This window comes from Botrytis sinoallii (assembly GCF_014898435.1).
Source record: "Botrytis sinoallii strain Bc 23 chromosome Unknown BSIN_002, whole genome shotgun sequence".
Taxonomy (NCBI): Eukaryota; Fungi; Ascomycota; class Leotiomycetes; order Helotiales; family Sclerotiniaceae; genus Botrytis; species Botrytis sinoallii.
In genome coordinates this window covers 743,535-815,248 of record NW_024066029.1, presented here as the reverse complement: position 1 = coordinate 815,248, position 71,714 = coordinate 743,535, and the positions used below count along the sequence as shown (strand labels likewise).

At 36.0% G+C, this 71,714-nt stretch overlaps 13 protein-coding genes across 13 annotated transcripts; 6 read left to right on the top strand and 7 right to left on the bottom strand.

Moving 5' to 3' along the window:
• Positions 1-1,081: 1,081 nt before the first annotated feature.
• Positions 1,082-1,939, bottom strand: EAF02_001427 (uncharacterized protein; the record flags this gene model as incomplete). Its single annotated transcript, XM_038897475.1, has 1 exon — positions 1,082-1,939. One exon carries the CDS (start codon positions 1,937-1,939, stop codon positions 1,082-1,084), a length of 858 nt encoding a protein of 285 aa, XP_038762450.1.
• Positions 1,940-2,264: 325 nt separating this feature from the next.
• EAF02_001426 (uncharacterized protein) lies at positions 2,265-4,248 on the top strand (the record flags this gene model as incomplete). Its single annotated transcript, XM_038897474.1, has 3 exons — positions 2,265-2,373; positions 2,423-2,626; positions 2,687-4,248. 3 exons carry the CDS (start codon positions 2,265-2,267, stop codon positions 4,246-4,248), a joined length of 1,875 nt encoding a protein of 624 aa, XP_038762449.1.
• An 866-nt stretch (positions 4,249-5,114) lies between these two features.
• Positions 5,115-6,235, bottom strand: EAF02_001425 (uncharacterized protein; the record flags this gene model as incomplete). The annotated part of the gene is made up of 4 exons (XM_038897473.1): positions 5,115-5,752; positions 5,845-5,904; positions 5,980-6,067; positions 6,131-6,235. The coding sequence occupies 4 exons, from the start codon at positions 6,233-6,235 to the stop codon at positions 5,115-5,117; spliced, it is 891 nt and encodes a 296-aa protein (XP_038762448.1).
• Positions 6,236-8,106: 1,871 nt separating this feature from the next.
• On the bottom strand, positions 8,107-10,244 carry EAF02_001424 (uncharacterized protein; the record flags this gene model as incomplete). Its single annotated transcript, XM_038897472.1, has 2 exons — positions 8,107-8,426; positions 8,480-10,244. 2 exons carry the CDS (start codon positions 10,242-10,244, stop codon positions 8,107-8,109), a joined length of 2,085 nt encoding a protein of 694 aa, XP_038762447.1.
• Positions 10,245-14,248: 4,004 nt separating this feature from the next.
• EAF02_001423 (uncharacterized protein) lies at positions 14,249-17,259 on the top strand (the record flags this gene model as incomplete). Its single annotated transcript, XM_038897471.1, has 12 exons — positions 14,249-14,474; positions 14,524-14,717; positions 14,771-14,784; positions 14,836-14,907; positions 14,957-15,143; positions 15,305-15,523; positions 15,571-15,665; positions 15,715-15,736; positions 15,803-15,876; positions 15,937-16,098; positions 16,174-16,677; positions 16,734-17,259. The coding sequence occupies 12 exons, from the start codon at positions 14,249-14,251 to the stop codon at positions 17,257-17,259; spliced, it is 2,295 nt and encodes a 764-aa protein (XP_038762446.1).
• A 1,657-nt stretch (positions 17,260-18,916) lies between these two features.
• EAF02_001422 (uncharacterized protein) lies at positions 18,917-20,714 on the bottom strand. The gene is made up of 2 exons (XM_038897470.1): positions 20,208-20,714; positions 18,917-20,154 (listed from the first exon to the last, which is right to left on the bottom strand). Exons 1-2 carry the CDS (start codon positions 20,283-20,285, stop codon positions 19,024-19,026), a joined length of 1,209 nt encoding a protein of 402 aa, XP_038762445.1. The 5' UTR covers positions 20,286-20,714; the 3' UTR covers positions 18,917-19,023.
• Positions 20,715-21,366: 652 nt separating this feature from the next.
• On the top strand, positions 21,367-23,137 carry EAF02_001421 (uncharacterized protein). Its single transcript, XM_038897469.1, has 5 exons — positions 21,367-21,513; positions 21,738-21,827; positions 21,880-21,937; positions 21,991-22,392; positions 22,608-23,137. Exons 1-5 carry the CDS (start codon positions 21,413-21,415, stop codon positions 22,935-22,937), a joined length of 981 nt encoding a protein of 326 aa, XP_038762444.1. The 5' UTR covers positions 21,367-21,412; the 3' UTR covers positions 22,938-23,137.
• Positions 23,138-24,106: 969 nt separating this feature from the next.
• On the top strand, positions 24,107-24,857 carry EAF02_001420 (uncharacterized protein; the record flags this gene model as incomplete). The annotated part of the gene is made up of 3 exons (XM_038897468.1): positions 24,107-24,290; positions 24,350-24,736; positions 24,772-24,857. Exons 1-3 carry the CDS (start codon positions 24,257-24,259, stop codon positions 24,855-24,857), a joined length of 507 nt encoding a protein of 168 aa, XP_038762443.1. The 5' UTR covers positions 24,107-24,256.
• Positions 24,858-25,299: 442 nt separating this feature from the next.
• EAF02_001419 (uncharacterized protein) lies at positions 25,300-30,458 on the bottom strand (the record flags this gene model as incomplete). The annotated part of the gene is made up of 2 exons (XM_038897467.1): positions 25,300-30,229; positions 30,277-30,458. The coding sequence occupies 2 exons, from the start codon at positions 30,456-30,458 to the stop codon at positions 25,300-25,302; spliced, it is 5,112 nt and encodes a 1,703-aa protein (XP_038762442.1).
• Positions 30,459-30,817: 359 nt separating this feature from the next.
• On the top strand, positions 30,818-32,335 carry EAF02_001418 (uncharacterized protein; the record flags this gene model as incomplete). Its single annotated transcript, XM_038897466.1, has 1 exon — positions 30,818-32,335. The coding sequence occupies one exon, from the start codon at positions 30,818-30,820 to the stop codon at positions 32,333-32,335; it is 1,518 nt and encodes a 505-aa protein (XP_038762441.1).
• A 171-nt stretch (positions 32,336-32,506) lies between these two features.
• EAF02_001417 (uncharacterized protein) lies at positions 32,507-35,390 on the bottom strand (the record flags this gene model as incomplete). Its single annotated transcript, XM_038897465.1, has 10 exons — positions 32,507-33,880; positions 33,931-34,028; positions 34,084-34,414; positions 34,459-34,575; positions 34,629-34,882; positions 34,934-35,065; positions 35,122-35,141; positions 35,212-35,221; positions 35,276-35,316; positions 35,374-35,390. 10 exons carry the CDS (start codon positions 35,388-35,390, stop codon positions 32,507-32,509), a joined length of 2,394 nt encoding a protein of 797 aa, XP_038762440.1.
• A 2,167-nt stretch (positions 35,391-37,557) lies between these two features.
• EAF02_001416 (uncharacterized protein) lies at positions 37,558-38,185 on the bottom strand (the record flags this gene model as incomplete). The annotated part of the gene is made up of 3 exons (XM_038897464.1): positions 37,558-37,839; positions 37,898-37,995; positions 38,161-38,185. The coding sequence occupies 3 exons, from the start codon at positions 38,183-38,185 to the stop codon at positions 37,558-37,560; spliced, it is 405 nt and encodes a 134-aa protein (XP_038762439.1).
• Positions 38,186-39,369: 1,184 nt separating this feature from the next.
• EAF02_001415 (uncharacterized protein) lies at positions 39,370-40,256 on the top strand. Its single transcript, XM_038897463.1, has 3 exons — positions 39,370-39,494; positions 39,594-39,731; positions 39,790-40,256. The coding sequence occupies exons 1-3, from the start codon at positions 39,485-39,487 to the stop codon at positions 39,951-39,953; spliced, it is 312 nt and encodes a 103-aa protein (XP_038762438.1). The 5' UTR covers positions 39,370-39,484; the 3' UTR covers positions 39,954-40,256.
• Positions 40,257-71,714: the final 31,458 nt, after the last annotated feature.

The following is a 71,714-nucleotide window of genomic DNA, read 5'->3' as shown; positions in this document are numbered from 1 at the left end:
CATTGTTCTTTATCAAACACTTGCGAATGAATACCACCAATAACTTCCAAGAAGCTCCAGCTGGAAGCGAGATATTCTTCAACATCTCGGCAGCTGATTTTCTTTTCCTCATGAACAGAATGTGCGGATATGTATGTGCAACTATGCTCTCATTGTGGGAACAATAATTCAAATGACTCTTGACGGCGGTGATTTTGAAGTGATAATGTAGCGATATGTTGTTGCCATCACAGTAGGTGGAAATACAACGGCAGTGAAGGTTGGCCGTGCTTATACCAACGAACTTCAATTTTGATGCTGATAGATACCAATCAACTACTACTTCCCATAACTCATTTGAGCTGTCTAATTATGATGTTGACTTATAAACCCTCGTAGAATTCAATGTGGCGTTTCATTCAGTAGTATAACGAGTCAATCACCTCACTTACACCTCGCTTCCCCAGAATGTATTTCCAGAATTTGCTCCGGAAGGAAAGGAGCCATTTCGTGATCAACACTAAATCTTCCGAACATGGTCATAGAATTTACTAGATGTCAATGAATAGATTTTCACAATTTAGGCAATATCACCGCAAAGCTGGAGGGGTGAAGTATACTAGATCTTCCGGCTTGATCCCCCACTATATACTCATTCTGCATTTATCAGTTTGGGGCGATGATGAGGAAATGCACAACATTTCAATTCGGTCATCGAAGTTCCTAAATTAGCAGTGTGAGAGAAGTTGTTGGGTGCATATATTCTTGCTTGCAATGAGTCAGGTTTTAGCATGCGTACCGTTATACTCTGTCCTTCAGAGGCGTCTATACAATTCTTTAAGCTGGCTGGTATATGGGTGAAAATCTCCTGGAAAATAACCGATTTGCCTCTGAACTTGTCTTTTATTGTTCACTGTGAAATTAACATTTTGTGTAGGCTATTGGTTTATTAAGGCAATATTACACTTGTGTTCATATCGATCGTGAGATCATGCTCTTAGAGAGAGGGTATCTACGTGGTCATCAAGCTATCTATGTGTACCTAGTCATTCCATCAAACTATTTGCCCCACCAGTAACTTAGCTCTATGTATCATTTCCTTCTATTCCTTTCCCTCCTTGGCCAATTCGTTGTATGCCCATTGATAGCTACCCAAGAATATCGCCCCTCCAATACTAATCCACATTACTCTTGGACCTATCCCTGCGAAGAATGCTTTTGGACCACCCGTAGCTACTATCTCCTTCAACAAAACCTTCGTTGACTTCTTCTGCTTCTCTAACATCATCCTCGTCTTCAGCACATCCAAAGGGGTAGTAGCCGCAGCCGCCACTGCACCCGCAAGACTTCCCATAAGCCCACTTTCCACTGCGTTCACAGTATCTCTTCCACTTGTTCTCTTCCTATATGCCTTCATAGATTCCCAGAGAGGAAATTGTATGATTGTAAAAGGCACTTCCCGCATTATGGTAACACTCCAGCCACGATAGAGTTCCCTCCACACTCCTACAACTCCAATGTGTTTGTATTGTCCTAAAATCGCCTTGAGCGTGAGTAAGGAGCTTGAATATTGCCCCGCCTGAGCTCTCTGCTTGACAACTTCCGTGGGCACACGAACGGCACAAGCGGCGATCTCTCCCAGACTTGCTGCAACCATATGCTCAACTGCTTTCCCCGTTTCGCGACCCCCGGGTATATTTGCATTTGAAGTATCTCGTCGTTTCGCGAATGCGCTTTTGGTAGCTTCGTATGTACAGAAGAACAATGCAGCTCCGGGCGCAGAGCCAATTATGGCAGAACCCACTCCCCGATATACTCCTGTAAAGCCTCCAGAGGCAATAAAGCCGGCAGAAGATTGAAGACGGGTTTTTAAAGTATCGAGAGGGAAAAGGGTGAGGTCGACCGTGGTACCGGCGAGGGCTCCCGCTAGGAGAGCGGGGGTGAAGTTTGATTGTGACATTTATGCGGAAGGAAGGAATTGAGCAAGTGGAGTAATTAAGGACCGTAGAAGAAGTGGTATTAAGGTGGCCGAAGCCGGATCGTACCGAGGCAAAGAAGATAATAGATGTGGTGGGTGAATTTCGAATTCATGGTTGGGGTGAATTTGGGATGACAAAGTTGAGGTTGGAGCTCGGGTAGATTTTCATCGTCTCTTTTTTGCGGGCTGATAGCATCAATTGACGCGATAACACGCGACACAATCATTCTTCATAGCAATTGTATCCTCAAGCATTATTGTGGATATTGATAGAATGAAATGCTGATCATATAATGGAAAGAACACCATGAAGCAAAATGCACTTCCGATTTCGATAAAGGAGTTTGCCGATGCACTTTTCAAAAGGCCATGTCAAGTTCCTTATCGTCATGACCAGCGGGGTCATAGGACTATAGGTATGTAGTTGCTATATTGTACAATTGATTACTACTAATTTCCAGATAGGACTTGCAGTGAGTGGAGGGGTAGATTCTATGGCCCTTGCGGCGTTGTGTATGCAGATGAAAAAGAACTACATACCGTTTGCTTCTGATGGATATCCAATACATCTTGGCAAGATCGACTTTCGAGCTGTTATCGTCAATCATGGAGTACGAGATGGCAGTCTAGAAGAGGCTCAGAAGGTTATGGGGGTGTTGGAATCTCTTGGTATGTTATTCTTTTTGGATTTGTATATCTGTAGGCTCCTAACACAAAAATGAATTATAGGTATGACCGCACGAATTTTGACTCTCCCATGGAAAGATATTACTGGGAATCCTTCCCAGCTACCCAATTTCGAGAGCTTGGCTAGGAAATACCGCTTCCAGGTAATTGGAAAGTATTGTCAAAAGTCTGATATCAGTTCAATTCTCCTTGGACATCACGCCGATGATCAAGCCGAGACGGTCCTAATGCGTCTAGCGAAAGGCGCTCGGGGTGTTGGTTTACTTGGTATTAGACCCTCTTCTCCCATACCAGAATGTGAAGGCATTTATGGAGTTCATGAGAGTGGAAACCCAATAACACTTGCTCTACCTATAAAGTCCAAACAAGGCACAAAGTGGACCAATATCATTGGAAAAGATAAGTCTGCATCCGGTGTTTTAAAGATCATGCCTCAATTAGAAGTCGAGTCTGGCGGCATAACCCTCTATCGCCCTCTTCTTGAATTTCCAAAAGAAAGACTCATCGCGACATGTGAGGCTTTGGGCGTGGAGTGGTTTGAAGATAATACCAACAGCGATCCCACCCTGACAGACCGGAATGCAATACGGCATCTATATGATCAGAGTGGTCTGCCTATGGTGTTACCTAAATCTAGAGTTCTTGATCTTTCTGCTCAACTTCAAAATGTTGAAAATCTACGTCAACAAAAGGTTGATCAGCTCATAAAGCAATGCAAAGTCCTAAGCTTTGATACTAGGCGAGGAACTCTTATTATGGAATTCCCCTCGATACCTTCTATAACTCCCCAAGATATCTCCAGCAGATCCATTTTAGCCGCTATGCTACTCCGTCGTGTAATCATGACTATCACGCCAAATTCCATCGTATCACTGAATCAGGTTTCCGCCGCAGTTCTGGAAATGTTCCCATTACCTGATGTCACAACGCAACCAAAAACCATCAACACCGCTGGTATCATGTTTCAACCATTCAATGTCGATCGGAAATACCCGGGAAAGAATGAATGGCATATATTCCGTCAACCTAGATACAGGTCATCACTTGATGAAACTACTGTTCCAGAGCTACCCCCAGGAACAAAGCCTCAGTGGTTTCTATTCGATAATCGATACTGGCTTCAGATACATAACGAAATGCCCTCCAAGGCTGGTGAGTTAATCGTTCGATTTTTTAATAAAGAAGACATACCCAAACTGGAACGGTCTCTGGACGAGAGAGGGCTCCGGGTACTAAAAAGACTCTTAAGGACGGTGAATGGCGAAGAGAGATGGAGATATTCCCTACCTGTCGTGGTATGGAGACCTCATGGGGGCATGATTGTGGGCGAGGAAGTGATTCTCGGCTTACCATCTTTGGGCGTGAAGGTTGTCAGCTCCAGCAATGTGAAGTGGTCGTGTAGATACAAGAAGATAAATCTGTCTGATCTGGGTCTGCAAGCTGTTGAGGAGCTCAAGACTTTTAAAGTCCGCCGTGTGATGAAAGGTAAAGGAGAGGTCTCAGATAAGCCAAAGTTTGCACCTTGGGTTGCCAAGCGTGAAAAGTCTGTATGGGATGACATATTCGATCGGGGATCTCAAGCGAAGGGAGACACGAGTGATTAGAAGGTTGTCGATAAGAAATATACATTTTGAACCTAAATCAGTAACGAAATGGCTTTCGAAAAGCACTAAACACTCGCCTTCAAATCACGAGTGTATGTTTGCAGCAGTGGTTACATCTGGTCTAGACCTAGACTGTAGTCTACTTCCCGAATCTAATTTTGAAAATCCGAATTAAGACACGATTCAATTTCATAAATTTATCATCTCAAATCACTTGACAATCAAAACTCTTTCAAAAAAAAAAATCAATATCTACAATGGATAGGATATTACAAAGTTTTGATAATTAGATTACTATTCAGACTTCTAGACACACTATACTATACCCTGTCATCACATCTCCATACATCATTAGGAAAATATTCCAGCAGAAACAAGAAACCCAATCTCGACAAAGGCGAAATGGACGAGATGTCGAGATAATCCCCAGACGTTCGTTTCTATTTACGTACCACTTCATCTATCTACCAGGAGCCCTAGACTGTATCTGTATGCTACGACAGGTCTAATTAATACCTTACCCGTCTTATCTTCCAGCCTGTACATCTATCTACATACTCAACTGAACTGAATTGAACCGGACTATGCAAAGTAGGTATCATTACCATCTCATTTCTTTTCATTAAGTTACAATCTCCTCACAAAGAACCACCACATTCGATTTTGGTTCAAAAACAGAGAATAAATGCACACACAGCAATATAACGCGTATCAATCATCACACAAGCAAGCGAGGGAGGGAGATTCTCTAACACTCAATCCCCAAATTAACATCACCACATCACATCACATCCACAATCTCACAATCTCACATTCCCACTCTCTCCCCTCCCCTCCCTTTCCCTCGCACCCACAACCCCTCACCCTCACCCCAACTCCACCCTCCCCCTCTCACCCCCCTGCAACTCCCAAACCTGACTCCTCCCCTCTCCCATCTCCGGCACCTCACCCCCGCCCATCTCCACCCTCCTCTCTCCCGCCAACTCACTGCTCCTCTCCGCTCGATTCGCAGGTTCGCCTGCTAACTCCGGTTTGGCGTATGCTTCTCCCGCTTTGGGGTTGTGATTCTTTCCGCTTTTGCGCTTGCGCAAGAGGAAATATGTGAGGAGGGCTAGGAGAGCGATGAAGATGGCTGCGCCGATGGCGATTCCTGCTGTGGCGCCGGGGGGTAGCTTTGATGATGAGGGAGATGGTGGAGATGATGAGGATGGGGGAGTTGTAGTTGTGGTTGAGGATTCTATCGTCGATGACGATGACGATGCAGAAGAAGTAGTTGTTATCGCTAATGAAGAAGAAGTACTAGATGAAGAAGCCGAGGAGGTAGTAAAAGTAGAATAGGGTCTTGATGTGGGTGAAGCTATTACTGATAGAGAGGAAGGAGCAGGCGCATCAAAAACTTCACTGCTGAGACTCTTGCACGCGGTATCGTTGCAGCAGTTCCATTCGCTGGTCGTAGAGTTGTAGACGATTCCGATAGCGCCGCCGCCGTTGGTTTCAAGGTCGACTTTAGTATCGAGGAATGGTGAGTTGCAGGTTTGATTTACGGGAGTAGACACGTGCTAGCTGGATGAAGGGACAGATGAAAATTTCACGTACCACATTCCTTCGGACATACAGAAGCGGTATACGTCGGATCATTACAATACCCAAGATAATCTTCACAAAGCATTAGCACCGAGCAAACAACATTCCATTCACGCACACGCGTGCAATCCCAAAGATCTGACTTACATTCCGACCCCTCCGTCATGCCCGCCGAAGCTTTACAGATGTTATTCCCCACGCACGTATCAAACTCCATGCAACAAGTTAAGAAATCCTACTTCGCATCAGTACATATATGATGATGCAGATATCGATTCCTCAGAGAAACTCATCATACCGAAGTACTATTCACCGTTCCACACGGAAAATAATTCCGCGGCTCTATGGTCTCCACCCCGCCATTAAACCACGCATAGCAATTTTGTGTGAATTTATCCGTCATGATGTCGAGTTTTAGCTCTAGCTTTAATAAAGGTGGTATCAAGTATTTAATCAATGCCTCTCTCTGCACGAAACGTGACACACAAGCTTTCCTCGGATCAGAACAACAATTCAACAATTGGTAAATCGAGACGATGAAGAAAAGCAAGAATTTAACCATAAATTTCGCAAAAAGTAAAATTGGATATTCAAGGTATAGTACCACCTATCGCCCCGTGTCATGCGTCGATCCTTCCCATGAGCATTCTACCTATGGTGATGATGACCATGACCATGACCATGACCCGCTCATCTTGCCGCTCCTTTTTGAGTTGCCAAGACTGGGAGTCGCGGATGTGGATGCAATAACCATCTACATCTACGTATTTAAGTCGAGTATTTAACGTCAAATTCTTCGAATGTTTGATTTCTTGCATTTCTGTATATGATGGGACTACCTACTTAGGTATGAATTCATCATATCACTTGATGGGGGATACCGTGGATGATTGTGAAGGTTGTTGAAAACAAGTGTTTGAAACCCATGCATGTATCTCGAGCATCAAGAGTGGGGGAGAAGTGCTGTACGTACAAAACGACGAAGCAGAACGACTCGAAAGAAACCATGAGATGATTCACTACCAGTATCCTGTTCACAACTCTTTCAACTGGAGAAGTATATCCTGAAACCATAGAGTTCCGAGAGAACTCGGCGCTGCGCGGTGGTAGTTCAAAAGGTTAGTAGTGAAGGAGAATTTGATATGATGCATATCACGGGACGATGATGGTGCTTGGAATTTCGACGATGTGATGATGTTGTGATATCAAATTTGGATGGGTGGTATATATGATACATGGCATTATATCGTCAATGAACGCAGTTTCCCTTAGACTTTCCACCTCCTCCTCCTTCCTCCAGTACTCAAAGGAGATAAAAGATATACCAGTAACCTGGATCATACTATACAGCCTACATGATCAACCCACAACGCTTTTCTCGATTCATAGTCAATACATCTTTTAATTCTCCACTTAGATAGAGAAAATACTATGTGAGTCCTCCAGATACTCCCCCCTCATTATCCTCACTAACCACACCACAACCCCCCTCCCCCCTCACTTCCATCCAATTAAAGTACTCCCCAAACAGAATTCTTCAAATAACAGTGACATATATTTTTTCTCGATAGTAAAAATAGCTCCGAGATATCAAGCTAATCACAATGTTTTTTGCATACATACAATAGAATGGTTGAAAGGGTGGAGGCTCTAGCGATTCAATTGACTGCACAAGATATGACACTAGTTCTTGACTCATGGTAAGAAGCGATCGCAAGAAGAGTTGTAGTAGCAGGTCTAGGTGGGCACTACTATACCCCCAGCATCAAGGTAACCTGATGGCACTGCACCCACATCATTACTCTTCAAGTAACATCCATTAACCTCATCACCAGTCATCAACCATCAACTACGCAGACTTCACAAGATGCATTACCCAGAAATCATATAAAATTCAAGACCGAACACCGTATAATTACGTACTTCCTTTTCCCTGAAGTCCCTAAAGGTATCCCTAAGAATAATTGCAAGCGTTCCTATACGCTGCCAAAGAATGTGGTATCTGTCGCTATCATATCGTAATCCAATCGTAACCAAAAGTCGCATCCAAATTACCAAAACGTTTCAACCGAGAAGGGGTATGTATCCAATGTCCTCCAATCCATCCCACCCATCAACCATCATTCGTCATCCATCCCCCCCCCCAAAAAAAGTAGACCCCAATCATAACATCATAATTTCCCATGAAAAGTAAGTATACCCAATATTCAACTCCAAATCCATCCATACCATACCATACCATATCATACCATATGATGTCACTCCAATCCAACATCATCTACCAGCGCTGTACGGTCTATTCATCTCTGCAATTGCTCTCGCAATATCCGCCCATTCCAATTCCCTGCCTTTCCACTTTCCCCCAAACTTGCCTCCTGACATCTTGAGTTTCTCTTCCCATTTCAAGAGTTCATAACTAAATCTCAAATGTGGCTGGATGATAACATTTAATCTTCTGGCTCTGACAAAGCAATAAGCACGCGGAAATGAAAGATGCATTGTACGCATGACTTCGGCTATGCAAATAGTTGCGCTCCGAGAAACGCCTACACGGCAATGAACCAATGTTGCTGTATTGTTTAGTTTACCTCTTTCTGTTTGTTTGATTAGCAAGTGGTCTCTTGTAGCACATAGGGGGAAACCATACCGATAAAATCTAAACATCGTCCAAACTCATCGGTTAACGGGTCTACTCCATTGTCTTGCACCCGTTGGATCACCATCACGTTATCTTTTCCCCATTTATTCATTTCGCCATCTTTCCACGTTGCAGTTTCACCCACACTCAAAATCTGCTTGATGCCAAGACGTCGTAGAAGATCCGGATTGTTAGCATGTCCGAGATTCCCGAGGTACATATAGTCAGTAACGCGAGAGGGTAGACTTCCATCCATACACTTTATCCACTCCGGTTCCTCTTTGGCAAGATCGGTAATATCCAATAAGCTTGATTTTTTATGAACGGGCGATTCAGAAAGAAGCCGAGGTGCGATTGTTGTAAGGAGACTGACATCTTGCGGGTATGCAAAGAAGTTGCGCTTCTTTGAAATATGCAATTCAAGCCAGGCTTTAGGGATAGAGAGACCGGTAGCATAAGTGAAATATGCAAGACCGAGGAGTGTAGATTCGGTGTAGCCATCAGTACAATGAATCAGAATCTTTCTTTCCTTTGTCTTGGTGATCAAATCAACATCACCATCTTCATCTTCAGGCAAAATCCCGTGAGAAAGATTGTATATCCATCTACAAGTTTCGAGAATCCCATCGGCTTGTTCATGCTCCCAGGATGGTGGTTGAATCATTCCGGAAGATGGAAATCCTAATTGTCGTTTATTTGATCTCCCTTCTGCAATGTCTTGTAGTTCTCGAGGATTGATTTGGCCGAGATCATTGCATTCGATGAGAATATCGAATTCTCCTTCCCAAGACGCTTGGCGAGTTTCCGAGTATCCATCTGGGGTTGGACCCAACCAAACATTATGATCGATTTCCGAAGCTTTGGTCATGGCACACATCTCCACTCTCTCTTGATGAAAGAAATCCATGACTTCCCCAGTCCACCTCGCCCGAGAATCCACCGAAACAATTTGTGGATAGTTTTCCTCGAACTCACTAAACGCACTAGTGCATATAAATGTATTGTATTGAGATATTTCATGTCCTTGATTGAAATGAGTCTCACGAACAGCTTGTTGTGCAGCAGCAATCTCCCTCGCCAGTCGCTCGACATTACGCGAATCCTCTCCGTACACAATAATGTCTGATACCATGGCAGATTTCGCGGCTTGTATTTGAAAGTTGCGGACCGAAAATCCTTCTTTGGGGTCGACTTCTTGAAATTCCGTCGTGATTCCAAACTTCAAGAACTCGTCAGGAGTGATTGCACCTTTCAGTCTCGAAGAAGTCAAATCTCCATCGGCCTTGACAATGGTTATACCTCGAATACATTTTGGGGTTCTGCGCAAGGTTCGCCGCCGTGCTATAAAGAAAGCTTGTTGGATGTGATTGGAGGGATGCAGGCCATGAAACCATGGAAAGACTTGGGAAGGATCAGGGAGAGGCTGGCCTGCTAAATGTTCCAACGCAGTAGCTACACCACCGGCGTCAATCTCATATATTATGGACGAGTCAATATATCGTGAATTATAATTGACGGGCGGATACAGGATTGATCGTTGGGACAAAGAAAGTTCTTTGGTTGGTGGGGAGTTGGGAGGGGTATCTGGTTTCTCGGATGGGGTGGGACCTGGTGGGCATACTGGTAGATGTTTATTTGGAATAGGAATTGGGAAGGCCGACGATGAATTGAGAGAATCCAGGCTTAGCGTGGGAGTTAACGGGTGTGAGTGGGGTGGTGAAGAAGATCTCGTGTGTCCTGCGGGAATGGGTCTGGGGAGAGCAATTGTAGCCATTATTGAATTGAAGCAATCTTGCAACCTTGGAATGGATAAATATTGTTTATGGTCGGGATTCAACATGTAAGAAGATATTGGGAGGGTATGTATGTATGTAACCAGCGCAACGATCCTTTAGCAAAAATATAGTGTGTTGTTGAGGGAGGAATGTTTATATTGCTATTTGGGGGAAGTCGTGTGATGGTTGTAATGGCACCGTCAAAGCCAAATCAATGGATTGGGAGATAGATAAGGCTGGGGCGTGGTTATTGTGAGGAATGTGAGGAATTCGAGTCGAGCATCTGTGATTTTATAAGTGTGAGTAAATGAATGAATGAATGAATGAATGCCATGCAATGCAAACAAAGTTTAATGAATTGATCTTGATATACCTGACTGTCTTCTCGCTCTTGGAAGGAAATGGAAGTATCAAATAAATAAGTAAAACATATACACATACCCAAAAGCTTGGTGGATCAAATCATCCATCCAATGGCAATGTACAAGATGAGACAACTTCCCTTTCCGATTGCGAAGTCGAAGTAGAAGTCGAAGTAGTGCGTGGAAGGATTAGGTATGTGGAGGGAGCTAGGAGGAGGTGGTGGTGGTGGAAGGCAGGCAGGCAGGCAGGCAGGGGATCTCTATCTTATCGCAGACCCCAAGTTTCCAAAGCGGATAGATAAGCACAACCGTGTCAATAGTCTGGGGACGAATAGTAAGGACTAGGTAATATGATGGTATGAGTATAGTATGAGTATAGAAGGAATAAAGTATGAGTATAGTATGAATATAGTAAGAGTACCACTTTTATCTTCTTATGTCTACCACCAAGCAGTATGCCCTTGAACAAATACTGTCAAGTACCAAACTTAATTCTTGAATGATCGGAGATGGAGTGGATGGAAGGGGTTTGGTGTGATTCGGATGTGTGATTGATGTTTGATTGGAGTGAATTTGTGATTGATGGAAATTAATGGTCAAGAGAAGATGGAGTATGGAGTGAAGAAAGAAAGAAAGAGAAGGAGAAGGAGAACGATCAAAGGAAAAGAAGTGTGGGAAATTATCATTGGATATCTCAACCAAAGAAACTAATCAATATGGAGAAAGGAAACTTTGATTGGCAGCTCATACATTTACACAAACCCCCAAAGGACAAATAGAAAAAAGGGTTAGAGTCAGAGAGAAGAGAGGGGAGAAAAGAAAAGAAAAGAAAAGAAAGAAAGAAAAGAAAAGGGTGAAAGAAGGGTTCAAGGAGAAATAATGGGAATTGTTGAATCTTCATCTCTTCGTCTCTTTTCTATCATAAGAGATAACACAACACACACTTATTATCCCTTCCACATACAATACACCATCTATGTAACTATTCACCAAATACATTTACTACATCCTCAGTCATTCTATCCCTCTATCTATCTCGTCAACGCCTTCCTTCTTTTCTTTCTTCTTGCATACCCAAGTCGTAAGACTTACATACTTGCATCCAACCTGCATTGTCTAGATTCGAATAGCTCACAGCGTCCACCAATGCCAACCCTTTCCCGTCCTTCAAACTTCAATTTATTTTTCAAACAAGCAGAGAGACATGCATCTTATCTCCGTTTCCTCCTCGTTCCCATCTTGTCCTCTTGGCTTTCTCCTTTCCACTTCTTCTTCTTGCACCACTTGATACCTGCTTCATTCACTTCATACCTACTTCATACCCTCACCTCAAACTCTATTTCGATTCTTTCCATCATCCCTCTTCATCTACATCTTCATCTTCGTTTCTCATCCAATCCAATCCAATATCGACCTTGGAGCTTGGAGCTTGGATAAACGGTCTCTTGCATTCCCAATAAGCCATCTCTTCCCTAGAGTCACATCTGATATCAAATTCCCCAATTATATTGTGTGGTGGCGTCTTTTCGCGTCTCAAGAAACTGCAGCTAAAGGACGATCAGCCAATATATGTGAAGTTCAGACCTCCATCACGATGAAACTAGGAAAGTAAAGAGGACTAACAGAAGCAAGCAGAGCTAAGGTTGGGCGGGGATGAAGGAACGGTTGGTATAATGAACGGTAAAATGTGGAGATTTAATCCATTAACGGTATAGATCAGTTTGATGTGACAAGTTACAACCTTGAAGCCGTCTTCTGCCGTCTGCATACTACACATATCACACATACCATACACGCATCAACAATATACTGTACTTCAATACTTCAATACTTCACATACCGGCACCTATCATAGTATCCATACTTATTATCAATTCGCACGTTTCTATTATGTATGGCAAATCTCAATTCTTTATCTATTTTATTATCATTATTATATATTCTCTTAATGGGGGTAAACCCCCAAACCCCCGTCCTCGCTGCGCTCGATTTTCCCCAATTCATCAACTCATCGATGATGAATATGATGACTTGCAGTGAACTGAGGAGTGATTGCTCTTCTATTAGAGCGAAGCGAAGAAGCCCCCACGGCAGTGGCCCAGCGGAGCGACAATTACGATTTTTATTTACGTATGTATGTACCTAGGAGGCTAGCATCTAAAACTCACGTACAGCTTCATCATGAGATTCACTTCAAGAGAAGAATCATCACTCCTTCTCCACTTACAATCGACGATAGAAGAAGATCAGAATCATTCTTGGGCCATCGTCATTGATCATTGATCAATCATCATACACTTGTAGGTAAGGTCTCACACACCTCACACCTCACACCTCCGAGGCCCCTCCCCCTCTATGACATCGGTCTTGCCGTACCGAGTTGTGTACATCATAAGTTCAAAGTGTGAGCACTGGGGGGAACCTTGAGTCCTTGAATGAGAATGAGCAGTGGTCAGTGAGTACTCCACTATTGATACTGAACTAGCTCGATCGCTCACTCGAAACAAATTCAAATTTATCTGTGCTTTTGCTGCATAACAACTTCATCGACTCCACAGTCTCCACACCCACCTTCAGTTTTTTGAAGATATTGACACATTTTTCCAAAGGACCATGAGAGTATTCGAAAAACGTTGAAAGTTCTACCTACCTACCTACTTCTAGTAGTAGTTACCTGCACCAGATCCAAAACTTGGCAACAAACATCTTGACAAGCCTAACATCGTTCAAATTAATCCAATCCCTCTTGTCATCTCCTCTACTACATACCTTCCTCTCCTTTGTTTACTCCATTTCCAATCTATCCAGATATTGTTATACTAGTGTATGCAATGCATGCATCTTAAGTAACCTCAAGTCAAGCTGACCAGGTAACTATGTTGCAATCTCATAACCTAAAGAATGTCGAGATCATTCTTGGTGCATGAAACTATTCCACACCGAGTCTAGACTCTAATATTCAACTATCCTCAACTTCCTCGACCTCTATCAATCTCTCTCAATGCTAATTTACCATCTTTCCTTCTTTAAATTTATATATATTTCGACTCTTAGCGACTGAAAGCCCCCGGCGACTGAAGACCCTCCGAGATGATGAATACAAACAATTCATCTCAAGAACACTTGAGGACCCCCGCTTGCAATTATATATGCACGTGATTTTTTATGTTTGGGTCGATTTGAATCAAAAGGCAGTTGCAAACTGTGTAAGGTATGGGATGATATTTCTCTCTTTATCGTCAATGGATGTCTGTCCCGTCTTGAGCTTCTTTTTATAGATAACCAATGATGATACCATACTAAGCTTCACTTCTCATCTTCAAAATATGATACCGTTTCGAAAAATCGAGATTAAACTACCCCAAACGACTTTTCAGATCACTGATATTCCATAAGTTGATTAGTGTGATAAATTCGTCCCAACTGAAGGAGAAAAGCTAGCTTTATACGGAATGTAAGTGTTGGAGTCACATTTCTTTGTTCACAATCACAAGGGGCCCATCGTCCTTTGTCATTCTGTTGTTGTGCAGTGCAGACATGAAGAACAAATGATCTATTACCTTCTGTTATTTGCATTTGCGAGTGATCTACTATGAACTATTCGTCAATTACAGCAATTGCACGTTACAGCGGTACAAAATATGGATCCATTAACACCAAAAGGAACTCACGTAAGGTTTGCAGGACCTACACCCTTTGCTAGAAAGTATGGACATCCCAAAGGAGGCATTCATTCCGTGCTAAAAAGCTACCTGCCCCAATTGAAGAGCGGTCTCACACCAGTAACTCCAGCACAATTCTTAAAACCCCAAGATCAATTGAATCTTGACGAACGTCTTGAATTGTATCAAAGAATCAGGTTCTCTGGTAGGCTCTCCTCAATGACATTTTACTTGATGATTAACGCTGGTCAAAGGTTTCACCGCAGCAGAGTTGAAATCAGTTCTAGCTTTGCCAGATTCTCAGGAAACTATAAGTCGAAGGATAGACTATGGAAGTGATCTTGGAAAAGTCCCAATCCATCCCGTGTTAGAAAGAAGCAATTGGCTATATGAGTTTCCGAAAAATCTGGCTAGGTATCCATTAGGAGATGGTAATGAATATTGGGAGGCAAGTAATCCGCCGTATCGAAATGTTTAGTTGAGACTTACTAAGCAACTCAGGCCGCGAATGATGCGTGAGTATACTCTATCTTTGAACACACCCTTACTAAAACACCGGCATCCAGCGTGTGGAATGCAATGTTACCGGCTATAAAGATTGTATCAAGCGTTATCGCTAACATACATACGTGGGACTGGTATGCTTTCCGGTCGTTAGGATTCATTTCTATTTCGCTAACGGCAAAGGTTCAATGCGTTGCTGAAGGGTGAACTGGTAGAGATTCCAGAAACGGAACTTCCACCTGATTTTGGCCTTCATGCAATGCGTTTCAAGTCCATGGAGGACAGAAAAAACAAGGAACTTGCATCTTACGCTATAGAGCTATTGGGGAAGATGTCAAAACAGGTTAATTATGCATTGGTAGGAGCCAAAGTATGTATTCAGCTTAGTGGACCCTACTTCTCCATTTCAGATCTTAAGTTTTCAATTCCTTTCGGCAAATTTCTCTGTACAGGCACATTTTTGACTCTTGTTTTCCCTCCCAAAAATCAATTCCTCATGAGACAATTACTGAAACTTGCATCCCGTGTAAGAGCACTCAGGATGGAATGGCTGAACTAGGTAACTTTCAAGCCGGCTTGACCAGGTGGTCCCCACGTCGAGGTACATCAAGCAGTCCGCCCGAACATCGAGCTACACTTGTTACCATCGCCTATGAATTGGTCGAGCCGTTGTTGAACCCTCTTCTCTTGCCAGAAGACAGAGCCTTGGACGATTTTCGCTTAGCAGAAGATATTCTTCACGAGACTGCGGTAAGTTGCATTCGAATTTCGGATTGGCTCACCATTGATCAAATCAGCATGCCATGGGCCATCAAATGGTCAGAATGAACAAAGAACTTGAGGGCTGGGGCTGGGCCGAGCCTTACTTTGACAACGAGCCTATACCAGAATTGCAAGTCAAGCATCGTTCGTTTTTGCCGGAGAAGCTAACTATTATATAGGGGATTCTCTGCAACAAATCAGGTATGTCTATGAGTCTAGATTCTTCTCATGATCTTCGTATTAGTCCTTGTTAAACAGTTTTTTAAGGTATTTGGTGGCATCTCGCTTTCGGTTATTAATCCAGTAGACACTGCGGGATACTCCTCCGGAGGTTTAATCTTGTGAGCAACTCTTATCTCCTTATATTATCCCGCGTCGCCTCAATCTGACATCAATGTTAGCTATAATTGGCCTACGTACAGACATGAGTTTTACACGGCTACTATGCCCGTACTGGCTCCGGAAAAGCAGAAGAATTGGGAAAACATAATGTACTATCCGATCCCTGTCTCTTACTTTATGAGCCTCGAGTGTGAAGAATTTTGGGACGTTTACGTGAGGAAGTAAGTTTATTCGTTTAAGATCTGCTCAAGGATAGTCTGGGAATATGGCCATAAGTTTAACTTATAATCACACAGATTTGGCTCAAAGGCAACTCAAGCGGGTCCCAAGATAATAGGCGTTATTCGACGAAGAGGTGAGACTGCGGCTGCTCTCAGACATACTACGGGTACTCCGGGGCCTGAGAAAAAGGCTCCAGGAGTTTTTTCTAGAAGAACGACTAAAGTCACCCATTCGTTTGAGGCCGAAAAAAGAAAATTGGCTTTAATAATCAAGGAAGCATCAAAAAATGTCCACCCGAAGGTCTTATCACCAAGGCTTCCTACTGGGGAATATGGTTTTCAGCCCATCATCGGTCGTGCCGATAGAGCTGATGCTGTCGAAATGGACTGTCCCAGGTACGATGAGATCAGAATGTATCTAGAACGAAACAAGTTCGCACTTGCCATACACACATTTAAATATCAATTGCCTGCGCATTTGGTCAGGTGCTATATCCTTCGTCACGGTGGAATTGAACTCACGAATGGGGAATGGAAAACCTTCCTACTTGTGGCGAACACGAAAGATGAACTCTTCTAGTAAGATATCCGATTGTTTTCTGTCGGTTTTTGAAACGTTTACTAATCGAAATCAGCTATTCTCTTGCCGCGTATGGCGTCATTCAAGTCAACTATAAAGGCTGGATGGACCCCACACCACCACAGCAAACAGAAATAAAAGTACCTCCGCAGCCCGACGCACAACTCACAGAAATATTTGATTTCATCTGTCGACGAAATCTCAAAGATGTAGATGCACACCAAGAATCCAGAGATATCGACGCATTTCTTTTAATGTACGACTCAAATGTAATATGGAAGATAGAAAAAAGCAAAGGCATAAGAACAGAACTCCTAGAGCATCCTGACATGCCAGATGGTTTTACCGATGACGAAGCGGGCGAGGAACTTTTCATGGCGTGTGTTTGGCATTCGCCATACTTTACAGATGCGCCTTATCGTCAGGGAGTGGTCAGAAGAGCGAGTCTTGATGCTCCTGGGATTGGCCCTTATGTACCTCCGCCGCTGAAGAATATTCATCAAAGTTTGACGCGGGGAGATCCGATGAGATTGGGTGTTAAAGATATCCTTGGGGAGGATGCGGATGAAATGTATATGTGATGATGATCAAGGCGTATCGTTGAGACCGAAATGGGAGAGGGTGTCAGGGGTAGCAGATAATTTTATAAATCGTATAGAAGTTCGACTTTGGATGATGGTAGTCTGTATCCTTTTTCTGTAGTGAGGTCGATATTCGAGTTAGTAGTACGACATTTTCTATTGAAGAATAATTTGAACGATTGAGATGAGGAGAGGCATTTGAAGTATCTCTTATACAACATGAGAAAAGAAGACGGGCAAAAGAAGTTACTAAATCGATATGCAGGGCGTAGACTGTTTGTTAATTTATATATATGCAGCATAAATTTTCGTTCTCAAATCCTTTAATACTTTAATCTCCTCAATATCAAGTCTCATGATTTCTGATATCTTGATAGATATTCATATAGTAAATAAATACAATATAGTAATAACAAATAATATCTTAGACGATTAATCTATTCGATTCTCAAAAAAAAAAATTAAAAATAAAACGCATTATGTGTCACGGGATCACCTCTGGGAGTATTCAGAAGCTTTACCGCTGAGCTAAACGCCCAAAAGACTAGGAGGTAAAACTAGAAGTTCTACCTTACTCTCACATATATAACAGAACAGGACAGGACAGAAAGGGCTTAGTGTTATCTTGTAACACCACCCCCCTTTTTAAGGTATAATCTCCATACCATCACCTACTAAGAGGTTTCAGGATTCTGGATTCTAATGCCTCAGACATTCAGATAGACAGACAGAATCTATATATGCTAGCCCCCAAACCAATGAAGGCTTGTAAGCTATAAGTGGGCCCCCCACACAGCTCCACTTATAACTAAGGGTAGTTCTATCTAATGTCATAGGATCACCTCTGGGAGTATTCAAAAGCTTTATTGCTAAGCTAAATGCTCAAAAGACTAAAAGGTAGAATTGGAAGTTCTATCTTACTCTTATATATATAGCAGAACAGGACAGGACAGAAAGGGCTTAGTGTCACCCCGTGACATTATGAATAGTTAATCGATTCTTATAAATCTTATTACTTAATAAGTTATTTTATTTAAATATCGATCTCTCTTTTTTCTTAAAAAGAAAGAAAGAAATAAATAAATAGAAAATAAGATGAGATATAGATATAGATTCGAATGAATAAATTAAAGATATTAGGGGTTTAATTATGAGATTGATTTCGATTTTAAATGGGAGGAAATATAGAAATTAGATTTTTAGATTTTTAGATATATATAGATATAGATATAAATAGAAATATAATATAAATAAATAAATAGATAGATAGCGAATGCGAAAATAAATATCTCTTATTATTAAGTTTAAGTTTAAGTCTAGGAATGTAAGTATATATTTAGTATATATTTAGTATATATTTAGTATATATTTAGTATATATAATATATATATAATATATAGTGGATGGAGAGAGATTGAGATGAAAGGATTCTTTTTGTATTTGAATTATGATTTTGATATTGATATTGATTTTGAGGTTGGTATTGAGCAGCTACAAGAAAATCTACGATGAAGGGTTCTTTCTTTGAGCGGGAAGACAGGTATGAAGTTTACATTGGATGGATTAAGTGGATAGATGGGTGGGTATGGAGTATGAAAATAAATGGAAAAGATAAGATGATATCAAGACATTCCGAATGCATTCGCGTAGTTTGTGTGATTTATGATCTCCAGGGCTTTTTCATTATTCTTAGATCTCGCTAACCCAAGAGATGAGATCATGAGTTTACAAACATATTAACCGCTTCACGTTTCATCTATGAGGCTATATAACCATAGCCTGTACCCCCTTCGCCGTCGAATCCTCGTCGTTTTCAATTTCCTCCTCGCTCTCCTCATCCAGGTCCTCTAAAGGATACGTCAGTATCGCTGCAATACCGCCTAATCCCTCCAACCTCTTTCCACTTTCATGATCACTACTTAACACTCTCGCTTCTCCTCCATCGTTTCTAACCTTATCTACCACTTTAACCCATCTCTTCCTAACTCCTATTTCCTGACTTCGAAATAATTCGTTACTTATTAGTAAAACACCACCGCCTGCTCCTACCGCACCCTGCTCAACTGCTTTCTCCACTTCAGCCGGTCCATACCATGCTCTACCGTCGTCTTTCCGAAGCATCGTCATAAATTCATCCATAAACCGGGTTTCGCGGGCGTACTTCGTATTGCTGAGTTTAGCCAATACTTCTGGACTCGTGAGGATTTCGTTGAGACTGTGAAGATGACCGGAACTGCTGTGTACCACGACGAAATTATTCTTATTGGCTAGTACGGCTTTATTTCCTGTCCTACTTGCTTCCTCCAGTATGTACTTCTGGAAACCCTGTGCGACAAATCCGGGACTTGCGAGTAATAATGGGCGCTGTTGAGTAATATCTACATATCTCAGGAGTGTTTCGAGTACCGTCTGGTAAAAGCGCTTCATTCCACTATCGTAATCTCCAGCCATCCCGGCTCTCTTTTTCGGTATCCTGGTTTCGATTCTCTGCTTTAAAATGGTTTGATGTTCAGTGATTAAACATATATTGGCCATTCCCTCTTGCATCACAATCGCAGGCACTACGCCCTCTTTGTCCTCTCGAATAGCTTCTTTCACCACATCTAGAGCAACGGAATCCCAACCATCGATTTTGGCGATTCTGAATTTGCGATTCAGCTCCAGATCGAGAGTATGATATGCGCCGACCTTGACGTATAAGTTCTCTTCGCTTATGCGACCTTTGACGTGCAATTGACCGGCTTGTGGATCGAAATCTAAAGACACTACGCTGATGGATAAGGTACAGTGTGTGCGGGTTGTGGTTACGCTTCCGGTGGCGGTTTCTCTGCTAATCTTGCGGAGGGCGCTGGCGCGTAGGATGTCGGTGGGGGTTATGAGGTTATAGGCATGCCACTGAGATATGTTAGAATTGGTGAGTGAAGGGAGAGAATAGGGAGCAGGCGAACCATATCTTCTGGTTCCTCGGGCATAAGAGTGATGGTTCCAGAGCCATCACGCTCGATATGTTGTTCAAGAAGGCGCATAACTTTTGGTTTCTGCAGATGCGTTTTATTCTTCTAAAATTTGTTTGTATAATGTAAAATGAATTATATGTAGGACTTTCCAAAAGTATTATGGTATCTTTCAAGTGGATTGTGTGGTGTGAAATTTGTAGGAAATTGTGTCGCAAGGTTGGAAGGAATAAACTTTATAGACTTGGGAGAAAAAAATATGATGATGATTTCACCGTGGGCTAAATGATGGCGGGGTATCTAGTGTGCAGCCGGTGTCGTACTAAGATTTAGTCTATAAAAGGTTGAAAGATGCGGTTCTATTCAGTACATTTCATCTGATAAATATACATAAAGGTATGTAGGTAGGTAGACAGACATTCACACATTTCGATATTATCTCGTGAGATCGGATTGATAATTCTTTTGATGTGACTGGAGAATCTTTTGATTTCAACATGACGTAAACAATGCAATGGATATGAATGGGTGTGAAATTCAATGCTAAGATCAACACATGGCTCGAGGGCGAGGATGGGATGGCTCGGATAGCTCGATGGACAAAGAATTATCTTATCAGAGCTTACATAAGCATAAACACCTTGATCTCATCTGTCTGCTCACGTGCTGCTGTGTGTACATGGCAGCTCTTAGAAAGGATCTCGACTATCATTGTGTTTGGGTGATGTTACAACTAGAAGAACTTTAAGACTCAGTATCTGGTACTGGTATGTCAAAAGATACAAGGTTGAAGAAGTTATCACCACGTGTAATCAAACTTCTCTCTCTCTAATATGTATCTTAATAGTATACCTACCGTTCTAGAGCGAAGCGAAGAAGCCTCCACGGTAGTGGCCAAGCGGAGCGTCATATATCGAATACATTTATATCTTCCTATAAGTACCACCGTACACAGAACACTCCATGTCGTGCTTTGAAACTGTTGGTGCCTGTTCAATCATGCCCTACTCTGCAATTATAAATCTGTCACGTGTCTGTCATTCTTCATCGTCGGACTCGGAGTTAAGGTTAAGCAAAAACAAAGATATTTGAAATCGAGGGGCAAGGTTACCGCGGAAATACATCAGATATCTGAATTGGGTATTTAGGTAGGCCTGTTTCTCTTCTTCGCTGCGTTTTCCAGTTAGATCCTTTATATCATGAGATCCTCTTTAACATCACGTCTCAATCTCATAAGAAATCAATTCAAACCATCGATTCCAGCTACTCATTCAAGATCGTTTACAGCTTCTTCAAAAAAGTACGTACTACGTGATGAGTATCTCACTTAATACATCCTCTCTCTGTTACCTTGCATCGAATGTGTTCTCAAATCCTGGATGTTTTGATCCACTTAGGTACCATTAAATTGTGTTCCTCTTAAACTCTGGATCTTTCTCCTCGGTCACTGCCACTCTAGTTTCTACCGCATCTTTCCATACAACTCATCATTGATTTGGACTTCCAAACTGACTTATACTTTAGCAACAATATGACGAAATTCGATATCAATTCAAAGCTTCGTATGAACTCGGGATATGATATTCCTATCCTGGGGTATGGAGTTTACCAAACGTACGGAGATACCACCATCGAGGAATATGGGCCAAACTAATACCAAATTTAGTCCAGCATCTCAATGTGAAGATCTAGTGACCAAAGCCTTTGATGCAGGTTATCGACATGTAAGATCAATTCCAAGATAAGGGGCTTCTGGTACTCCTCTAACTTGGCACAGGTCGATTCAGCTGCGGCATATCGAAATGAAGGCCCTTGCGCCGTTGCCGTTCATAAATCCAGCATTCCACGTGAAGATATCTTCTTTACTAGTAAAATTCCACCTCGTGCCTTGAGCTATGAGAACACTAAAGCACAAGTTACCAAAACTCTTATGGAAACTGGGCTTGACTACATTGATCTTATGCTCATCCATGCTCCTTATGGCGGGCGAGATGCTCGTAAAGGTGCTTGGAAAGCTCTAGTTGAGGCTCAGGAAGCAGGGAAAATTCGCAGTCTTGGTGTCAGCAATTATGGTGTTCATCATCTGGACGAAATGGAAGTTTATATAAAAGAACTCGAGGAGGAAAGAGGGAAGGGTAGAGGTGGCGTTATTGATGTTGGTCAATGGGAACTCCATCCAGTAAGTTGTCTTATAGCCTGCTCATCTCAATCCCCTCTGTTTATCAAATTTTGTACACAATCATCCAATCAAGAATCAGGATTTGGAAAGACTCCTCTTGAGATGCCTCTCTTGTGCTTCCATAATTTGTCTTCGTTCCCAACTACCCCTCATTACCTTGTTATACATATCGATCGTATTTCTTCATGAGTACAATAGGACTGACTTTGAACCAGTGGCTTGCTCGAGCTGATATTGTTTCATGGTGTGAGAAACGAGGCATTATTCTAGAAGCATACTCCCCTCTTGTTCGTGGCGAGAGGCATGACTCTAAACTGCTTCAACCACTAGCTAAGAAGTACAACAAAACCTCAGCCCAAATCCTGCTAAGATGGAGTTTACAAAAGGGCTTTGTACCCTTACCAAAAACTGTTACCCCCAGCAGAATTAAGGTAAATGCCGACATTTATGATTTCGAGCTCACGGCAGAGGAGATGAATGGGCTTGAAACCGGGGACTATTATGTATGTGCTTGGGATCCTACTGTCGCTACTCTTGATCAATAGATGCAGCAATATAAAAAATCATTTGAGATCTGGTAATTAAGGATTATGCTTTGGAGTTACCCAATCTTCAACTTGTACAATCATACACTAATAGCTGAGATTCGTCCAATGAACACTCCTGTCATCTACAACAATGATCCATCCGTATCTGAAAAGTGCATTGAAAGGATATAGCTATGTGCTTTCAACGTGATGTAACGAATAAACGAATACACTCGCTTGGGTAGTTCTCAGGCAAATTAAAGCTTCATGACATAAAGTACTTCAATTTTCGACATATCACACCACATAATATCAATCTAGCGCCCCCTTGAGCTTTATGATTTTGGGAAGATCAAGAAGGTCGATACAATTAGATGGGGGAATCAGATCTGTTTCCATCTTAGTCCTGAGTGTTATCGCGGCTACATTTGAAGCAGAACGCTAAAAAAAATCAACTCCGGGCAGTAATAGAACTATTGCTAGAATACATAAGTACTATCCTATCTTACCATCACCCTGTACACACCAGTAAGCATAATTCTGTCCATCTTCCCTGTTTCAGATAATTATTTCAAGGTTTGAGTCTAGGAGGTATTAGCCGAATAGAGCCTCTTGGTAGCTCAATTGATAGGTCAGTTTGCTCATCCACTTATTTGCGCCTGGAATCTTATTCCCACGTAATATTTGCAGCTCGGAATTCTAACAACAGATTACAACTCACCTCTCGTCTATCACAGCCTCTGGCTCTTCGATCCTACCCCCAAATCACCATCCTTATCATTTTCCAGAGTTTATTAACCTATTTACAATGATCGGGTAGTATCAGCCCTGTTTTTGATAGTGAACTTAAACGCGTTGAGGATTTCTCGACGATATGATTGCTGTAGTGAAGGATCTTACCTGCATGGGACACAGCCCACAGCACTGCAGGATGAAGAGATCGGGTCCAGAATCATGCATTTCAATATCTATATCAAAGTCATCTTCCAAGCGTAACGTTATCATATCTCCATTTTGATCTTTGATTTATCTCTCGTTACTTTCATACCTATGTTTTTCTTGGAGTTTCTTAGCTGTACTTCTCTTGTTCACTGTAAGGTTTTTATCTCTTCTTACAGTCTTTTTCCAAGAGTTTTTTTTCTCTAGAATGCGTTTCATTGTTCACGGCTGCGTGTATATTGGCAGTTTGAGATGCAGCATCCACAACTGCCGCTGCTTCTTCTAGTCAGACTGCTCAACAAACACACAAGCAATCCTCTAGCCCAACTATATCAACGACATTTGCTCCAACTGGCTTCACAAATGCGTCATCTGGAGCATGTGCAAGTGTTTCAGCAATGATCCGTCAATCTCCAGATAAGATCACATTTAGTTGACCATGAACGCAAATAATTCAGACTAACTTTGCGTAGATGAACCTATTGTTGCAGCATCGACCGCTCTAGAATGCCTTAAATCAGTTTCATTGAATGTCAATAGGTCCATCTCATTCATTGGGTTCATCGAACCTGATTTACAATTTCAAAGTACATTGTCCTACTTAAAGAATCCGCCTCAGGGATGGCTTTTCCCAGGGTTCGATGTCCTGGGTGGGCTGACAGAAATGAAAGCACTTCTCTTTTCCGGGGAACATAAAGCTCAGTGGGATTTTGAAAGGGATATCTGGTCTCTAGTCAACATTCTCCCCCATGACTTTCATTTCAATTTGCTCTTACCACTCATTAGCTCTGTATTCAAATTTGCCGTTTGGGGAGGATCATTAGTATCAGTTTCTTCCCATGAACTGAGTTTACCAAAAGTTTTCTTCAAAAGTCTGTGTATGTTATTAGTTCTTCAAAAACATTGCTGGTAGATCAATATTTGACCTCGATCGAACCACCAAAGCCAAGAAGGCTACTTTTACATAAGCATTGGAAGTGCGGTCACTGCGCAAGTTAATGGCGGGGCTACTTGCGTGAGAGAGGCCTGGTGGATGCTAGTAATGACGGCTGCTGTGGGAGCCTTATTAGCTTGAAAGAGCCCATGATACATAGATGTTTAAGCATTTTATCTTCTTGTCTTCCACAACTACCTTTCTTTTTCTCACATTGGTTTTCTTCTACCGCCTCATAAGGTATTTGGCTACCAGGCTCAATTTATATAATTTTATCACATAACACCACATACTATTAGGCCCCAGAGTTTGTTGTACAATATAATCAGGTGAATTACAAAACAGTTCAAAATCTAGAATTTGACTTCACGAGAAAGGCATGATCAGCTTTGGTTAAGTAAATTCTATTCCATTTCATCATAATATACCAATACACTTTTCACATTATGCCTTCGATAGAACGCCAAATAAGAAACCCTAGCAACCTCCAACTCCCTAGATTAGTACTCAATCCTCCATGTCCTCATCCTCATTCTTTCCCGTTGGCACTTGAGTAAGAACGTCAAAAGCTCCAGTGCCGACCTTGCTCATCCTTCCTATCACAATCCTACTACTTGGGTTGGCCAGGTCATCCCAATCACACTCTGCGACTGCATCCGCCAAGAAACCAACGGTTGTTTCGAAACTCATCTTCATGAAAGGACTGACACTGCCCTTCATTCCATTTCGGTTAAACGGACTGAAGCCACCACCTCTGGTCATGTAGTCTGCAATCAGATTCAAATGGCGCATATCTACGGCGATAGCGTGACCATGGAAAACGCTGTGCAACTCCTGAACGATGGTTGATCGACAAGCCTCCACACCATAATTCTCAAGCATTGCGGCGATGTCATTGGTCGAGATCTTGTTGGGGTTGATAAATGCGGCATAATTTTGCATTGCCTTAAGGTTAACACCCTCGGTATGAACCACTGGTATCTTAACCATCTTTCCTGTCTTAGAATCCTTGACTTCGTTATCCCCATCATAGGTACATGATCCAATGCCTGGAATATGCTGGATGAGGCAAGATCGAAGAGCTTCTTCAACAATAGAAAGCATGAGAACCTTAGGAACGTCGGCATCATATTCGAGGCTAACATCGCACCACTCTGCATTGTCCTGGTCGAAGCGGAAACGAGTGATGTCTTCGCATCGCTTCTTGACTTGGGCTTCGAGCTCCTCAGACGCAGCGGTTGTCTTGCGCTTTTTACGTTCTCCATTCTCGTCATCACCTTCATCTTCATCATCACTTTGTGGTGCACGTGGACTACCCCCAATGCCCTCGTCTTCCATGTCTTCAACATCTTCGGGCTCGGCATTTTGTGCTTGAACCGCATCATCTTCATCGTCGTTTGCAGCATAACTGACAGCTTCAGAGCGGTTTGCTTTCTGCTTGTCATTGGTTGCATCATCATCACCATCGCCATCTTCGTCATCTTCGCCCATTTCTCTCTCTGCATCTGGTCTAGCCTCTTCTATAGTACCGACAGATTTTCCAATTTCCGGTACCGCAGCGGTGTTTGCTTTACCAGCCTTTTCAACCTTCTTTCGTCCTAGAGCCTTGCGTGTAAGATGTTGAAGTTTTGATGTAAACCTTCGTTGCAGTGTGAAAAGAACATCATCGACGTCAATGGCGTAGGTTTCACAGTACTCCTTTGAAGGGAAGAGCTTGATGTGAATATCATAGATCTTAGCTTGCTGGAAAGCTACTCCACGACCAATTCGCTCCTTGACTGTAGCCCAATCCAATACCTCAGCCAATGAAAGAATACTTATGGACTTGGCGAATTTTTCACATTCATCAGGCGTAAGCTCTTCGTTGAGTGTCAAAGTCATGGATGGCGTTGAAATATGATTACTTGCCGTCATGACAATTTCACGAAGACGTGGAATACCGAGTGTGACGTTCTTAGAAGAGTGACCAGCCAAATGGAAAGTGTTGAGTGTCATCTGTGTGGACGGTTCACCTACAGATTGGCCGGCAACAATACCGACGGCCTCACCAGGTTCAACGACAGACTTCAAGTATTTGGCAACGAGAACGGGTTCCAAAGCTTTCCTTGGTCCGACACCGTCTGGATGATCCTTGTCCTTAACCATACCATCTGGGTTGGTCTTCATGTAGTTCGTCAAAGTCTCAAAATATTTCTCAGATGTTGCGTATCCATATTTTCCAGGGTTGTATTCGGAGAGAACCGGATCTGGGCCATTGAGATCATTTGCTTTCGCATGCTTCAAGGCTTTCTTCATACGTTTAATGATTGTTTCCTTCTCTTCAAAAATAGTATCATAGCGAGGGTCGCCATAGTTCAACTGAGCAAGCTCCGACATGAGATTCTGCAACAAGAACTTGAAATCGGTCAAATGCTTCTGCTTGGTCACATCGAGTCCATCTTCACCGTAGATAAATTGAATCATTGATCCGTCGGAATCTCGTACGGACGTGTCATACTCGACCTTAAGACCCTCCATACCCTTGATCAAACATCTTTGTAGATATCCGGATCTCGAAGTTTTGACTGCTGTATCAATCAAACCCTCTCTACCAGCCATTGCGTGGAAGTAGTATTCTTGTGGCCGAATTCCAGTCAAGAAACGATTGACAATATAACCTCCCGCTCTAATGTGGGTGTCGAATGGCTTGAAGCAAGGAAGAGATTTTCCGCTCACCATCAACGGTACTCTACGTCCTTCCAAGACTTGTTGTCCCAAATTACAAGAGATAAGATTGGCGTTGACAGAACTACCCTTGGCTCCAGAAACTGTCATATTCTGCATCTGGTTGTGTGGGAATTGCTTGACCAAACCTTGGGGAAGGCATGCATTAGTAATAGAGGTAGAAAGCTTTCCGGCGCGAGCGTTCATCAGCGCATCTAGACCTGCTTGTTTAGAATCGTCTCTCATGACATCCTCCAATCTGTTGAGCAGCTCTTGATCTGTTTCGGTAGGTTTTTGGTCTTCGAGAGAGACGTACTTGGCAGCCACCTCAAGACCAATCTTACTAGCATCTGACAAAGTCTCAATACGTGTTTTCTCACCTTCGGGGGTGAGCCTGAGATCATCCATTCCGCAAGTGAAAGCCCTCATATGGAGATACTTAGTCAGTAAACGACCAAGAATACTGAGAAGCTTTCCAGCTGTGGCAGGGCCATAGACCTCATGAACAGAGTGGATGAGACCACCTCCAGCAGGACCGATCTGGGCTTTGTCCAGAATTCCAGTAATGAACTCACCGCCCTTAAAAAGTACAACACCTTCCTCTGAATCCGCACCCCATCGATCAGCTGGAGTTTGTGTTTTTCCTGTAAGAGATATTGGGGCGCAATTGAGAGGTGTGATATTTTTTAATATTGTTGTGATGACTTGCTTTCCAGTCCAGCGTGCGACAGGTTTAATGATTGCAGGTGGCACAGTCTCTATACGTTCGCCTACAATGTGTCCACTTTCTGGGCGAATGCAATTGTAGATAAGTTGTTGATAGGTAGCTCGATCAAAGTATGTATCTTTGTTACACATCCAAACGGAAACGGAAATATGATCTTGAATCAAACCTCTTAAAGGTTTACCAGCGGTTGCACTCAGATATTGGTGATCAGTGTCAGCAATCTGTAGCGCTTCTGCGCGAGCAACTTCGGTTTGTGGGAAATGCATGTTCATTTCGTCTCCATCGAAATCAGCGTTGTAGGTATTACAGTTGGCGTAGTGCATGCGAATTGTCTTCTCTCCTGGAAGTACTCTGGCTCTATGACCCATAATCGAGGGCTTGTGCAGAGTTGGTTGACGATTCATGAGCACAACATCTCCGTTGGTAAGATGTCGATAAACTTTCTTGTTGCGAGCACCGCTAGCTCCATTACTGGACGATGCAAGCAACTGATTCGCTAGTGCCATTCTTTCGTCCTGTGTCTTTGAGCGTAGATTGATAACTTGCCCATTCTCGTTTTCAATTGCAGCAGCACCAGGCCATTTGTCAACACCATTAATTACTGCTTGCTGCATTTCCTTGAAGTTGTGGCTTGTGACAGGTTCTGGGTATGTGAGTTTCTTGGCGAAAACAGGAGGAACACCGATTTCGTTTGTTTCGATATTTGGATCTGGAGAGATGACGGAACGAGCAGCAAAGTTGACACGTTTACCCATCATATTCTTTCTGAAAAGACCTTCCTTTTTCTCCAATTTTTGCTTGATTCCATCTTCGTTCTTCTTTCCAGCTGCACCTTGGATAGGATTTCGATCTCTATCGATCAAGGAGTTGACAGCGTCCTGCATTGAACAGCACGCTTCTTGGAGGTCAAAGAAATCTCTCTTTCTCAATGTTTGGCTTTGCGACGGCCTATCGGGATTCTGGATATCGAGGTAAATTTGGTTCACAGTATCAGCACTCTTCAAAATCTGCTTGTACAGTGAATTTTGTTGTGCTTCGGCAATTTCGCCATCGCCTGTCTTCGCTTCGGGGCGGTATCTATTTGGAGGGACAAGAAGTGTTTGTAGAAAGAACATATCTGCTTTAACCGCGGATGGCTTCTTGGCGGATGATCGGGAATTGTAAACAAGGGATAGAATCTCTTGCTCTTTTTCGAACAGCAATGTCAATGATGCTTTGACTTCCATAGCATCGACATATCGCTGTGGTAGTGGTGCGACTCGAGGTTTAGAGCTTGGAGTCGCAGAGCCATCCATGACTACATCCCCATCCACATCAAGGCTCTCGCCTTCGCCTTCCTCCTCATCCTCGTTGGATTCCAAGTCGATATCTGCAATACCTTCGTCGCCATCCCGATCTTTCTTCTCGCCATGAACCAATTGAACGGCATTCACAGCTCGATAGCTGCCTTGAGCCATCTTGGCCTTATCCTTGACACTCAAAGACTTCTCAAAAATCTTTACATATCGGTCCTTGCGGTAAGTTGGAGATATACCTTGACAGTTTCCACATAACCTTCCTGCAGTTATTGCTTTCATAAAGCTCTTAACTACAACTCGGCGTGCTTCAGCCACACCTTCATGCTTTTCCCTTCTCCATTCCCATCCAGAGGCCTTAGCGGCCTTGAGCTCCTTTTTGACAAATGCAAGTCGTCTTCGAATGACACTGTCGACGGAAGACTCGTCGTCCGAATCACTAGCAGGCTCTTCTCCTTCCTTTGGCTGAGCAACTTCGATATTTTCAATCTCCTCGGCGGCGCTCAGCAGACCCTGTTGAATCAGGCGCAACTTGCAAACGTATCGATTGACCTCCTTGCGCGACATTCTAAACTGATGACAATACTTGCATTTTGATCGCAATAATCGCAAAACTTGGTCCATAAAAGTTGGGTGGTAAACAGGTGCGGGTAGGTCGATATGGCCTGCATGACCCGGGCAGGAAAAGGAACTGAGATTACATGTCGTGCAGCTTTCTAATGTTAGTATTCTATGCAATTGAATGGACATATTGCTTACTTATTGTCACCCCATGCGCCTAAGGCTGGATCGTAAAGACCTCCTGGAACTGGGTGAAGAAGACTGTCAAAAGTAACAGGATTCTCTATCCTCTTTACAGAGAGAGATTTAATCTCAACCGTGGAAAGAAATGCAAAGTCAACGCTCTCAATGGCTGACGGAACTGGCTGTGAGATATTCATTGTGATTGGCAGTTAACGCTAAAGCAGGAATACTGCCATAGGTTGTGGGATTAGATTGGAAATTTGCGATTCCGTAGAGTTCGCAAGTTGAAGCTTCAATGTAGATACAAAAAAAAGTTCCTTTCGTCGGGGAAACTTTTTTTCGCCGGCCCCTGGTGCTGATAAGGCAGCACGATAACCCCATCTGTTGATCACGTGCTTGCTAAAGTTCTAGGTTTTTGGTACGGCCAGGCAAAGCTTCCTCATGATTCGCGTGTGAGCACTTAACGATTACGATACTTCAGGATCACCAACTTGGTGTGTGTGCGCCACATATCTCTTTTCTAATACACAATTGACAAACATATATTTTTGACAACATGGATCGAGGGAAAGCCTCTCCAATTTTGGCACCTCGACATGATTCTTCCAGCCGTGTTGGCAAGCCAGAGTCTGCTGCCGAGAAGCTCGCATCTCTAAAAGCTAGAGTCGCAGCTGCAGTCGGTGGTAGCAAGGCAAAGGGTGGGTTAAATGTCGGTTTACATCCTATGCTTGCGAAAGGAGGTTTGAATGTCGATCTCCACCCAGCACTGCAAGACCTTGGACAATACAAGCCCTCAAAATCAACTGCGCCCAAGTTCGCAACCAGCATCGGAAATGCTCGCCCTCAACAAGAAAAGGCGACGGCGAAGCCTAGGAAACAACTCGATATTTCGGGGCCTTCGACGGAAGAGATTCGCAACAATCCATACTTTGATATGAGCCTAGGTGGGCAAACAGCAACGCCAAAGAATCGACACTCGAGACAACTAGTTTTCAACCAGAAGGGGAAGTATATAGCACAAGCGAATGCGCTTCGAAGACAGGCTGCCCTAGAGGCTATGAAAAAGCGTATCGCCGAGTCTTCGCGAAAGATTGGTATTGACGAGGATATCGATACCGAGAAGAAATTCCTTGTTGAAGCACCGCCAGAGATCGAATGGTGGGATGAAGGCCTGGTAGATGGCAAGAATTATGACGATATTTCGAATCCAAAGACTCTCAAAATCGGCACCCCAGACTCAATTATTACAGAATATGTTCAGCATCCCGTTTTACTTGAACCGCCTCAGGAAAAGAATGCGCCTGCGCCTAAACCTATGTTCCTGACCGCGAAAGAACAAGCCAAACTACGGAGACAGCGTCGAATGGCTGAATTGAAGGAACAGCAAGCAAAGATTAGACTTGGATTAGAGCCCGCGCCGCCTCCAAAGGTCAAGAAGGGAAATCTTATGCGTGTATTAGGAGAAGAAGCTGTCAAGGATCCAACCGCAGTCGAAGCTCGTGTCAACCGAGAAATTGCAGATCGACACCAGAAACATGTCGAGACGAACCAAGATCGAAAGTTGACAAAAGAACAGAGACACGAGAAACTGGCTGCAAATCAGGAGAAGGATGCCGCAAAGGGCATTCATGCTTTAGTATTTAAGATTGGGAGCCTTGCGAATGGTAGTCACAGATTCAAAATCGCCAAAAACGCAGAACAGCATGCTCTCACAGGCATCTGTATTCTACATCCAAGATTCAATCTGGTAGTTGTCGAGGGTGGCGAGCATAGTATCAGGCAATATAAAAAACTAATGATGCAACGAATAGACTGGACTGAAAACTCACCCACACGAATCAAGGAGGGTACAAAAGCAGATGCATTGCAAGATTGGTTGAAGGCAGAAGATGAGAAAGGAGAGTTGAAGGATATGACGCTGAACAAATGCCAATTAGTCTGGGAAGGAGAGCAGAAGTCTAGAGCATTCAGGAAGTGGCAAAGTAAGGTGTGCGAGACAGATAGTGCAGCTCGAGATGCCTTGACAAGGTCAAAAATGGACAGCTTTTGGACTGTGGCGAAGAGCATGAATTAGAAGTAATGGCCGTAGTTATAACTTTTCATTATTAGAGCCCTACCCCAGAATTAGATACCAAATGAACCAATTTATCTTCCTTTCTTGGGCCACAAAGCTGCCATTGCTATCTTACAATCATGATGCATATCCTTTCCTATCGTCAATAGATAACTATCCATCAAAGTCTACCTACGCATCTAACTGCATCAACGACGCCTCCATTTCATCATCATCCATGCCATACTCATCTTTTTTAACTGTTTGCTCGTTGCCATTCTTGATGCCATCCATTGGGTCGCCCTTTCCACCACCTCTCAATGCTTGAAGCGTCTCTTCATACTGCTTCTCCTTGAATTTCTCCAGATCCTGCAAGCTCCACGTGCTGATTCCCTCCTGATCCTTGGCCTTGAATGGCTGTGCCATATTCCGTAAAAATTTCTTCGCACTTCCTACCGCCATATCCGTACTCAGATTGACTTCACTATCGAGAATCGCCTGGTTGATCCATTTTGGCAATTGAGTTCGTTTCTTCAAGAATCGACGATCGGCCAACACCATGATTCCGTAATCATCTTTCCCTCTAAGAACACGTCCCAAACATTGGGCTGCATGTCTCATGGCATCGAAGGATAGGAAGTCATTCTCTCTGATCCGGTATGTTTCACGGAGGAACTCTAATCGCGCTTTCAAGATTCGAGATTCGGTATACTGGAATGGTACTCCAATACATAGCACAGTGCGTCCGTATTGGTGGTCGAAGTCGATACCCTCACTGACTTTTCCACGAGCGACACAAAGAAGGATAGCTCCTCGTCCGTTACAGCACGCCGTGCGATAGGTCTCTAGTGCTAGAGATGTTTCTTGTGCATCAGGAGTTTCCACGAGAATGAGCTTGTATTTCCAAACCTCATCTAAGATGCCCATTCCTTGCCACATACTAATTATCGACTCCATGTATAAGTAGGATGGGAAGAAAACGACCATGCCATCCGGAGTGAGCTTAGACATCTCTGTTAGTAAATTGCCGTAATTACGGACAACAGCAGGCTCATTTCGAACTTGGAATCCCGAAGAAATCGCAACCTGGTCAGATCCTCTTGTGACAATCATAGGCAAAAAAGAGCGTCGAGCGAGAGTCATGGGGTAAGACTCCTGAACAACGCACTCAAAATTGAGCATTTTAGGATACATTTCGAGTGGAGAAATGGTACCTGACGTAATAATTACGGAGCTGAAACGCTCAAAGACGGGCTTGATTGCTATCGCGGCATCAAGACAGGTGAAGTGAAGAACAGGATTGGGAACTTCGGCGGTATCAGACTCATAAGGCTCAAGTATAAGAAGAAATCCCTTTTCATATGTCGCTACGAGGGTGGCAAAAGTTGCAACCTCCTGAAGTGGCTGATAATCCTCAATGTTAGTAAGTTCCAAAGTCCGCACAAGAGATGTTAGACGTTCTGCGCAAAATCTAAGCGGCTTCTTCTCGATATATGTGTACTCTTTTAGATGAGCTAAGAAAGATGCCGGTGTCTCCGAAATAACTTGCCGGACTTTCATTCGTGTCTTCTTAAGATTAGCCGCTAGCTTTTTGATGTGGCTATAGCTTTACTTACCTTGAGGTATTCGATAAAGCGTTTCAGAAAAACGACAAAATGCTCAGCTCTCCGAATATTTCCCGGGACAGCTTCCTTGAGGAGATCATCTGGTAAAGCTAGAAAGATGTGAGTGACCACGCATTTTTGGTGTGAGATAGAATACAAACGAACCAGGATTTGACATGAAGGCATCTTCTGCTCGAGCTTCGTCAGCACCGCGTAGTCCCTCGACCAACTTGGCGTATTCATCCTTGAGTTTTTCTGAATCGCTATCCCTTAAGTCTGAAATCCTGCTTTCGAGATTCATTGCTCCACGAGTGGCCCTTCGAAGCGAGTCATCCGTGATATCAGTACTTAAGGATTCGATGCACACGTTATCAATATTGTGTGCTTCGTCAAATACGACTATGCAATCCTTTGACAGCTCTTTAGAAACTCTCTCGGCAATTTTGGGGTCGAGTAAGTAATGGTACGAGTAAATGATCACGTTGCAGAAGGACATCTAGTTCCATTAGTTACTGAAGCTGCAAAGACATTACCACTCACCATTCGCCTGGAGGTAAAGTATGGGCATTGTTTGTGTTCCTCGCCATATCTCATTATCCCATCTAACGTCCATACTCCATTTGGTATAAGATTATGTGGTTCGAGGAGGTCCAGGTTCTATTATAGACGCGTCAATACGATGCTGATCAACATGGCAACGAAAAACCTACATCATGATAAATGCACACCGGTACATCTTCACCCCTCTCCTTCTTCTCTTTCACAAATCCAGCAGTCAAACTTCGACAGCGAGCATCCACAACAGCACCACTCTTCTCCCGCTTCACAGAAGGATGAAGACATAAATTTTTACGACTAGTCAATCCCAATCCACGAAAATCTTCCTGGTGTCCGAGTTGTTCCGCCCTATATTTCATAAGAGCTTTCAATTCTGCCAACGCTTTTTCAATTTCGGACATAGTACCTAAGCACTCATTAGCATGTCTCCTTCATCTTCAGGATTGGGTTGTATCACGTGAGCAGTAAATGAGTTTCCGATGCTCTGGGTAGTATTGTTGATACGCAACGATCAAAGACAGCAGTGAGATAGTCTTTCCAGTACCCGAAGGCATCTCCAAAACGCAATGGCCGCCGGCATCAAGCGTTCCTGTCAAACGTATCAGCAACGGATGATCTTACGGTGAGTAGGTAGGGGCAAAATACTTTTCAGATCGCACATATAGCTGATTTAACATCATACATTAGCATCGAACGCTCTTTCTGGTGTAAACTGCAGCCAAGTGAATAACATACGCATATTGTTCTATATAACAAATCAGAATTTGGACTCAGTATCAAGATCATCTTGGATGCCTACCTGGATATATCCTAGGATATGGAAAGAGCACTGGCAAATCACTGGTTCATCTATCAGTTCAAATGATACTTTTCCCTATCAGTTTAACAAACACATACTCAATATTGAACTTCATTTTGAAGAGGCAGCCCTGTTGGTGCTGTTGATGTTGCTGATTAACAATGGCTGTATTTGAGGTTGAAGTAAAATAACCTTCTTGTAAGGCGTAGGGCTGGCTCAAAAGCGGCACCGCATCCGTGCTGTTACTTCAGGCCAGTTGGAGAAGCAGCATTTCATACCAACTCAACGCGACGTTTAGTACTATTTTACTATCTGAACATTCTGGGGCATGCTTTGGTTTTTATAAATTGCGTTTTTACTTTTACTTTGTGGAAAGGAAAGATTCACCAAAAGTCTTTCTTTCTTCTTCTTGAACAATGACCGTAACTGCCTACATGGGACACCGACGAACCGAACCTTTGATGTAGACTCTTCGACGCGTCTTGGTGAATTATCCATCAATATTCATTGCCTTCACTGCTTCAATCTCTAGGAACGGAACATATATTCACGTTTATCATTTGACTGCTCCATACTTTAAACGGTATGATCTTTCAATTCTCGATGACTCACAATTCAAAGCCTCTTCTCATGCTCACTGTTCAAAGTATACCTAATCACACTTCTCCCAGCTTCAGATACCTAAATCCTCATAAATGTAAAGATTACCTCAAAGCTTGCTTTGCTTGTGAGGTCCAAACGCAAGGGTGAAGTGATATTTTTCCTGGGAGATTGTAAATATGTGGCGTATGTTTGGAGGAGCAGGCTCTGCAACATGTTATTCCTGAGATAGTGCTGTTCACCGCTACCCTCTAATGGAGGAGGAGAACAGTAACCTGCGATTGGTGTCCTCGAGGAGCATTGAAGGTGCATAGATTAGGTACGCTTGGTCTGTTCAAAATGTAAATTAAATGGTGACATTGTTATGGCTAAATGCATTCTTTATCTCAATTCATTGATTTCTATCAAATTCATTTCTTTCGAAGTTCCAGAAGATAGAGATAAATCACAACGTTGTTTCATGCACATTAGTGGTACGGATATCATGGAGGTTTGGGTGTAGAAATCTGAAGAGATCCCTTTACAGAACTGATTGAATACGAGCTGCTTGGTAGTGGGACGGGGGAGAATGAGGGAGGAACAACAGATACATCACAGGCTCCCAAGTCTTCAAGAAGAATGTTTAACATAGTATCTGAAGCAAGCTATAGGTCCTTTGCTTTCCAGATGGTTTGGAAACCGGTTGCGAAATAAATAGGTATAATTCAAAGAGAAAGGATACAGCTGGACATTTCATAGTAAAATAATTGCGCTTTACACAGTTACAAAGGGATAAAATTCCCCGACGCTGCTGATCTGAGACAGCAAAATTTGCATCAAGGGTGATGAACCAGGGGATAAAAGATAGCTTCAAGCTTTCAGAAATCTTGATGACGATTTGGTCAACAGTTCATAGTAGCTTTAACAGTAGAGGTGGAAAGGCATATAAGTCATGTGGGGAGTAGTGAGGAAGAAGAGGGCGAAAGAAAATCCTGAGGTGAGGCCATTGTCTTGACATTGCATGAGGGAAAGGTGCTGCTATGTAGCTACATGTAACATTTGGAGCATGTTTGGTTTGTGATGGGTATATTCTACCAGCAGACGGAATTGCGGATGTGGAGGAAGTAAGAGTTACTAGTAGAAGGGGGGTAAATAATAAATACTAAGTAGTCTATTCGAGGGATAAGTTCCAAGGGCATACATCCACAGATGGATGATCGTCGACCATATAATTAAGTAGCGTACATGCAAGAAGAGACATGCACAACAAAAGGGAAAGACAACATATTTGAGGGCTTAAGACGAGCCACTAGTTTGGTCCGGATACGCGCAGTCTATTGTAGAGCAGAGTCACTTTGGTCACAATTGCAGCTGTGTCTGGATTAGGTGGGTGTTGCTCCAAACAATAGAACAAATCACGATATTCACAGTGATAGATAAGAGGATATTTGTTTGAAAGATTGATAACTAATCGTAATTGTTATCTGTTGTCATTAGCTCAGCGCACCGTCGCTGGCTGAATAATGTACAGCCTGTAAGAACGCAGGTCCCCCATAAAATGAAAATGAACTCCATGCCGTAAAACCCTTGTAAGATACCCCCAAAGCATTATCATCCACCCCGATCCATCGCCAGTGTCAATCGACCTAAAGCCGATGCGCTTTCAAGCTGAAGACATCGAGAAGTCAAGAAAGAAACCAAATTTAACCACGCTCACCACGGAGACGACGGGCGAGTTGGATATCCTTAGATTGGATGGTGACACGCTTGGCGTGGATGGCACACAAGTTGGTGTCTTCGAAGAGGGAGACGAGGTAAGCCTCAACGGACTCTTGGAGAGCACCGATGGCGGAAGATTGGAAACGGAGGTCGGACTTGAAATCTTGAGCGATTTCACGAACGAGACGTTGGAAAGGGAGCTTTCGGATCAAGAGCTCAGTCGACTTTTGGTAACGACGGATCTCACGGAGAGCGACAGTTCCTGGCTTATATCTGAAAGGAATTAGTGATTGTTGGAGCAATCAACAGCAAATGAGTAATTACCCTGTGGGGCTTCTTGACACCTCCGGTAGAAGGGGCGCTCTTACGGGCAGCCTTGGAAGCAAGTTGCTTTCTTGGTGCCTTACCACCAGTGGATTTACCTATAAAGTATTAGCAACGATGCTCAAGTTGTGATGTTGTTGTGGCGAAGTGGAGGAGTCACGTTGTTGCAAATGGCGATCGGTCGCAAACGTGAAATATTGCGACCGACGCGACAAAGAGGTAATGATTGAAGGGTAATGGAGAGGATGAGGATAATAACTTACGGGCAGTTTGCTTTGTACGAGCCATTGTTGATACTTCTAATGGATAATTTGATGGAGTTCTTTTATGGTTGTTGTGGGTTGATGAAGTGGATATTGAAGTGGTGGTTGTATGATGTAGAAGAAAAGAGATGGAAATGGGCGATGGCGATTATTTGTATCCGAAAGTACGCTAGTGAGTGATTGATTTGGCTGTGCTTTTGTGGAAAAAACCACGCTAGTGTAATCTGTAGGAAAGGAAGGAGCTTTGAGTTGTTCAAATCGCTTGAAAAAAGAACTTTTGTTTTTTAAAGTAAACCGACCAATGAGAATTCAACTTGCATTTTTTAAAGCGGTACAAAGTGGATTGATTTTGAAAACAAGGATCTCATCATGCAACTACCCAGTCAAGTGCAAGCGGATGGTGAATATACTGGGGAAAGATCCGAAAGAAGGATGGAGGAATGGAAGAGGAACAGGTATTAGGTGTAAGTATTGTGTGGCATGGCATTTGGATTTGAATTTGGATATGGATTTGGGAGTGCTGTTACACCCTGTACTATACAATAAAAGGCAAATGGAAGTTACTACTGCTCGATACGACTACTAGATACTACTGGTTTCATCCTGCTGGTAAATGCTTACCATTCATCATCTTTCAAGAAAAGAACAACGATGCCGCAACAAATTGGTGAATGGACACTCTACCGTGCTTGCAAGCCTTTGTGTTACACCCCTGAGTTTCAACCTAATGTGACGATCTCAGCAGTGACTCAACGCCGATAATGAGTGGGTGAAAAGCCATTCTGGATGGAACTGAATTGTATTTCCTCGTCCACCTGTGAATGCTTGGTGAAGATAATCCGGTACTCCTCTTCTCTGCCTACCTACCTATCTTAGTGGTTGCTATCAATACATACATACATACATACATGTGACTGTACCTACCGACCCCATGAAGCATAAAACCCTTTCCTCATCCGTAATCAAGCACCTGCCCATTAGGTTCTAACTTCTAACTTCCACCTAATTTCACAGCCTTATTGCATTGATCAATTAATCCGGCATTCTGACCTTCTCAATCCAACCAATCATAATTTCAATCCGTGCTTACCAAGCTTGCTCTGGCCTGTTGTTGATGTTGAACCGATTGGTGTTAGCGCGTTTTTAACTTAGCGTGGTGATGCGGAAGGGGCCTTAGTGCATCTTTTCATAAGAACTACAGAACTTCTTCCCAAGTACCAATTCTTATTATCTCCATATTCTATTCCACAACGCCATTCCAAATTTCAAACAACCAAATACCAATACCCCAAACACAATCTCCTTTTAATAACCCACATTCATCATGACTGGACGTAAGTATCTTCCCTGTCCTTGCCTTACCTCACCTCCATTCAATTGGATTCATTCCTTCCTCTCGTCGCGTTCAATTTACTAACGCGTCTTCTTTACAGGCGGAAAGGGTGGCAAGGGTCTCGGAAAGGGTGGCGCTAAGCGTCATCGCAAGATTTTGAGAGACAACATCCAAGGCATAACTAAGCCAGCTATTAGACGTCTCGCACGTCGTGGTGGTGTCAAGCGTATCTCAGCCAGTAAGTTACCAGTTCGCACATCTCGTCACACGAATATACATCTAACATTCTCACTTAGTGATCTACGAAGAGACCCGTGGTGTTCTGAAGAGCTTCTTGGAGGGTGTTATCCGCGACGCTGTCACATACACTGAGCACGCGAAGAGAAAGACTGTCACATCCCTCGACGTTGTCTACGCACTCAAGCGCCAAGGACGTACTCTCTACGGTTTCGGTGGTTAAACGGTTGCATATTTACGGTTCTTTTCTACGTCTTTATGAATTTTCTTCCTCGGCTTGTTGTGTCGGAAGATGGGTGTGTTACGGAAATGGGTCTTTGCTTTCAGGTGTTTATTGTATCATAAGGATATTGGGGTATTCCGGCATGGTTGGTCCATGAGATAATCAAAACCATCAAAACACAATTCTTGATCTTCATATATCTGTTCCAACTCGTGATGGTGTTTCTGTACGCGTCTTTCGGTGTTATTGTTGTTTCTTGGCATTAAATGTGAATGACGTGCCATCCTTGGGTGGTACCACTTTTCTTCCTCTCCAACGTCTTTCGTGTCACCGCCTTCCTGCATTTTATGTCCTCCATATAACTCACCTTTGCTATTTTTATTTTCATCATGCTTATTTGCCTTTATGACAACTGATGTTCTCGAATAATATGATGGTATCTAGTACGTTCATCTGAGTTCTTCAATAGTATGAGGTCAGCTTCATCATGTCCTCTGGCTACTACGTGGATTGATTATTCTCAATTGCTTTCAATCATTTGTTCTCTTGAGATGATAGTATGTAGATCACCGTGCTACTGGCCATGAATCCGACACTGTCTGGATCCTCCCATACCGTACAGTGATGCTGTTTCAATTTGAAACGGTCTTTACATGTGTGTTATCTGATCTACAGTTTCTCGTTGAAATTTGCAATACACCCGCTTTACCATCTCTGGCAGTAGATATAAACTTCATCGGTGACCCTGATTCCCCGTTGAAACAATATAAATGTCTGCTTCGGTAGCAGCGGATGGCCTTCTCATGCCTGGTTCATCTCTGTTTGTTTGCCCTTGAGCCGCTCTGTTTTCCGACATGCACGTGGAGAGAACTTGAATTTAGCTTGTGACGGAGGCACTTTGTTTGGGTTGAGCGATTGGCACCTTCATAGTCTGTTCTACACTGGACAAACTTGACTTGTGGATTTATCTTCACACAGGACACTGTAGCCTCTAATGTCGTCATTTGTTTTTATATCTGGGGCCTACCGGCATAACTCCAACTAAGTGTTCCAAATATCAGGTCTACATTTAACCGATTATGAAGTCTTTGTTCCGCGTTCTGAATATTCTCCCCTCGAACTCGTTCCATCTTTACAAATGAATATGCAGGATTGAAGTATTGAAAAGGCTACTAAGGTTGAGTATTTTAACTTGTCATTCGGGATATACCAAACAGGAGTTCGCTGAATACAGAGTCGAAAGAAAAGGATAATAGGATTGTCGTCTGATATGTTACTTGATGTAACGAGTGGAAGTTGAAATGCTAACAGTCATAGTATGATATGATATGATACGTGCTATATATTGTATATATACTCCCACAGGGAGTAGAACCTACCTGTTCTGTTGTTGCTTGAGAGCTAGGCTGGGTTTTAATCTTTTCGAAATCGACGGGATTCGGGAGTTACTCCTGGACCTCAGGAAAAGAGGAGTTTGATTTACTTTCTTTATTTAATTGTAATCTAATTAGTATAGTCTTATGTTATTTCAATATTACTTCAAAATATATTTATATCTATATTAGCTTTAAAATCTAATATTCTTATTATTTTAATTATTTATTTAAATATAGAAGAAAATGATTCGAACGTAATCTAAAACCTTGTCTAATATTAAACAAGACGTGTGGTCTAGTATATAGTCATTCGTATGATTAATTTTTTATATATATTATTATATTATTCCAGCTTAGATATACAATAATTATGTTTTGAGTTAAAGTATATATAGGAAGTTGAGCTTTTTCGATTTTTTTTAGGAAGCCTTTGAGATCTATAATTCTCTTTATAATGATACTCAAGGAGAAATAAATTTCGAATCTTAAATTTTATAGATATTTTTATGTTTTCTAAAATTAGAGTATTTGAAATTTATCAAGCTCTAGAAACATCTTCATGTAATAATTATTCTTGTGTACTTTATTTTTCCAAAAAATAAATAGAACATTGTAAATATTGTTGAATTTTAAGGATATTCTGATGCTAAAACTATAATAGTAATATTGAAATGAAGATTAAAATACTAAAGTAATTACTTTTAATTAAAATAGATATCTTGAGAAAACTATCGAGATATTGAGATAAAGAATATTAATGTTAGAGATTATGATTATAAAAATAATATTTATAATGAAAGAACGTAACAATTCGAAGTCTAAACGAGCCTTTTAAATTTTTTAAAGATCTTTCCCTTAAATATTATAGGTTAAAAATCTATACTTCTTGATTGTCAACAGCGATAAGTTGATAGAATATTGAGAGATAAAGTCTAGTTTGTTTGAACATTAATAAGAAAATTCGAGATATCGATATTAATTAACTTATTAAATAACTTTGAGTTAAACTATATTTTTATAGAATAATCAATTGTTTATATAGATTAATAGAATTAATTATACTCTAGATGTAGTTTATAAGTATTTTATTAGCATTTTCTTAATCGCTGAGAAGGAAAAGTAATAGCTTCTAATACTTTCTACAGAGATTCAAATATTAAAGGAACTAATATTTATATTGTATGCTATTGAAAGGCTTAAGTATATAAAGAAGTGATTTTGTTAATATCTAATGGCTGAATTTTTTTTAAAGGGATTTAGATAAGTTAAAGATAATTATATATAATTTCGAATGTAATAAGAATACGTAACATTAAAAAAGTTTGAAAATGAAACGATATATAGTATTATAGATTTTATATTCTAACAAAGCTAATAAATCTAATAAATCTAATAAATCTAATAAATCTAATAAATAAGAGAAAGAGAAAATAAAAGTAAAAAAACAATAAAAATAAAACGTAGTTTATCAGCATAAAGCCCATATCAGCATGTGGCCCACTTGCACCTCAATTTATACCTTTCTCTTTCAACATGCATTTTATCAACAATCCATTATGAAGTCGAATAATCAAAAGCCTATATACTCCTTACTATTGAAGCTATTCAGAAAGACAAAAAACAAAGTATTCGAAAGATTGCTAATATATAGTAATATCCTATATACAATACTTATAATATAGACTTAACAGTTTATCTTTTATACAGAATATCAATATAAATCTCATAATCTTTTAAATTAAAAGAGAATATCTATTATCGAATAATATTTAATATAAATTTAAAGATTTTTTATTTAAATTCAGAAATATAAAAGATATAGTAAATCATATTCTCGAATCGAAAGATACAAAGAATATAGAAAACTTTAAGTATATTGATTTGTAAAATATCGAATTGAATTAAAAATATATTTTAATTATATTTATAATTTTCAAAAAGCTTTTTATAAAGATTCTAAACTTATTAAAGAATAATTTTGATTAATTATAAATATATAAGCGAAATACAATATTTTGAATAACGATTTTTATAATTTCAACAAAACAGACTTATAATAAAGATTATATATACAATAATAATTATTACTAATATTAAAAAATACAATAAAAGTAAATCAATATAATTAGATAATCAAGAATAAATTATAGCAATAATATATAAAAATAAAAAGAATAAAACTATTCCCCTATTTCTAGTATTCAAGAATAGATTTATTTCTTCAATTAATATACCAAAACTGATCTTTCTATAAACCAAGCTATTAAATCTATATCTAATAAATAAACCAAATAATAAAACAGATTTAGAATAATTGAAACACTTTAATAAGTATGCTAAGAATCAAAGAAAAAGCAAATATCAAGTATTAATACTGAATAAGTATGAAAATCATAAATCAATAGCTTTTCAAATATACTATAAAGAGAATGATATTATATATTTACATTTATCATTACATTTAAATCATTTAATTCAATCACTTGATATTAACTGTTTTAATAATCTAAAATATTTATATAATAATCAAATTGATAGATTTATCAAAATACATATCAATTATATTTCGAAGATTGAATTCTTTATAGCTTTTAAAATTATATACAAAAAAATCAATCACCTCTTAGAATATAAAATCAGGATTCCAAAGAATAAATTTAATATTATTTAATTCTAAAGCTGTATTTTTGAAATTAGATATTCGAATTCATATATCTATTTTCCCCTTTTTCAATTTAAATCAATAAATTTTTTAAATTCCTTATAATCTAATTAAAGCTTTTTCTTAATCAATATTAATTAAATCTCGAATAATTTATTATTAATTAAACTCCTTTATATCTATATTTAAGATTATACTAATTTTAATTAAAGATATAAAAAGATTAGCTTATAAAAATACACTTTTGAATACAAAGATTCATATACTTTGAAAAGCAAATGAAGTATTAAATAAATATCAATATACAAAAAAAACCTAATTATATTAAAAAAGAATACTTACTAAACAAAAAACTCTTAATATATTATCTCAACAAAAAATCGATATTCAGATTCAACATAACAAACATCAAAAAAAAAGGAATTCTAATAAGGAAATATCTTCTAATAAATATTATAATAAATATAAAAGATAGAACATAATACAAAAACTTATCAGAATAATATAATAAATCCTAGATTATTGTTGAATAATATGAATTTAAAAGTGTAAATTGAAATGAAAATAGGCTATATGCTGATATGAGCCACATGCTGATAAACTACGTTATATATTCTATATATAATTTTAAACTCGAATGTAGCGAGGATCGGGGGCTTGAGGGCTGGCCCTCATATATATTATATTATATAAAAATAGAAAAATAGATTCATTATTATTATTATTATTATTATTATTATTATTATTATAAAAGCAATTATTAAATTAAATAAAAGGATTTGAAAAGAAAACAGAAAGCTAAATTGATATAACAAAATCAGGAATATAGAGATATATCGATTTTGAAATATTATATTGATTTGTAGAATTATTTGTAAAAACTTTAAAAAGAAAAATTAAGATATTACTTGTTATATATATATTATATATATCTATATATAATGTATAAAACATATTTACACATAAAGTTTTTCTCTATTTTTAAAGGCTTAATTAGTATAATAATGATAAACTTTTAAAAGAATCAGTAATATTCTTATTGTTTATACAATTAGCATACTATTATATATTTTTCTTTATATATCCAGTCCTTATCGATTGTGATATTATTGCAATAAATATCAAATCTATAAATTTATATAAGTAATATATGTATTTCTTATAAAAGTATATAGTTTTCCTTATAATAACTTTATAATAACTTTATTATATTCAATAACTAATGATAATATAGAAAGAAAAAATAGAATTATAATTGTATAATCTCATTCAGTCTATTTTAATTATCATTTTTATTACAATTGTAGTTGAGTTTGTTATTTAAAATATACTTTCTGATTATAATGATATTATACAATTATTAGAAAGAAAATGTTAAGGAAAAATAATTTGAAAAACAAAAGATCATAAAGAAAATTTCATTATATAAAACCTTAACGGGATAAACAAAGATATACAGTACTAAACAAAAAATAAGAACTGTAGCAGAAAAACATATAAAAAATAGTTATTATTTAAGCTTTTTGTTTTTCTATGTTTAAAAATTCTTTCGATCTATTATAATGAAATTTTATTTATTTATTTATTTATTTATAGTGATTAACATCTAATATCTAACCTCCCAAGAGGTATTCTAGATATACTAAGGAGTGGGCCTACATGCCGCTAGCATTCCAGTCGTTTATAGTAGTATAATGTTAGTAATCAGAAGCTTATTGTCTCTAATATTCCCCCACTCAATACCATTCATAGCAATTCTGCAACTATTCTGTTTAAAGGTTTGTAGTTTTATTTCAAAAAGTTTTATTTCATATACTATCCAAATATTGGTAAATGATTAGGTCGATTGCTGTCGATTGGGAGAGTGCTTGGAATACTTATAACTGGTTAGTATAGATCTTAGATTAATTAGAATGGAAAGCTTATCCTCGAGGTATTGGAGTAGGTTGGAATTTGTATAGTTTCGTATAATTTGAATATATCCTAATATAGAATTTGAATTTAGCAAAAAGGTTAATAAAGTTATATTGTATTCACAGAACACAATTGATATATACTATTGTATCCTATTTGAATTAAAATCAATTTGATATAAGTAGTCAATTGCTGTGTATTTGATTATTAATTAAATATTAAAAGAAATGTAATAGGCTTTTCTCAATTCTATATGTATAGGTGTTTGTGCTATTTTTGTAATTAAATCTAATATAATAGGCTACAAAGTTATTATATTCAATCCGTATCGTTATAAGTCTATATAATATCTTACAAAAAAGTTTAAGACTTCCGGCTTTGAGATATTATATATCGATTTCTATATATTATATATTTTAAAAATTAGGTCTCTTTTTTTTTCTATTATTTACTTTCGGAGTGCCGATATTTGGTATATAGGATAAAGCGGGAGCTGCTGATTATAAAGAAATAGGATAAACTAGGGTCAAGTAGTTTAGCTATATTTTGATTAGCAAGGCAATCGGCTGTTTTGTTGTTCTTAATCTCAATATATCTAGAGGATTATTTGATTATAATATTATAATATTGTATTGCTTAATAGTATTTGTAGTATGTTTATTGAAAGGAGGCAATGATATTTCCTTGTATTCTCTAGATTATGAGGTACTATCAATATATAATTATATTTATTCCTGATAAAGATAATCAATAATACTCAGAAAGCATTTTAGTCCCTGTCATATACTGATTGTCTTAATATCAAAAATATGTAATTGTTTGTATATATAGCTATAGTTATTATCGATCTATTATTTGTCACAATAAATTACAGAGTTATATTCTATATGATAACTGTATTTGTTGGATTGTTTAGATTCATCTGAAAATATAGAATAATCTTCTTAAAGGATTAAATCCTATTATTTTTTAAATACTTTTGTAATATCCTTTTTGTTTATATTATTTATTAAATCGATATAATATTTAGGAGAGAAGTGAGACTATAAGAATCTGAAATGCTTGGTAACAAGGATTGCTTATTTCATTCTTTATAGTTTTGTATTGAAATCTTTCAGAGTATTTATACTTCATTCTCTTTTTCTAATATATAATTTTAATTAATTTACAAATAGATATTATATATTTACTATTTGAAGCTGAAATACAAACCTTAGTCTAGCTTGCTTTAATGCAATAATTCCAATTGAAAGATTAGCTTTTATAAGAAATATGGTTATCAAAATCGTTTTATAAACAAATAAAACTCCCCATACTGTATTGTGAATCGTTTTGCTGACTAAATCGATGTATTTCTTGATTCCGGTGCCGATCGGAATATAACTTGTATTTGAGTATTATTTGTATAGCTTATCAAACTATATTTCGAAGCCGAAAAGAGCAACGGGGAGTATATAGATAATAATCGCTTTTCGCAGGTAGGCTATAGATAGTTCGTAGGCTATATAAGCTATTGATCGGATATAGAATATAATACATATAGTTTTTACAATACATATTTTGATATACTATAAAAACATTAAATGCCAATCAAAAAAGATACTAAATTAATATAAGATCAATTGTACTTTATTAATAAGCTCTAAAAGAGTTAGTATAATAATTAGATCCCGACTTATCCTTATAATCGGGTTTGCAATTTTATGTTTCCTCAATATATAAAATAATTCAAACTTTTCCGGAGCGAAAAAGATCTTATTCTGATTTCCTTATTATAGGATATATCGAATGGTTCAACGAAGTATATATATATTTGTAAATAGATTCTTAAATGTATAATATATAGCTATATTGTTAGTATATCCAAAACACTATATTCTATCTTGATTAAAAAGCTCAACAAAGTAGAGGGTATACAGAATAGGGGAAAGTGGCGATCCCTAGGGGGTACCACATACGACTGGGAAATCCTGTATTGTGATCCCCTCAAGCCTTACACGCACACGTCTTTCAGTCAGGAATGAATCAACGAGTCGCAAGAGTGCCATAGGCCAACCCTGCTTCTTCATACGTTGTAGGAGCCGTCTTTTAATAATGAAATTTTATTATAATATAGAAAATTATATTAAATTTAGAAAAAAAGATAAAATTATTATATATCATTTTACTTTAATGTGACAAAGTAAAATTGATTGAATTAAAGTTTTCGATTTTGTGACAACTTTACTAGTAAATTTATCATATTTTTTAATTTTACAATTTTTTCAATTTCAAATCAAAATAAGTATCAAAACCAAATAAATTTCTCAAAATATTTGATATATTTTCAATTGAAATTTTATTGAATGTTTATTATATTTAAAAGATTGAAATAAAATATTCAATTTATAAAGAACTGTAGTTCTTTAAAAACACTAAAAAACAGCTATTTTTGATGTATTTTTGAACTACAATCCGTAATTTTTATGAGTCACTGTAATATAATCAAAGTGTAATACTTATATTAATAAAGTAATAGATCTATAGTTTTAATAGTATCAAGGTTAATACAATAATATTTTTATAATATTCAGAGATTTAAACAATGTTCAAACCTTTGAGCAATATTGGAGTCTCTAAATAATGTCTGAACAATATTAATGTTATAATCAATCAAAAATCCAGAAAAAACAAAGCTTTCAATCAAATTATATTAAAATTGACTTTTATTCAATTATATAATATAATAATGATATTAAAAGTTTAATATGAATAACAATAGAAGGAATTTTATAGTATTAATAAAGGAAGTTCAAAAAACTAGATTTTATAGTACTAGGCCACTTATACTTGACGGACCCAACTTTCACATCAAAATATATATATAATTCACTTCAATATATTGATAGAAGTATAAGATTTATAATCAATTCATTTCGAAATATTAAAGATCTTTATTGAAAGAATATATAAATCAAATTTTGAGTTTTAAATGAAAATTCTTGATTGAATAATATAAAGATGACTTTTTTTATACTTTTTTGTGATTTTATTAATAAAATTGAGCTAAAATATTCTTGATTAATTTTCAAGCTTTATATTTCATAGTAAAAAAGTAATCATAATGAATTTCAAATTTTCGTTTATTTTTGAATTCTAAAAAATATATATAAAAGAGATTCAAAGTAATTCATTATTATTTCAATCAATTATAGTTGATTGAAATGTATGAGTTTTGATATAAAAGTAGGGTCCGTTAAGTATAAGTGGTCGATAACTGTATTTAAGAGTAGTTTAATGTCTCTTAAAACAATTCACAATATAATTTTACAAATTAATATATATATAATTTGAATTTTATGAATTATATTAATATTTATAAAACTAAATTTATATAATGATTTTGAATTCATAGAATTTATCATATTTCAAGTAAAGTTTAAGTATAATTGATAATAATATTACATAAAAATTGATTGGTAATCAAGCTATATTGAAATTATCTGAATATACTTTTTTTTTTCGAATAATAACCTTTTTATGATTTAAACGCGTTTTAAAAGCTTTCCTAAATATTTAATATTATAGATCTATTAGATTTTTTTTCTAGATTTAAATTATAGGATTTATAAGAGTTAACTATAGAAATGTCAGATTTAAATTTCAAGATTTACAAGAATTGATCATATAAATTAATAAATGATATTTTGAAAATATATAATATATGGATAATGCTTTTGTTGTATCAAGAATGCAGTATATCATATTTAATTAAAAATAGAATTTAAATACTATTTCCTAATTGAATAAATATCATATGATATAGGGGTATCATAGAAGTAGTAAGTTCATATGTTCTATTGTAATTTGTTAAGAAGCTATAAATTTTATTATATATAATAGACTTATAGTTATTGAAATTTATAATATTAATAAACTCTTCCAAATTGTATGATTTTATAATTTGAATAATTACTTTATTATCTTTGTAAATATATCCAAAACTAGAGAGTTTGTATTATAAATGTTTATTTCAAAAACTATATGTTATATTATCAATTCAATTTTTTTCTAATTTCCTTATATTTCAAAATTATTTGCAAAATCAGCTTTTTGATTAGCTTTATTATTAATAGTATAAAGATTTAATATGACTTAAATTTTTTTGATGTATCTATATTCGATATCTTTAATTTAACCAACTTCGGTTTCTGACTAAAAATTTCAAAACCTTACCTTTATAATAAAATCCAATAATTATATCATATTTTTTTTCAATTAAGATAATGTTTATATTATAACATAATTGAAATGAATTATATTAATCATCATTTTTTTCAAAACTACTAAATTTATTATACCTTAACCATAGCTATGGTCATTGATTATAATACTTTTATTATATCTATATAATATCAAAATCATAAATACAATATTTTAATACAATATAGTATCTAAATTATACCTTAAAATAAATATAGTATAGATATATTTGAATAATACTTGAATAATATTTGAATAGTATTTTACATAACGTAACGTATGGGGAACTCGGACATATGGGGAACTCGGACAGGTACCTTTACACCAAATTTTGTATGTAAAGGTACTTAGAGCGACTTTTTATATCTCTATAGATATTAAAGATAATTTAATTTTTTTTGATAATTAGGCTTAATATCTAATAAAAATATAGTATTAAAGTTACAAAACACTTTTTAATAATATTGCTTTTGAATTAATACGATTTTAAAAATTCCCATAGTAATTTTTGTTAGATAAAAACGACAATTTGAAAGAAACTTTAATATTTTTATTAAAAAAAATTATATCTTTATAATATTTTGTCATATTAAATATTTATATTGAATATATCATACCTTAAAATATCAAAACTATATCTTTAGTATTTCTAGAGATATAAAATTCGCTCTAAGTACCTTTACATACAAAATTTGGTGTAAAGGTACCTGTCCGAGTTCCCCATATGTTCGAGTTCCCCATACGTTACGTTACAAATAGTATTTTTATTATATTCAATCTCTTGATAATATTCAAAAATATATATTATATAATATTCTAAATCATTATACTAAATAATCTAAAAAAAAAAAGTTTAAAGTAATTTGAAAATACTTATAGATTAATAATTAATATATTGAAATAACGTGGTTTATCAGCAGTCCGCCTATATCACTAGTCCGCCCACTTTTCTCCTAATTCATACCTTCAAATCTATATTATTCAACAACAATTGAATCAATTGATTAAAACTATTGAGAATCTAATAATCTAGAATCGATTATATTGTTTTAACAAAGGGTTTGAATTATAACCTGGTTTTCTATACTTATTATAATACTTATTAGAAAATACTTTCTCATTAGAATTTCCTCTATTTTGATATTTATCATATTGAATCTGAATATCAATCTTTTGTTAAAATAATATATCTACAAATCTTTTGTTCAATAAATACTTCTTCATTATATAATTGAATCTTTTTAATATATTAATGCTTGCTTAATATCTTATTTGCCTTTCGAAGTATATAATTCTTTATACTTAAAAGTGTATTCCTTTATAAGCTAATCTTTTTATACCTTTAACTAAAGCTAATACAATTTTGAATATAACTATAAAGAAGTTTGATTGATACAAGCCATTCAAGATTTTATTAAAGTTGATTATAAAAGAGCTTCAATTAGATTACAAATATTTGAGAAATCTAAAAGTTTAAATCGATAAATGAAGAAGTAGATATACAAATTCGAATATCTAATTTGAAAAATATAGCTTAGGGATCAAATAGTATTAGTCTGTTTCTCGAAAATCAGCTTTTATATTTTGAGCTATAATTGAATCTTAATATATAGTTTTTAAAGCTATAAAGAATTCAATCTTTGTGATATAATTAATATAAGCTTTAATAAATATATTAATTTAATAATCATATATTTGTTTCAATATATCAAAATAGTCAATATTGAATGGTTAAGTTAAATAATTTGAATATAATAATAACTGTTAGATATATAATATTATATAACTTGCAATATAACTGAAAAGATATCAATTCATAAACTTTGTACCATCTTAGTACTAGTATTCGATATTTGCTCTTTATTTGATAAATAAGTATACTTATTAAAATACTTTATTTATTCTAATTCTGTTTATTATTTATTTATTTATTAAAAATAGATTAATAATCCAATCTATAGAAAAACCCCTTTCTATATACCAATTAGAAAGATGATATTATTCTTATATTATTAAGAATAGTAATATAATCTCACTCTTTCTATTTCTATATATAATCGCTCTAGCTCATTCTTTATTGTCTAATTATATACCTTGCTTCTGCTGTTATTCAGCATTAGTTATTATTATTCCAGGATATATTATATCCATAATAAAGCCGGTTTCGTCAAAATTATAGAAATCGTAATCGAGAAATATTATATTTATCTATATATTCGAAACTAATCGAAACCATTCTTCAACAAGCTTAAAATCTTTGTAAAAAGCTTTTTGAAAGTTATAAATATAATTAAAATGCATTTTTAATTTTATATAATACTTTATGAATCAATAAGTCCAAAGCTTTCCAACCTTTTTCATACTTTATATTTATTTATTTATTTATTTATTTATTTATAGTGATTAACGTCTAATATCTGACCTCCCAAGGGGTATTCTAGACGTACTAAGGAGCGGCCTACGGGCCGCTAGCGTTTCAGTCGCTTATAGTAGTGTAATGTTAGCTAATCAGGGGCTTGTTGCCTCTGGTATTTCCCCTGCTCAGTACCGCTTATGGCGATCCTGCAGCTGTTCTGTCTAAGGGTTTGTGGTTCTGTTTCAGAGGCCTTGTTTTGTATGCCATCTGGGTGTCGGTGGTGATCAGATCGATCATTGTCGATCGGGAGAGCGCTTGGAGTGCTTATGGCTGTTTGGTGCGGGTTTAGATTGATTGGGGTGGAGAGCTCATTCTCGGGGTCTTAGAGTAGATTAGAATTCGTATAGTTTTGTATAGTTTGAATATATCCTAGTATAGAATTTGGATTTAGTGAGAAGGTTAATAAAGCTATATTATATTTACAGAATGCAATTGATATATACTATCGCATTCTATTCGAATCGAAACGATTTAGTGTAAATGATTAGTTGCTGCACGTCTGATTATTGATTGAATATTGAAAGAAATGTAATAGGCTTTTTTCAATCCTATATGTACAGATGTTTGTGCTATTTTTGTGATTGAATCTGATGTGATAGGCTGCAAAGTCACCGTGTCCGGTCCGCATCGCTATGAGTCTGTGTAGTACCCCGCGAGGGAGCCATACTTTATATTTCAAGTATATAATTCGCTATATCTTCAATACTATTTAATTTAAATGAAAATCCTTTATTATCCATATTAATTATATATTGAATAAGTATTTTGTTTTTTAATTTAATTAAATTATAATTTTTTGATTAATATTCAACTATATTAATATAACCTTTGATTTTATCCCTCAAAATAGATCAAGATATATTATAGAGTATTGTTATTTCCCGAATTGATAATTGTGGATCGATTTTAATAGCTTCAATAGCTAAGATTATTCGTGCTTCTTTGAAATAATTCTTTATAAGTAATTATTGATAAAATGTGTATTGAAATGAGAGAGTTGAAAATACCAAAAAAGTGGGCGGACTAGTGATATGGGCGGACTGCTGATAAACCACGTTATATAAAATTACCCACTTTAAATATTAAATTAACATATTATAATTATGGAATCAATTATACTAATCGAGCCTTTAAAAACAGGTTTTCAGGCCCTGATTTCCAGTACTCAGCCCCTCGAAATTCCAGTACCTGTCTCCAGTACTTCTCCCTGATTCAATCCCTAATCTACCTCTAATATTCTAGCTTTTAAAATTCTAATTTCATAATAATTAGGCTGTATTTCTCATTTTTAGAGCTCTAATAAAACTATTAATCTATAAGCTTAAAATTACTAAAACCATATTATATAAAAAGACTTTTTTAACCCTTTTTATTCTTTTTATTGTCTATTCATAATTCTCATATTCTTCGAATTATAAAAATATAAATATTTAATTTTTCAATATCAACTTTTTTATATATTTTTAATATTCAAAATTGTAGTAGTAGTAAATTCATAATCAATTCGATCTATATAATCATATTAAAACTATACGATACATTTGTATTTATATTTAATTGAATAAAGTAAAAAAAATATATATATAAAAATCTATCCCTTTTTAATATTCTATCAAATTGTTTATATTGTATATTTGTTTTATTTACTATTTATAATCTATAATATTTGTATTTTCGAGAATAATATTATAAGTATTTTATTTTTATTTATAAACTAATAATATAACGTGGTTATCATCGAGTGGGCCATATCATCGAGTGGGCCACTTCAAAATACACCAAATTAATGCTTTTTTAATATTTTTATTTAAATAATCAATCATTATTTTTGAGAAAAAAATTAATATAAAATAATATTAGAAAATTTAGCTGTTTATAAATCTATTTTGATATAAAAATTTCTTTTATATTTGAAAAAAAAATTGGAATTTGTTACGATTTTCGCAACAAAAGAAACATTTTTATAATAACTATTATAATAATTTGAATTTTCACTAAATAACTAGATTTTTATATTATTATATAATTAAAATTTACAGTTTCAATTTTTAGAAATTCTATCGATAAATAAAGAAAATGCACGGTTCGCACAGACGAATTTTGTATGTAAAAATGAGGGCCCACTCGATGATAACCACGTTATAATATATTTTAATCAATTCAATAATATAAATCCTTTTTTTCTTCTTAATATAATATAATAATATTTATTATTATTGATATTTATTATTATTGATATTTATTATTATGATAATATAATCTTATAATTATTCACTTTTATTTTATCATAATTATATCTCTTTATTCGCTTTTATTTTTACTAATGTTTTTATCTATTTACTTTACTTGGATTTTTTTTATATTATTTGTTTATTTTTTATAATGAAATATATATCTTTTAAAATATTTCTAAAATCTTATTATACTTTATTTTATTACTTTTCAGAATTCTATTATTTTATATAATTTCTTATTATTTTCAAAATAAATCTTTATGAGAATACTATCTAAAAAAAGATTGATATTTAAAAACTTTCTTTTTGTTTTTATTTTTATTATATATCTTTTTTATAATTATTATATTAAATACTTATATTAATTTATATACAATTTTATTAGAATCTATATTTGTATTTATAAGAAGTATTTTTATTATTATATTAAAAAGAGTATATATTATATATATATATTCTATTTTTAGATTTTGTTTTCAAAAGATTTTAATTGATAATTTAATTTTTAATATAGATTTCTACAAATTATATGAATATTATAATAACTATTTTATATAATATTATTATTTATAAAATAACATATAAAAAATTATAAAAATTCTAATATTTATAATATTAGTTAAAAACCCAAATATTCTTATAATATCTATAATCTCTATATCTATAAAAAGCTATCTGTTATTATAAATATTATTAATGTTAATTTATTTATTGACATTTTTTTTAAATATTATAATCTTTTCAATATATATAAGATGTGTTATATACACTATAAGTAAAAGATTATATTATATTTCTAGTATTATCAAAATTATTATATAAAGTTAATAATCTGATATTTTAATATTTATTATATCTGTTTTTATTCAATTTGTTAATATATTATATTATTATATAAATTGTTTTTTATATCCTTATTATAATTATTATCAATAAATATGAATATAAATTTCAAAAAAAGAATTTTAATAATAATAATAAAATTAATATACAAATGTATTCTAATTTTTAATAATAAAACTTTAAATATACGAAAATCTTATTAGGGTTATTTTTTTCTTATTTTTATTCCCATAATAGATCTATATTTGTAATAAAAATATATATTATAAAAGTAATTCTATTTTAATAAAACTATATAATACCCCCTTTATACGCTTAAATCCTATAAAAATTGTATATTTATTTTATTCTAAATATATCACTTTTATTATTGTATAATTATATTCATATAATAGAATATGATATAATTGACTATCTGATTTTTTCAATTAATTATATATTATTCCAATATATAATTGGGTGATTCTTTGTTTATAAAAAATTCTTTTATATTAATCTTTTTTATTCTGATTTCTAATATTATCAGATTATTTCTCTTGTAAAACTATTATAAAATCTAAATTATTTTAAATATACAATAATACAATCGTTCAAAATTACTAATATTCTAGATTTATAATAATTCTAAAAAATATTTTTTTCTTGACTTTATTTTATTTTTATATTTCAAATTTGAATCAATAATAATATCCTTTGATAAAATATTTGTTTTTCGTTTTTCTTTAATTTTATATTATTATATTATATCTCTAATAATTTTATTATATTCTAATTTAATTAAAGTTTATTTGAGTTTTATTTTTTTAAAAGTAATACGAATTCTTTCCAATCTTTTACAAAATAATATTCTTTACATATTTTATTATATTCTCATGAATCAATTTTAATATATTTATTCCTTTTAATTTAGATTTCATTATAACTTAGTATTTATTAAAATATAAATTGAAGAGTTTTATGAAGGTTTTTTATATATATATATAAATTAGTATTATTTTTACCGATATTATTAATTAATATATAAATAAACTATACGACAAAAAGACCATTGTCCTCCGCAAGGAGCCCGGCGGTTCAGTGGTAGAGTGATCGGATCACTCTCCCACTGTTTCTACGACTTAAGGCTATAGCGATCTGATCCACATGGATCCACCCTATATGCCGCCTCATAGGCCACCTTAGTGTGGACCTCTTGATACAGCTCCATTGAGCTCCGACAATCTACCGCTAACCCTAATAGAGCTTTTCTATTATGGGCCGCAAAAGCGATCGATCGAATGCTGAGGGGGAACTGATCCCCCTTCCAGCCACCACCACTGCGCCTATGCGCCACTCCGCTACTTAGCGGAATCATTGTTCCGGCTGCTCCTCTCGAGCGGCCCAATAGCCGAATCCTCCGCTCCTATGGAGCACCATCACACACACACCTGCTTCTTTGAAGCAACACACCTGTACACACTGCTCCTGCCCATATATGGTTTTATGGCAGGAGTAATCGTACAATCAGAGCGCTCCTCTCCACGAGTAGCAGGAAGCGTTAGGAATATAGGGCCGATCAAACGGCCCTATTTGCAAACATTACACTGGCTTGTTTAGGATATATAGAAGGAACTGGGTTTACCCTATGAGGTTTTACTAGTATGCGGCATCACGCCCTTTCTGTATTTGTAAACTCTAGATCTAGCCACGTCTTTCATACCCCTAGGGAGGTTCCTCTACAAGGACGTTAATCAACATATAAATAATAATAAATATATAGAATAATATTGATTAATCAATTTTTTTTTGGTTTAATATACTCTTTTTAGATTATTTATAATCTAATAAAATCCTAGTATTTCAGTATTTGTATTGAAGTTGGGTATAAGGAATCGAATTAAAGGAAAGTGTTTTATAGTATATCATTGGAATACTCAAATTAAATAAAAGTAATAATATTTCATTGAAATGAATGGTATACTGTTTCTTACCCTATCATCTATATATTTTTGTAGGTTTGTATAAAATATATATATTCTTTTTTGTGAAATGAGTGTTTATCATAACAATATTGATATATTTAGAATCCTATTATGTTGATATAATTATTTGGTTTTATATAAATCTTAATAAGTTTGTTATTATAAAATAGAAAAAGTATTAAGTTTGATAAAAAATTTTAAAGAATTTTATTTAAGAATTTTATTTGAGGGTTAATATAATTATTTATTTAAATATTATTAATTTTATTCTAAAAAAAATTAATTATAAAGTTGATTATTCAGATAGATATTTTTCTTTTTTAAAATATAAATCAATTAAAAATATAAAATTTTATCAAAAATTCTTAAAAATTTATATTGAATAGATTTAAAAAATTTCAATTCTAATATTTCATATTTATTTAATAAATACTTTTAAACTTATAATTATATTTTATTTAAATTATATATTTATTTGAAATTTGAAGCAAAGATTACTGATTTCTATAATTTAAAATATTGAAAAAAATAATTGCATAACATAATCTGATTTATTATTGATTTTTCCTTAATTTATAAAGTAATATAATATTTATTATTTTAAATATTTAGAATAAATACTAATAATCAATATTTAATAGATCGAATTTTATTATAAATTTGATAATAAAATTTATAATTTTTAATAGTTTTAATATTTTGTATAATTTCAATTTTTATAATTATTTTTTGAAATATATTTTGTTTGTTTAGAATTCTATTTTTATTATAAAAGGATATTTGAAAAGAATTCTTTATTTATCTATTTATATTGAATAAATTTGTTTTTGAAAAAAAAAATTTCTTTGAATATTATTACTTTGTTCTTCTTTAATATTATTATTGGGATACGATGACTCTCACCTGTATGTAGTATATCCTACAAACCTTCGATCGTACGATCGGAGAGTTAAGTAGAGTCAGCTGGAGCCGGGTAGTGGTTGTATACTAATCAAAGACCGTATTGGGAGCGAAGGTATATGTAGCTGATTATTAGAAAATGATTGTGAAAATGCTTGGAATAGAGAACTATTAGTATAATGAAGATGAAAACTATTCGATAATAAAAGAGAGATAAGAATGGGATTGATGTGAAACTATATTTTTATAAATCTATATAGAGAGCAAAGCCAAATATATTGCAGCAAAGTATTTGCAAAGCAGAACTAGTTTTTGAAATAGTGGATAATAAAGTTTTTATAATATAGCTAAATCTAACTAAAGCCTATATTAGGAGTAAGGCTAATATCCTTAATTTAATAAACGAAAATCGATAGAACACCTTTAAAGCATTAATATATAGAGTTTTCACAATCTAATAATATATACGATCTATGAATATACTGAATTGAATATTTATAAATAATAAGAAGAATAATAGGAAGTATATAAAGGTTAGAATAATGCCTACTAAAGCCGGCAAGAGTATATATAAAATAAAAGAAAGGATATTTTTAATACTTTACCTCCAAATACACGAGAGTAGTATAACAGCGGAAAAGCTTCAATATAGAAAGAATACTTTTAGTAAGCCATACTTGATAATACTCGATCGGTATTACAGCAATAAAGAATCTCAGGTAAAGACTAATTCTACAATATATATATACAACATACTCCTAGTGCTTTATTTTCGACTACAAACTATACATTGAGAAAATGGATTCTATAAACAGAACTTTAATTAATAGATTAGAAATACTATAGAAAGGCTGTCTGGCTAGAGATCTGAAATAGTAAGCCTACAAAATATAACCAGCCTTATTATATAGGAGAGATCCGGCAAAGTAATACAAAACAGCTATTAGCTGCAAGGCATAATATATAATAACAGCGATAGCGACATTATTTATATAACTCGAGAGGATGGATATGTATATCAGTCTATAATCGGATATTATAGGACAAAAAGCATAATGAAGATATCAGATAAGCTTAAGGAGCAAACAGGAATGAAGGCATAGAGAAATGATTTTGATCCTAACCGGAACTTCTAAAGGTAATCACACAATAAATAGTTTAATATAGTCAAAAGATTCTATAGAGATCTAATACTAGTGGTTTTATCACAAGTGAGCCGGGAAAGTATTTGTAGATTTATTTATTTATTTATTTATTTATTTATTTATTTATAGTGATTAACGTCTAATATCTGACCCTCCCAAGGGTATTCTAGACGTACTAAGAAGCGGGCCTACGGGCCGCTAGCGTTCCAGCCGCTCATAGTAGTGTAATGTTAGCTAATCAGGGGCTTGTTGCCTCTGGTATTCCCCCGCTTAGTATTGCTCATGGCGATCTTGCGGTTATTCTGTCTAAGGATTTATGGTTCTGCTTTAGAGGGCCTTGTTTTGTATGCTATCCGGGTGTTGGTGGATGATCAGGTCGATTGCTGTCGATCGGGAAAGTGCTTGAAGCGTTTATGGCTGTTCGGTGCGGGTTTTAGGTTGATTGGGATGGAGAGCTTATCCTCGGGGTATTGGAGTAGGTTGGAATTCGTGTAGTTTTATGTAGTTTGAGTATATTCTAGTATAGAATCTGGATCTAGTGAAAAGGTTAGTAAAGCTATATTGTATTCACAGGATGTGATTGACATATACTATCATATCCTATTCAGATCGAAATCGATTTGGTGTAAGCAGCCAATTGCTGTGTATTTGATTATTAATTGAACATTAAAAAAAATACAATAAGCTTTTCTCAATCCTGTATTTACAGGTATTCATACTATTTTCGTGATTGAATTTGATATGATAGGCTGTAAAGTCACTATATCCAGTCCGTATCGCTATAAGTTTGTGTAATACCCTGCAAGGGAGTTTAAGGCTTTTCGATTCTGAGGTATCATATACCGGTTTCCATATATTATATATTTCAAAGATCAGATCTCTTTTTTCCTTCTACTATCTGTTCTCGGAGCGCCAACATTTGACATGTAGAATAGAGCGGGAGCTGCTGACTGTGGGGAGGCAGGATGGGCCAGGGTCAAGCGGCCCAGAAAGTATTTGTAGATATAGCGAATCTATTTTATATTATAAGATATTCTAGAAAGTAGTTATAATATAATTCATTTCTATCCCCGTGGTAAACCGACAAATGTAAGGAGGCATACTGAATATATACACAAGCTAGGAGAACTGAAACTGCTAACAGAATAGCAACTACCCAACAGGATCTATAAAGGGTCGTGCAAGTATCGAAACGAGCCTATTGAACTAAACGCTTGGATGATATACAGAATGATCAGGAACTATACAAAGTCATAAACTGGTATAAGCTGACCCCAGAAGCAAGCCTCAAAGCCCCTCCTCTAGTGATCGAAGGCTAGGAGATTACTGATATTAGGGAAAAAGCCGAAGCACTCTTTGTAATAGTATTCGATTGCTTCAAAGTATCAAATGATCTATAGTACAACTCTTTATAGGAATAGGACTGTTAGACAATCTTATTATAGAAAAGAACAATCATTGTGGAGGAAATGAAAAAACATATAATAAAAATCAGGAGCATGTTATCCAAAATTGATCAAGCAATTGTTCACTTCTTTAAGGCATATTAGTCTAATACAAAGAGTGTAATATATAAGATTTTATGATTTACCTTAGATTTAGTTATTACTTTAATAAGTGGAAACTCGTTGAAATAGTTATACTACCCAAGGTTGATAAGAAGGACAGGATATTCCCGAGATTGTGGAGGCTGATTGTATTGATATTATATATTGGAAAAGGATTAGAAAGGTATATTATCAGTCAAATTGTATAGATAGTTATAAGATATAATATTATCAGCCCTCAGCATTACAAAGCGCTGCCGAAAAGAGCCGGTATTGATCTCACAACTACCTTTACTCATAATGCCGAGCTTGCTTTAACAGTTAGTAAAATGGTTATACTAATAATAATGAATGTACAAGGCGCTTATGATACACTTCTTAAAAGACAGCTCTTATAATGTATAAAAAAGTAGGGTTGGTTTATAGTGCTTTTGTAACTTGTTGATTTATTTCTAACTAAAAGATATATATATATAAGGCTTGAAAAAATTACAATATAGAATTTCCTAATTGTATATAATACTCTTTAAAGATCGCCACTCTCCTCTATCCTATATATCCTCTACCTTGCTAAGTTTTTCAATCAAGATAGAGCATAGTGTTTCGGATATATTAATAATATAGCTATATATCATATATCTAAGAATCTATTTACAAATATATGTATACTCCACTGAACTGTTTAATATATTCTATAATGAAAAGATTAGAATAAAATCTTTTTCGTTTCAAAAAAGTTTAAACTACTTTATATATTAAGGAAACATAAAATTACAAACCCGATTATAAGGATAAGTCAAAATCTAGTTATTATATCAATCTTTTTAAAGCTTATCAACAGAGCACAATCAACCTTATACTGACTTAATATCTTTTTTGATTAGCATCTAATATTCTTATAGTATATTAAAATGTGTATTATAAAAGCTATATGTGTTATGTCCTATATCTGATCAATAGCTTATACAGTCTATAGACTATTTGTAGCCTGCTTGCAAAAAACGATTATTATCTATATACTCCCCATCGCCCTCTTTGGCTTTGAAGTATAGTTTAATAGGCTATACAAACAATATCTAAATATAGATTATATTCTAATCAGTATTAAGATCAAGAAATATATTGATCTAATTAACAAGACGATTTACAATACAATACAGGAAGCTTTATTTATCTACAAGATAATCCTGATAACTATATTCCTTGTAGAAGCTAATCTCCTAGTTGAAATTATTATATTAAAGCAAGCCAGACTGAGGTTTATATTTCAGCTTTAGATAATAAATATACAATATTTACTTGTAAATCGATTAAAATTATATATTAGGAAAAAAGAACAAAATACAAGTATTCTAAAAGATTCCAATACAAAATTGCAAAGAATAAAACAAGCGATTCCTGTTACTAAGTATTTCAAATTCTTATAATCTTATTTCTTTTCTGAGTATTATACTAATTTAATAAATAATATGGATAAAGAGGATGTTGCAAAAGCATTTAAGGAATAATAGGATTTAATTCCCCAAGAAAACTATTCTGTATTTTCAGATAAATCTGAACAATATAATAAATATGATTATTGCATAGAGTATGGCTTTATAATCTATTATGACAAGTAATAGATTATTAGTAGCTACAATTGTATATATAAACAGTTATATATTTTTGATATTAAGGCAATCAGTATATAATAAGAACTAGAATACCTCCTGAGTATTATTGATTGTCTTTATCAGAAACAAATATAGTTATATATTAATAATACCTCAATAATTTAGGGAATACAAAGAAGTACTATTGCCTTCTTTCAATAGATATATTATAAATGCCATCAAACAATATAATATTACAATATTATAATCAAGTAATTCTCTAGGCATATTGAGATTGAAGGTAATAAGGCAGCCGATCGCCTTACTGATTAAAGCATAGCTAGGCTACTTGACCCTAGCCTATTCTGCCTCCTTACAGTCAACAGCTCCCATTCTATTCTATATATCAAATATCGGTATTCCGAGAATAAATAATAAAAGGAAAAAAGAGGCCTAATTTCCAAAACATATAATATATAGAAACCAATATATAATACCTTAAAACCAGAAAGCTTCAAACTTTCTTGTAGGGTATTATATAGACTTATAGCAATACAGATCGAATATAATGATTTTATAGTTTATTATATTAGATTCAATTACAAAAATAATATAAATACCTATAAATACAGAATTAAAAAAAGCCTATTGTATTTCTTTTAATATTTAATTAATAATCAAATATACAGTAATTAGCCATTTATACTAAATCAATTTCAATCCAAATAGAATATAATAGTATATATCAACCATATCCTGCAAACACAATATAGCTTTACTGACCTTCTCGCTAGATCCAGATTCTATATTAAGATATACTCAAACTACACAAAACTATGCAAATTCCAATCTATTCTAATACTCTGAGAATGAGCTCTCTACCCTAATCAATCTAAGACCCACACCAAACAGCTATAAACACTTCAAGCATTCTTCTAATCGATAATAATCAACCTGATTATTTACTGATATCCGGATAGTATATAAAATAAGGCTTTTTAAAGCAAAACCACAAACTTTTAGATAAAATAGTTATAGGATTGCTATAAGCAATACTAAGTGGGGGAATACTAAAAATAACAAACCCCTAATTAGCTAACATTATACTACTATAAGCGACTGGAACACTAGCGGCCTATAGGCCCACTCCTTAGTATATCTAGAATACCCCTTGGGAGGTCAGATATTAGACGTTAATCACTATAAATAAATAAATAAATAAATTAATATTATTATTTTATTCCTTTTACAAAAATCGAAGAATTAAAATATTATCCTAAAAAAATAATTCTTGTTTTTAATTCGTCTTTTTGATATTTATATACCATTTTTTTATCATAATATGAATTTTTTTCTAGAAATTTTTTTTTTTGGAAACATTTTTTTCTCCAATTTTCGAATCTTGTTTAAGGTTTTATAAAGATTGGAAAAGGGATTAATAATATAATTTCAATAAAATAATCTGATTCGTTTGATTAATATTTTGATTAATATGATTTGGAATATATTTATTTATTTATTTATAGTGATTAACATCTAATATCTGACCTCCCAAGGGGTATTCTAGATGTACTAAGGAGCGGGCCTACGGGCCGCTAGTATTCCAGCCACTCATAGTAGTGTAATGTTAGCTAATCAGAGGCTTATTATCTCTAGTATTCCCCTGTTCAGTACCGCTTATGGCGATTCTGCGACTATTCTGTTTAAGGGTTTGTAGTTCTGTTTCAAAGAGCCTTGTTTTATATGCCATCCGAGTGTCGGCGGATAATCAGATTAATCGCTATCGATCGGGAAAGCACTCAAAGTGTTTATAACTATTCGATGCAGGTTTTAAATTGATTAGGGTAGAGAACTCATTCTCAAAGTATTGGAGTAGATTGGAATTCGTATAGTTTTATATAGTTTGAGTATATCTTAATATAGAATCTGGATCTAGTAAGAAGGTCAGTAAAGCTATATTGTATTTACAGGATGCGGTTGACATATGCTATTGCATTCTATTCGAATTGAAATCGATTTGGTACAAATAGCTAGTCACTATACGTTTGATTATTGATTGAATATTGAAAGAAATACAATGGGTTTTTCTTAATCCTGTATATATAGATATTCGTACTATTTTTGTAATTGAATCTGATGTAATAGGCTATAAAGTCACTGTATCCAATCTGCATCGCTATAAGTCTATATAGTACCCTGCAAGGAAGCTTGAGGCTTTCCGGTTTCGAGGTATTATATACCGGTTTCCATATATTATACGTTTCGGAGATCAGGTTCCTTTTTTTTTTTCCATTATTTACTTTTAGAGCGTTGATATTTGGCATATAGGATAGAGCGGGAGCTGCTGACTATAAGGAGACAGAATAGACTAGGGTTAAGCAGCCCAGCTGTGCCCTGATCAGCAAAGCGATCAGCTGCCTTATTGCCCTCAATCTCAGTATACCCAAGGAACCACTTGATTATAATATTGTAATGTTGTATTGTTTGATAGTACTTGTGATATACTTATTGAGAGGAAACAGCAACGCTTCCTCGCATTCCCCAGATTATTGAGGTGCTATTAATATATAATCATATTCGTTTCTGGTAGGGGCAATCAATGATGCTCAGAAGGTATTCTAGTCCCTGCTATATGCCGATTGTTTCAATGTCAAAAACATGCGATTGTTTGCATACACGGCTATAACCGCTATCGATCTGTTGCTTGTTATAATAGATTGCAAAGCCGTATCCTATGCGATGACTGTATTCGTTGTATTGTTCAAACCTATCTGAAAACACAGAGTAGTTTTCTTAGGGGATTAAGTTCTATTATTCCTTGAATGCTTTTGCAGTATCCTCTTTATCCATACTATTCATTAGATCGATATAATACTCAGAAAAGAAGTGAGGCTGTAAGAGTTTGGGGCGTTCGGTAACAGGGATCGCCCATCCTATTCTTTGCAGTTTTGTATTGGGATCTTTCAGAGTATCTGTGCTTTATCCTCTCTTTCTGATGTACAGCTTCAATTGGTTTATAAGTAAGTATTGTACATCCACTGTCTGAAGCCGAAACGCAAACCTCAGTCTGGCTTGCTTTAGTGCAACAATTCCAGCTGGGAGACCAGCTTCTACGAGGAGTGCGGTTGTTGGGGTCGTCTTGTAGACGGGTAAAACTTCCCGTGCTGTATTGTGAATCGTCTTGCTGACTAGATTGATGTGTTTCTTAATCCCGATGCCGATTGGAATATGGCCTGCATTTGGGTATTGTTTGTATAGCCCATCAAACCATACTTCAGAGCCGAAAAGGGCGACGAGGAGTATACAGATAATGATTGCTTTTCGCAAGCAGGCTGCAAATGGTCCATAAGCTGTATAAGCTATTAATCGGATATGGGATACAACATGCATAGCTTTTGCGATATGCGTTTTAATATACTATAAGAATATTAGGCACCGATCAAAAAAGACGCTAAGCCAGCATAAGATCGGTTATACTTTATTGATAAGCTTTAAAGAGATCGGCATAATGATTAGATCCCGATTTATCTTTATAGCCGGGTTTGCAATTTCATGTTTCCTCGATATATAAAGTAGCTCAAACTTTTCCGAAGCGAAAAAGATCTTATTCTGATCTTTCTATTGTAGGATGTGTCGAACGGTTTGGCGGAGCATATGTATATTTATGGATAGGTTTTTAGATATATAATATATAGCTATATCATCAGCATATCCGAAACGCTATACTCTATCTTGATTGAAAAGCTCAGCAAGATAAAGAATATACAGAATAAAAGAGAGTGGCAATCCCTAGAAGGTACCACATGCAACCGGGAAATCCTGTGTTGTGATCCCCTCAAGCCTTATACACACACGTCTCCCAGTCAGGAATAAATCAACAAATTGCAAGAACGCTATAGGCCAACCCTGCTTCTTTATATATTATAGGAGCTGTCTTTTAAAAAATACATCATAAACATTTTGTATATCCATTGTTATTAATATAACCACTTTGCCAGCTGTTAAAGCAAGCTTAGTATTATAGGTGAAAACAGTTGTGAGATCAATACCGGCTCTTTTCGGCAATATTCCGCAATGCTGAGGGCTGATAATATTGTATCTCATGGCTGTCTATATAATTTGATTAGTGATATACCTTTCTAGTCCTTTTCCAATACACGATATTAATACAATCGGTCTTCACAATCTCGGGGACATTCTATCCTTTTTACCAACCTTGGGAAGTATAACTACTTCAACAAGTTTCTATTCGTTAGGATAGTAGCTGAGCTTGAGGCAGGTTGTGAAAATCTCATGTATTATACTCTTCGTGCTAAGCCAGCACACCTTGAAGAGGTGAACGGTTGTTCGATCGACTCTGGGTAATGTACTCCTGACTTTTATTACATGTTTTTCCATTTCCTCTGTAATGATTGTTTTTTTCTATAATAAAGTCGTCTGGCAGCTCTATTCCTATAAAAGGTTGTATTGTAGATCATCCGATACTTTGAAGTGATTGAATACCATTGCAAAGAGTGCTTCGGCTTTTTCCCTAATATTAGTAATCTCCTAGCCTTCGATTATTGGAAGAGGAGCCTTGAGGCCTGCTTCTGGGATCAGTTTGTGCTAGTTTATGACTTTGTATAGTTCCTGATCGTTCTATACATTGTCCAAGCGCTTAGTCCAATAGGCTCGTTTCGATACTCGTACGACTCTCTGTAGATCCTGTTGGGCAATTACCATTCCGTTAGCAGTTCCAGTTCTCCTGACTTGTGTGTATGTTCGGTGTGCCTCCTTACACTTGTCAATCTACTACAGGGATAATCGGTAGGATTTGCGGCCTTTCTGTCTTACAACTATTACAAAGGCGCTCAGTGTGCTTGTGAGTCTGGCAATCAGTTTGTCGATATTGTAAGTAAACCGGAGATCTGGGTTCTGAAGATTCGCTAAGCGATTGGCCATTACGCCTGCCAGGCAGAGTAAATCTGAATCGCGTATCCGGATATACGCTTGCTCGTATTCAGAGATTCCTCTATCCAAAATGATAATAACTTGAATAGTATGATTGGAACCGCTATACAGGTTGTCATCGATCACCGTTGTAACGATAATCAGATTGAAAAAGGTTAGGTCCAGAACGTATCCCCTCGCATATATAGGGGCACTAGGAGTCCCGATATACTCCATTCCCTGTTCAGCAATCCATTGTACAAGCATATCACCTTGATTAGCAATTGCTATTCTGGATTCCCACAGATCATACTTAGCATTGAAATCATTTCCAATAATTGTACCAGTTCCTAGAATAATCTCTAGTTCGAGTATATATTCTATTATCAGCGGATCAAGCGGGGCGCGGTAGGCATTGAGGATTGAGTACCCGTTAATATTAATCCAAAATAAATCCCTGCTTTCAATCTGCCTTATTTGTCTGATCTTTAAGTTGTTTTCTTTTCATACATAGATGATTATTCGTGGCTTACGCTTAGGGCTATCAGCCACTCCCCAGGTGTTGATCGGCTGGTATCGGTTATATGCGGCATGATTTTGGGTTGTCAAATTATTGTACAGTTGGGGTTTTTGGATATAGATGATATTCATATCAGCCTCTCCAGCGATTTATAAGAGGATAATATGATTGGAGTGTTCGCGCTTCACATTCGTTTATGCGATCGTGAGCCCCTTTCCCCCTGTTGAGTTCGTATTGGTTGTACGATTTATACAGAGGTGGTAGTGGCTTTGTCAGTGTTTGACTCACTTCCCTCACTCATTTCAAAGTTGGGAGATAAGAAGGCTTTTTTAGTTATAACTGCTACATTATAGTTTACCCCTTTGTTAGCACAACGCGGAGGGTTACGGCTTGGAATGTGAATCGGACTATTGGAGGGGCCCTCCCCTGATTAAGCCTGTTTGGGTGATTAATCCACTAATTGCCATTCATTCTCGTAGATAATGATACAAACTCCCGGTACAGGGGGTCTGGAGATGACTACTTGAGACTGTTTGACTGGTGTTGGAATAGGTGCCTTTCCCTTACATACTTCCTGAGTCTTCCTTCAGCCAGCAGTCCTGATTTCTTTTATTTGTTAATGAATAAGTCTGATCAGTTTTCCATTAACTAATCGTGGTACCACTAGACAATTACTATATATGGATTAGAAGGGTTCTAGGTATTCTGCATATTGAGTATTGTTTTGGTATTGTTTATAGATCTTTCTGTCAATATATTTAATAATCAGTTTGCTGTACCTAAAGTAGCGAATCGGGTGATAACATACATACAGGTTACAGTATAGCTGATACCCGTTGGAGTGCTGTTGTGGTTGAGGGTGTCGCGACCTATCAAGAGGCTTCGAGTATTCACTGACATTAAATAGCCGAAATGGTTTTACTGTCTTCTTGAAACTAACAATCCAGTTGGCCCTCCCTGTGAAAGGGTTCACCCTGTACTTAGAGACTCTGTATTGCATTGATTCCTTTCCTGTCTATACCTTGATCTCTTCTCGGATAATCATGTCTGGGAGTGTTGTGAGTACGCCCAGTGTGTTGTGAGGGACCTGAGGCATAATATAGTTGTATCAGGTCTCTGCGGCTTGAGCATCATTCGTATCAAGTGCGATGATCAGCTGTATGTGATTTTCGTTTTATAGAAGGTTCTTGTATTTCTTTGGTGTCTTGTATTCTAAGATTTATTTGTTTTGTTGTGATAGAATAAGGGGATCAGATCGAGTTTTAATTTAGAAACTGCTTTTATAATCTTCAGTCACAATTCGAAGGGGTTATTAGCAATTATCTGTTGCCCACTTTTTATTTTTATAAGAATCGTATAATTGTTTCGCTCCCGTCGTTCGCGCTCCTATATCGTCTTTGTCGTTTTGGACGTGCTTGCCTTAGCGCCCTTCAGTGTTTGAGGCGCCCTCTCAGTCTTAAGCACATCAGTATAGGATTTAGCAATTCCCTCTAGGATTGTTCTTGTGATTAGTATAGGGGGTTCTCTATATAAGCCCAGCTTATCTTATAGTCTTAATCATATCATCAATACACACAGACCTCAGCACATCAGTATAGCTCAGTTCCATCTTGCTTAAAGTTTTAATACACATATCGATCGCATTCGCAATCTTTAGGATTACTCATCGCTTTCCGTTCTCCTTATAGAATTGATTGGTTATTACTTTGTAGATAAACTATATATCGTTATCTTTACTTACTTCAGTTATCGATATGATCATCATCATCATGTTGGAGCGATTGGATTGCGACTCGACACGCTCAGCAGCACAACAGGTCGCTCACAACCACACATTAACAGTATCATGATATTGTAAGATTCCTTCAATATGATTTGTTATAATATAGACACAATACTGTCGTATTACAGTACAAGAGTATTCTTTATCTGAATCCTGTGTACCCAGCTATCTTGTGATTTGGAATATAGAAATAGGTTTATTGTGAATATATTATTATTGATAGTTTTTTGAAAATAATTCAATATTTATTCATATAATTATTAATATCGTTCATTTGTTGAACCATATCAATCATTAATACATTGTTTATAATATTTTATAAAGATTGTTGATCATTATTATAAGATATACATCATATGTTAATTTCTATAAAAAGTATTAATCATTAATCTAAATCTACATATTTTGTATATAATAATAGATTGGATTAGATTAAAATTTCAATAAATTTAAATAAAATTTGGTTTATAAATTTCTATATGTCCTTTATTCTATATTATATTCCTTTGAAATAATAAAACATAAATAGAAAATTGATTACAAAAATTCAATTAAATTTTTATTGAATATTTTATGTCTTTTAAAAAAATCGAAAAAATTGAAAATTATTTAGAATTATATATTTTTAAGTCAAGATTGTTTTATTAATAAGAAAATTGTTAAAAAAATAAATAATTAATAGCTTTACATCAAAATAATAAAATAAAATTATAATATTATAATCTACATTCTTTATATATTATCCCTATCTTGAATCTTGAAATAAACAAAATATAAATTTTAAATAAAAATATCAAATATCTATTTATATACATTCAATATTCAATATTTCATTAATATATAATATTACTTTGATTTTATTTTTCAATTTATAAATAAATTATTATTATATATAAACTTATTAAATAAATCAAACAAAATTCCTAAATTATTATAATATAATATTACACTATCTTTTCGTTATATAAAACACTATTATTACAAATTTCTATTTATTAATATTATATTATAATTTAAAATCAATAATAAACATCGATACATCTGCAGGCTTAAATCGTACCAAGCCACACCTTCCAACTATATAAGCTCTAATAATAAATACAGCTATATCATCACCAATAGTATAAGTACTATAGCGACTATCTCTACCAAAACACTAATTGCAACTAATTCCTAATTTACTCACAAGCAATCACTACCTTCACTTTTACCATTCAATCACAACAGTATAAGCATCTATAATACAAAAACTATACAAACCCTTATATCAAGCCTATTGATAATAAAAGAATCCTCTATCTCGATTCAACTTAATACTTTTAATCAACAAGTACAATTCAAATACAAGATTTACAAAGCATTTAAAACAATATTTTAATAATTCGAAATTAATAATATATTAAAAAAAATAGTTTTTAATAAAAAAGTATATAATATAACAATAAATAATATTAAAATTAGATTATTATAAATTACAAAATAATCTATAATTGAAAATAAGAATAATAATAATTTAAATTGTATTTATATAAATATTATAAAGACCCTGAAAATTTCAAGTATATTTATAAATATAATTATATATACAAAAGTAGATTAATAAGTGAAGATCAATTAAATTCTAGAAAATCAGAATAGATATCTGTTTAATAGTAATAGAAATTGCTATATTAATAATAAGCTACTTGAATATTTAT

Coding starts and splice junctions, on each gene's coding strand:
- EAF02_001422 (XM_038897470.1), bottom strand. CDS start 20,285: ATGCGCCTTCTTGAACAACATATCGAGCGTGATGGCTCTGGAACCATC. Junction 20,155..20,207: donor CCGAGGAACCAGAAGATATG/GTTCGCCTGCTC, acceptor AACATATCTCAG/TGGCATGCCTATAACCTCAT.
- EAF02_001421 (XM_038897469.1), top strand. CDS start 21,413: ATGAGATCCTCTTTAACATCACGTCTCAATCTCATAAGAAATCAATTC. Junction 21,514..21,737: donor TTTACAGCTTCTTCAAAAAA/GTACGTACTACG, acceptor CTTATACTTTAG/CAACAATATGACGAAATTCG. Junction 21,938..21,990: donor TTGATGCAGGTTATCGACAT/GTAAGATCAATT, acceptor AACTTGGCACAG/GTCGATTCAGCTGCGGCATA.
- EAF02_001415 (XM_038897463.1), top strand. Junction 39,732..39,789: donor TGTCAAGCGTATCTCAGCCA/GTAAGTTACCAG, acceptor ATTCTCACTTAG/TGATCTACGAAGAGACCCGT.